Raw genomic sequence first — 59,073 nt, forward strand, 5'->3', positions numbered from 1 at the left:
GGTGATTTTATTAAAAATAATTGGATTTTCAAGGCGGGCGGAGCCTGATCGCAGCTGTAAATCCTCCAGGTGGAGGCGGGGCCAAATGTCAGCTGTCAATCAGGTTGATTGACGTCCTCGAAAGAGGCCGCCCGTAACTGACAGGCGGATACAGAAACTACCGGGAAGCGAACCGCCAACATATGGGTTGATGGAGGGGTTGCCATGGATACAAGAACGCCAGGTTACCATTCGCCATCTTGTATTTGTCAGAATCCGACCCTCTGGCGGGTTCGCCCCCTCCCGACTTTGTATTTTCGGGCCGAGTCTCGTCCTGTTTTCGCTTCTCGGGACGTCTCGTTCCCTCCTGCCGCCGCCGCCGCCGCTGCTCTCCTTCTTTTATTGAACTATTATTGTTATTTTAACCCCTTCCCGCTCGGTGGCTCCAGAACAGCTCGAGCCGCCGGGTTGTTTTTCTTTCGATCATTATCTTTTATTTTCACGTTAATAATTCTGTCAGACTCGGGCCGACGTCACGTTCAGCCGCGCCGCTGGATTCCGGGTAATAATAACAATAATGATGTGATGAAGCACCGCGGTTGTAAAACACGTGCAATAAGACAGGCAACACACACACGCACACGCTTGGTATGAAAATTGCCTTAAAATCAGCTAAATTGCTTTAAAATTTATCAGAAAATGATGTTAAAATTACACAAAGGACACTTTTGAACTATCGGGAAAAAAAAGAAGTTAAAATCCGAGGGGTTTTTTTCTGCACAAAACAATAATTGAGGAAAATATTTTATTAATGACATTCAAATGATAAATTATGAAAAAATGAACAAAAATCAACCAACGCAAGTAAGAAATGCCTTTAAAAATCTCAAAAATTCACCGGGAAATGAGAGGATTATTTAAAAAAAAAAAAATGACAACAATAGTGACCAGATTAAAAAAAAACTCAAAATCTGCAAGACATGCAAGTATGTTTGAGACAAAGGAATATTATGTCATTTAAAAAAAAAAAAAAATTCACACATGAAATCACATTTGACCCTTTTTATATGAAAGATTGCGAATGTTTTTTTTTTTTTTTTTGTTTTAATATGACAGACAGGACCCCCCCCTTCTCGCCCCCCCGGGGGCCCCAGACGTTACGTCTGATGGTTGCGAAACGTTTGCTCAAGGCTCGGCTGGAAACCCGAGCCGGCGGCGGATCAAAGTGAGACGCGGGGAGCCGGACGCAAACGGCCGCCGTGAAGCATGGCGGCGTCAGGGTTAAGAGCTCCCGGTGACCTTTGAGGGGGAGGTCACGGGCTGGGGGAGCTCTGCTCGTTCACACTACATACAATTATTCTTTTCTAACTTTTTTTCAAATTCTATTTTTACTTTATTTTTTTATCTTTATTTTTGCATTCACAGGTCACCATTGTTCCTATATATTTTTTATATAAATATATTTTTACATATAAAAGAATATTTTTTCAAAAATGTCCATTTTCACTTGCATATTTATATTGAAAAATTCATTTTTTCAAATTAGAGTTAAAGTTTTAATGCCGCTTTTTTCAATGAATTATCATTCTAACAATATATTATATATTATGAAAAACATATTTATCAATAGATAAATCAGCATCACATCTAAAAACGAAAAACAATAAATGCACGCATGCAAGCTTTTCTGTTTAACGACGTAGTCACTGGGGAGGGATAAAAAAAAAAAAAAAAACAACGCTGCGGCAGACGACCCGCCGACGGGTAAAGAAAATTAATTTCAGCGCAAATCACATCAAATGCGTCGTCCAATCGGTCGTCAACTGAGCACTTCCAACGACAGCTTCTTCTTTTTTTTTTTTTCACGCTCAAATCAATTTGCGCAACAAATTCGCTAAATCCCTGCACACACACACACACACACACAACTGAATGGATGCGGGGATTAAGCAAAACCCAAGGGGCCCGTTAATAACTGTGTAATTACACCGGATATGTTGTTATAAATGAGTAATAACCCTAATCTATCAGGAAAGAAACGGGGATTACGGGTTTGCGAGAAGGCCTTCACGTCCTCTGGCCTCAGAAGAGGCTGCAAAACCAAAAAAAAAGTGGGGGTTTTATCAGAAGAAAGCAGGTCGGGATGAGTAAATCTATGGAAATAGATGCAAAAGATGAAATGGAAGGATGGAAGTTCCTGCTCCGGCGCCAGAAAAGGAGTGAAGTATATCTGGAGCGTAAAGCGTTGCGTCACCGGCGATTTTGTCTTGTTTTTTTTTTGTTTTTTTTTTTTTTAATTTTTGTTTAAAAAAAAAAAAAAAGGCTGGGAGTGGAAAAAGAATATGAGAAATGAAGGCCACCGGTCCTCACCTTGGGGGCGCCGCGGCGTGGAGACGCTTCCGCCCGTCCGTCCGTCCGGAAACCTCCATGTTTGCACGCCGTCCCGACGGCGGCGGCGTGGATCCCGGACCCCCCCCCTCCCTTCACACACTTCACACACTGGAATCGCTCTACCCTCTTTTCTTCTTCTCCTCTCCTCCACCGGGAGGAAGAGCTTCTGCCTCCTGAAGTTCAGCGACGAGTCCTGACGTCCTCCTGTTCGGTGTGTGTGTGTGTTTGTGTGTGTGTGTGTGTGTGTGTGTGTGTGTGTGTGTGTGTGTGACTCAACAGTAGGAGAGTGTGTGCGAGTGGAAAGTGGGCGGTGTGGGAGGGTGGGCGAGCGGGGGCTTCTCCCTAACGTGCACACATACATGCATGGCAGGTCCGCTGAAATGACACTTTTTCATGTTTTGGGGAATTTTCTTCCCCAGAATTTCGTGCGATTGTTTTGGTAATTTTTCCAAAAATATTCCGGTTATTTTCCGATGAATTTTTGGGGGAAATCCCTTGATTTTTTTTTGCGTCTTTTTTGTGCCGTTTTTTACTTCTTTTTTGGGGGGGAAGGAATTTAATTTTTATTGATAAAATATATTTCCAGGGATATTTTTGTAGGATAGTTTCTTAGTGGATTTTAAGTTGTTTTTTTTTTTTTATTTTAATTTTTGACCCAAAATTATGGTTATTTCTGATTTATTTGGGGGGAAATGTCATGATTTTTACTTTTGACTTTTTCAAGCCATTTCTTTGAAGAGCTGGTTGATTTTTGCTTTTTTTTTTTTAATGAATTTTATTTTCATGAACGAAATATTTTTTCTGGTAGTTTTTCAAGAATCATTAAATTTACTGAATTATTTACTGGTGAATTTGAGGTGGAAATATTTTTGGGGGCTTTTTCACAGTATTTCCTTCTAGAGTCAGCTGATTTTTTTTTTCTTTTAACAGGAATGTTATTGTATAAAATATTTTTCCTTTTTTATTTTAGAAAAAAACCCTTGGGCATTTCTCACTGGAAGTTAAGAAACTTTTTTTTATGAAAATTTTCATTAAAAATATATATATTTTTTGTCCTTTTCAAGACACTTCTCCAAGAGATAGGTGATTTTTGATATTTATATTTTAGGAATTTTAATATTGTTGATTAAATCCTTGATAGTGTCTCTTTTTCAGAAATTTCTTTTTCAAGCTATTTAATTCTTGAGTGGCTGATTTTTTTTTTAATGTATTAATTTAAAGTTATTAATAAAATAGTTATCCTGATTTTTTTTTTTTCGTCCGTGGAAAAAAATCCTTGGATTTTACAAATCTTTAAAAATTTTTTATTTTTTTTTATTTTTAGTTTAGACAATTGTAAAGTGTTCTGAAGTAATTACCTGGTAATTTGAAGGCACTTCGTCTCTTCTCCTTGACTCCTTCTTTCCTTTCCTCCGTCTCCTTACCTTCTTCTCCTTTCCTTACATCCTGTCTTTACCTCCTTCTTCCCTTTTCTTCTTCTCCTTTCTTTCCTTCTGCTCTTTTTACCTCCTTCTCAGTGCCGTCCTTTTCATTCTTCTCTGTTCCTTCTTATTATTATTTTCTCACCTTCTTCGTCTCCTTCCCTGCTTTCCTTAATTCTGTCACCTTTCCTTTCTTCCTTCTCCTTACCTCCTTCTTTCCTTTCTTTCTCCTCCTTCCCTTTTCCCCTTCTTCTCCCCTTCCCTTCTTTACCTCCTTCTTGGCTTTCCTAGCCATCTTAACTCCTTTCCTCACTTTCTCCCCCCTCACCTCCTTTCCTTCCATCCTTCCTCTCCTTACTTTCCTCATTTCCTTTCCTTTCCTTCTTCACCCCCTCCCCTCACCTCCTTTCCTTCTTCACCTCCTCTCTTTACCTTCTTCACCTCCTTCCTGACCTCCTCTCCTTTCCTTCTTCACCTCCTCTCCTTCGCCTCCTTTCCTTCCCCACCTCCTTTCCTTTCTTCTCTCCTTTCCTTCCTTTCTTCTTCACCTCCTTCTCTGCCTTCGTTTTCTATTCCACATTCTTTCCATTCCTTCTTCACCTCCATTCCTCTCCTTCCTCGCCTCCTTTCCTTCACCTCTGTCCCTTCTCTCCTTTCCTTCCCTGCTCTCGTTACCTTCCTCCTCTTCTTTCCTTTGTCACCTCCTCCCCTCCTCTCCTTTCCTTTCCTCACTCCTTTCCTTGCATTCCTTCCTCACCTCCTTTCCTTTCCTTCACCTCCTGTCCCTTCTCTCCTTTCCTTTCTCCCCTCCTTTCCTTTCCTTCTTCACCTCCTTCTCTGCCTTCCTCACCTCCCTCACCCCTCGTACCGACTTCCACTTGCGTATTTCTTGCATCTACGTGCACGTGTGTACATTTTGCACATGTGCGCATTGGTCTGCGTTTGCACGCGTGAGTGTGTGTGTGTTTGTATGTGTTTATTGTGTCTACATGTGTGTGTGCGTGTGTGTGTGTGTGTGAGTCAATGGCTCCATACATGTGCCGTCCCATGTTAAAATAGACAGAGGGGCAGTAAAGACGAGGGGGGGGACATGCCTTTCCCCACGGGGTGTGAGGAATTTCAACAAATACCTGGCAGGGCCGTGTCAAAACGGGAGGACGGCTGCACGGTATGAACGGGAGCAGGGTAACGTATCGATTATTACCGTGTAATTACATAATTATAACACTGTAATAGCACGGTAGTTGTGGCTGGATGTTCTTTTTTTGATAATGATGACATTTTGAAAAAGTGTATAGTTGCTGATTTAAACGGTAATTAATCACCCAACTTTTTTTTTTGTTATTACATGTTTATAACTGTGTCATAATCAAAAACAACCAGTTGCTTGGCAGTTAGAGCGAGTCAGTGTTTCTCTGGCAGACATTTTTATGGATCATTTAGAAGCGGGTTTGGATTTATTGTTTTTTTTTTTTTTGTTTTTTTTTAATGCTTTATGGACTTGGTGACTCGTGACAGTGAAGTATTTGTCAGACCGCGCTGATTTGTTTCCCAGCCCCGAGACAGAACAAAATAATTGCGTGAAAACGGAGAATTTGGGGTGGGTTGGTGGGGTGGGGGGGGTTAATGACGCGGTATCAGGTGAAGTCCTGGCTCTGGGTCCGGGCCGGCCTCGGGAAAAAGGATCAAGGAGGAGACCGCGAGCGGTGAGGAGCGGAGATGGGTTTAACATGCAGCCTCGGAAAAGAGGCGGCTGAGAAAACAAACTTTCTATTTTCTTTTTTTTTTTTCTTCTTCTTCGTTAGCCGGTGTGAGCAGACACATTATATGATTACAATAACCTGAGCGATGGACGCCTCGACCCCTCGCCGCCGCCGCCGCTTCCCGTCATTAATTAGCCCAGCGTCCATCTCAAATATGCAAATGTGGCATCTCTGGGAGGAAGGGGGGATTGGGAGGGGGAGTCACTGTAATGGTATTGGGAGCAAAGAAGACGAGTAGGAGTAAATCCATCGTCCTCCGTGTTGTCGCCATGACGGCGAGGCCGCGGACGGGTCTGGCCCACCCAAAAAAAGACTCTCCAAGGGATGTAACTGAAGCATACAAGTATCGAGCAGACAATTGCTACTTTTAAGTTCCAGTGAGGGAGGCACAGTGGTTCTTGCCTCACAGAGAGTAGGGTCCCTGGTTCAACTCTGATTGGGGGCCTTTCTGTGTGGGGTCTCGATGTTCTCCCCCATGGGTTTCCACCAGGTTCTCCAGTAATCCTCCCACAATCCAAAAACATGCAGGAGGTTCATTGGTGACCATGAATTGTCCAGATTGTCCACCCCAAAAAAGACTCTCAAAGGGATTTAACTGAAGCATACAAGTATCGAGCAGACAATTGCTACTTTTAAGTTCCAGTGAGGGCGGCACAGTGGTGCAGTGGTTCTTGCCTCACAGAGAGTAGGGGTCCCTGGTTCAACTCTGATTGGGGGCCTTTCTGTGTGGGGTCTCGATGTTTTCCCCCATGGGTTTCCACCAGGTTCTCCGGTAATCCTCCCACAGTCCAAAAACATGCAGGAGTTTTATTGGTGACCATGAATTGTCCTGATGCCTGAATGACAGAATGCATGGTTGTATGCCTCTATGTGATAGGTGAAGAGACAAAGGAGTCTACAGCAGCACGGTGTTCGGATACATTGCCCTCTCTGATGCCTCCAACCGCAGCCAAGTCATCAGAACCTGTCTGGAGGTGGCAGGACTCAGTGCTGTGTTTGAAACCTGAGGTGTGGAGGGGGAAGAGGAAGGGGTACGGGACCGTCCCTTGTGGTGCCCCAGTATTGCGGACCACTCTGTCAGACACAGTGTTGCAGGGAGTACATATTGTGGTATACCAGTGAGATAGTCCACAATCCAGGACACAAGGGATGTCTCCACCTCTATGGATAACAAACTAGCACTAAGTAGAGACAGTCTGATGGAGTTGAAGGCACTGGGGAAGTCAAAGAAAATGACTTTCACAGAATTTCCCAGGCTGCTCCAGATGGGCATACATGCAATCCAGCAGGTAGATGATATCATCCACTCCTAGGTGCTTGGCTGACTGAGGCCAAGATGCGGTCTCACCATCAGCCTGAGCTTATCTAGGATGACCCTCTGAGTGTCTTCTCTGCGTGGGACGTCAGTGCCAGAGGCCAGAAGTCCATGGAGACACCAGGAACCAAGTCGTCTTAGGAACAAGAACGAGATAAGATGTCTTGCACAGCAAGGGAACCCTCCTTATGTCCCGAAAAGGACATGTGGACAGTTGCATCCCCCTAAATGACATGTGAGTGACAGAGTGAACCGTTATGTCTCTGTATGTAGCCCTGTGATTGACAGGGGCCTCTCGGCCAATGACGGCTGGAATAAACTTTAGCTCTCACATGACCACTAGTGAGGAATAAGTGGCATAATGAATGCATGAATTAATGAATTTTCCATGGATTCCAAATATCTCATGTAGGCTTGTGGCCCCTTTTCCTGAGAGTTTGCCCGAGGGAACCCCCACCACCATGACAAGGGAGCAGGTCTAGCACCCTCCAGTGGGGGGGGGGGGGGTCCAACGTGAGCAACCCCCCCACCCCCCCCACCCCCAATCCCCCCCCCTGGCCGTCCTTGCTTACCTCCACTCCTTTAATTAATTTGCATCACAATTTCTGGGGGGGAAGCTGCTGACAAACAGCCGGCGCTCCGACCCCCGCCCACCCCCCGCCTCCTCCCCCTACCCCCTGCTATCATAGGCTTGATTAAATGGGCGGACGTTTTCTGGCGCGTGACAAACGACCCGTCGGTGCACATTGGTCCCGGCTGGTGATGAGTTATTGATCCCCCCAGGGCCTCCTGTTTACAGCTGCCCGTCACCCCCCCCCCCACCCCCCCCCCCCCCCCCCCTCCAATGTCCACAGTTTGTTCGCGCTCAGTAGCGTCGCTCCGGTGAAAGTGCCGCTAGAATCGGCACGGTGGCAGAACACCGGCGGCCCCGGTCGGCCACCCAGGGGAACCCCTCCGGACGGTCCCTTGTTTACATCTCATTCAAATCAATGTCCTCCGATTTTTAGGTTCTTGTTTTGGTCTTTCCGACCTGACTTCATCTCCAGAACATCTAGCATGCTCTGTCCCTTTGATGGACTCCTTCTCCGTCCTCCTCGCTCCTCCAGATCTCCATCTCTGCCTCCCGTCTTCATCTCGGTGTCTCCAAACCAAACATGGTTGCTCTCACCTCCTTCTTCCCCACCTCTCGTACTCTTTTGTCACCCCCGACCTTTAGCTCTACCCCTGTTCCAACCTGCTCAGACACTTTCCTCCACCTCCTCTTCACACCCTCGGTTGACCCTCGGTCCTTAACATTACATGACATCATATTATAGTCATTTGGCAGACACTTTTATCCAAAGCAACTTACAAAAAGTGCACTTCAGTCACCAAAGATCCAAAGTACCAGTAGTCGGAAGTCAGAAGTGACCACTCAACCAAATAGCCATCTTAGAACCATATTCATACAGACATTCATTTCATCGTTTTTTATTATTTTTTTTGTTTGTTTTTTTCCTGGGGGGAGTTGGGGGCTTAGTGCAATTAGTAGGGTAGTGCTTAGTGACAAGGCATGTTTTCAGCTCACGACGAAAGATGGGTAGCGACCCCGCTGTTCTGACCTTTTTCGGGAGTTCGTTCCACCACCAGGGTCTTGAACTTGATGCTAGGGACATAAGAAGGGGAGTTGTGTGGGAGAATTTGGGACGGTTGAACACCAGGCGGACTGCCACTTTCTGAATAAGCTCCAGAGGCCTGATTGTCACCGCTAGGGCACCGGCAAGGAGGGAGTTGCAGTAGTCCAAACGAGAGATGACTAGAGTCTGGATGAGTACCTGCGCCGTATCCTCCGTGAGGAATCTGCGAATCTTCATGATGTCATAGAGGAGTAATCTGCGGGAACGTGCAACTGCTGCGATGTTTGCCGAGAATTACAGTTGGTTGTCTCGGGCCGCACCCAGGTTTCTCGCAGTTGTGGTTGGCCTTACCACAGTGTTGTGGATGGTGAACGGTGGTGAACCTTTCCCCGGGAGAAAGAGCAGTTCGGTCTTGTCTAGGTTGAGCTTTCAGTTGCCATCCGATCTGAGATGTCGGACAGGCAAGCTCTAATTCGGGTTTCCGCCTGTGTGTCTGACGGAGAGAAGTACAGGATCAGCTGTGTGTCGTCGGCATAGCAGTGGTAAGAGACGCCATGTGAGCAAATGACAGAACCAAGCGATGTTGTGTACAAGAGGAGAGGGTCAAGAACTGAACCTTGTGGAACACCGGTAGACAGTCTGCGTGGTTCAGACACAGCCTCCCGCCATGTCACCTGGTAGGAGCGACCAGTCAGGTAGGATGCCAACAGGGAGAGTGCAGATCTTGTGACGCCCAGACCCTTGAGGGTAGAGACAAAGATCTGGTGGTTGACTGTGTCTTCCACCTTCTTTATCTCCACTCACCTTTCCACCAGGATTCCTCTCCTCTTCAGGAGCATACTTCCACCTCTCTAGATGTCCCTGCACCTGCTCCCAATCCAGATCACAATCTACATTATTTACTATTTTCTTTTTTTTTTTCCCGCCTTCTCCTCACTTTAATAAAATAGTACTAAAGTCCTGGATCTCCAACTCCAAGACTTCCTTTTCGTCAGTTTTCACCTCTGAAGCGTGCACGCCCGCTGCTAGCTCTGGATTTTGCGACGCCGTGACAAAAACTGGGCATCTCCTCCCCACCGATCTCCAAACAGGTGTTAAAACAAACCCATTTGTTCAAAGGAGTTGAAATGGAGTAGCGAGGGTCGGGGTTCCCCCCTCCTCGGCAAGGTCGAACCCTTTTTGTCGCAATTGTATTTGCAATGTTTGCTGGCGCGGCGACGCAGGGGTTAGCGCTTCTGCTAAGCAGCGAGAAGATCCCCGGTTGAACTCCCACAGGGATGGCCTTTATTTGAGTAGTCCCCATGTTCTCCCCATGTCTTTGGAGGTACCGCAAGGTTCATACAGGAGGGTCATTGGAGACTACATTGTCCACATGTGTGAATGAGAGGGTGAATGTTGTATGTCTATAGAATGTCTATGAGAGAGTGAATGCTTGTACATCTATAAGATCTCTGAATTAAAGGGGGAATCCTTGTATGTCTATATATTGTGTGAAAGAGAGTAATTGGTTGTATGTCTCTATGATATATGAATGAGCGGGTGAATGCTTGTTTGTCTATATACATCATGTGAAAGAGCGAATGTGAGCATGAATGATTGTTTTTTTATTGTTTTTATTTATATTATGTGTGAATGAGAGGGTGAATGTTGTATGTTTATGATGTGTGAATTAGAGGAGGAATGGTTGTATGTCTGCTTAATATCTGAATTAGAGGGTGAAAGGTCAGGATGTAATGTATGAATGAATGAGGGAGTGAATGGATGTATTTTTTTATGCAATGTCTGAATGAGAGGGTGAATTTTGTGTGGTTATATGAGAGTGTGAATGATTTTCTGTCTCGAGATGACGTGAATGAATGCTTGTATGTCTATACAATGTGTGAATTTGACAATGAATACTTGTATCCGTCACTATAACAAGTCAATGAATGGGTGAATGGTTGTATGTGTATATAAGTAAGAATGAGCAGGTGAATGTTTGTATGCTTCTATATTCTTTGTGAATGAGATGGTGACGGGTTGTATATGTTATATATTTCTATATTTGGGATAGGCTCCAACCCTGAATGCAGGATGAGCTGTATAGAGAGTGAATGCATGAACGAATGAATGAAAAGCTACGGTTTCTCAAGAACACAATATCTCTCTTCCTTTGGTGCTCACACTTTTGCTTTTTGATGTTTAAAACCCGTGAGCCGCAGCCACCTTGAGGTGTGCGCAAGTCGTTCCACCCCCGTGGCTGCTGCGTTAAAGGACGCCCTGTAATTTGGAAAGTTTCGTCCAGGTGTGCCGCCTCCGGCCTGGAGACTGAAAGCGCCACACAGGTCACTGCCGCTGCAGCAAAAACAAAGAGCGGGTTCAACCTGCCCACTAGTGGCTGCACGCCTACACCACCGCGAGGGAGATGGACGACACACACACTTAAACACACACACACACACACACGTGCTTAGCCAAGCCAAACACTGGAGTCCCCCCCCCCTCCCGCCGCAGACACTTTCTCCTTGGAAACCGGAGCAGTGTCTGTCGACTTTCCGAACGAGCGACTCATCGTGAGGAACCCGCCGCGGAAACGTTGGCCCGCCGCGGGCAATGTGAGCCGTCGGCGAGCTCCGGGGAGATGCGTCGGAAACATTTCGGGTTCCTTATCGTTTTCCACGCAGCGGGACGTCCTTCTTCAAGAAAGAGCTTTCAGACGTTCACATAGTGGTGACTCATCTGCGATCCCAATGAGTCGGATCAGTTCAAACGCATCCGTCACTGAAGCATCCTCGCCATCTTTATGTCATCAGAGATTCTGGGTAGTCTGACATCATCGCGCGCACACACACACACACACACACACACACACACCCCACCGTTTAGTTTTCCACAGGTCAATTCCTTCAGCTGACAGCCGTCCTGCTGGCAACTGATGGAATCTCATGTTTTGTTGTTTGTTTTTCTGTGTGTGTGTGTGTGTGTGTGTGTGTGTGTGTGTGTGCTGTTCACTCTCTGTCCCCCCACCCCCCCACCCCCCCGTCCCGTCTTCTTCATCTTCTGTTTTTTTATGTTTTAGAGCTCATGACATCACGGGTCACATCTCGGGCGTCTTCACTGAGACATCAGATTAAGGATCATTAGACACACACACACACACAAACACACACTTGCATGCAAACACACACACGCAGAGGTTCACTTTGACTTGAACAAATGTTTGTGTACAATTCTATGGTATGTAATTATGTAACATAGATTAAAATAAACAAAAAAAAAGACATTTAATTATGCTAATTCTAACACGGTTAATGCTAATTCTAATACCAATACTACAATTGCTAATGCTAATGCTAATACTAATATTTCTACAACCATTAATATGACTACTTGTTTTTGTGGTTGTTCTTATTATTATTAATTATAATTCAGTTTCATATTTTTAAGGGACGAATTATATTTATTAATCAATATACTCAATTCATAATATTATTGTGATTATTAATCTCAAAATCTCACTTCTCCCCTGCTGGGATCAATACTGAATTGTCTTATTATTGCTATAATCATAAATAATTCATAGCACTAGGAACAACTCAACACTTTTGAGAAATAGTGTGGATTTGAATCTGAAAAAGGTGGTGTGTATACAGATAAATATGTGTGTGTGTGTGTGTGTGTGTGTGTGAGATTTTGGGTGTACAAGAGTGAATTGTCATTAACGTTGTATATTAGATTTGATCTCCATATATATATATATATATATATATATATATTAGAAAAGTGTACAAAATCTTTTTGATAAGACGTAAATAATCCTCATGGAGATCTAAAATTAGCCTTTTATGACATCATCGACCCCCAAACGTCCAGATTAAAAATCCGAAACGACTCGAATATTAAGGTCATAAAATCCGGAAGGGGGGGGGGGCAAGGTCACCGCGCGGATGAGGGCGAGGGGGCGGGGCCTGTGTGTGCGCTGACGTCATCGGGCTCGCGCAACCACCTGACGGCCCCGCGGGCGGTTGATGGAGGGGCTCGCGCGCGGCCGTTGCCACATCCGGTAGCGAAGAACGACGTGTAAAGTGTTTTAAATACTTTTTAAAATAAAGGAAACAATGGGTAAAGGAAGGATAGACGGAAGGAAGAAATAAAGAAAGAAAGAAAGGAAGGAAGGAAGGACGCAAGGAAGGAAGGAAGGCCAGTGCGCGCGTCGCTGGAAGAGACGACGTCCGGTGAGTGACCGTCCGAGCCCGTGACGCGTTTAAAAAAAATAAAAATAAAAAAAAACGAATGAATAAATACACGTTAGATTGACAAAAAAAGTGAATTAAAATCACAGAAAAAGTTATGAGCAACTATTTTTAAAAGACCTTCATTTGGCTTGAATTCAGCCGTCTGATCCCGGATGACGTCACAAAGTTGCTGTTGCGGTTGTTGTTGTTTACTAACATTTAGGCCAGTTTGTTTACATTGAGTTTGTTTCAATTAGTGTTGATGTTGGCAGTTGTAATCCCCCGGACTGATATTTGGACTGTCCACCTTTTTATTACTCATGCCATCAGTATTCCTTATTAGTTATTACGCATAACTTACTGCTTATTACTCATTAATTGTTGATCATTACTATTATCGTTTATTTCTCTTTTCCTGCAACATACAGCCATTTATTATTGGTTATTGGTTATGATCATCTATTACCCACGACTTACAATTCATTGATTTACTCCTCATTACTTATTGCTTATTACTGTGACTTATTGGTGTATACCCATTGCTTGCTGCATTTAACTATTAGTTATTGGTTAGCTCTAGTTATATAAGACTTATTACTCATTCTGTATTGTTACTTCTTACAACTAATTACTTGTTTTTATCAGTCATTATTTGTCACATCATTGCATCAACAAATTTTGCCGTGGAAATGGAATGAGGTGTCGGCTGAGAGAGCAAAACAATTATAATAAAATACTTAATTCAAATATAAATTTGGGCAAACGTCACGATGAGAGATGAAAACTCATTTAAAAGCACCATCGCAATTTCCTAGGTTATTGACCATATTGATCTGCGAATGGCCCCATTGATAAAACAGCTTTGACTGAACAGGTGGGCACGATAAAGCTTTTTTGGTTATATTCATGTTTATATACACATACGAGTGTGTGCGTGTGTGTGTGTGTGTTCGTTAGTTTGTCTTCATCGACCTGTTACGATACGAGGCTAAAATGGCCGCTCTAGCTCCCTCTCCCCTTCCTCCTGCTGCTGCTCGGCGGCCGCCAAGAATTCACACACACACACACACACTTTACTCTTGACATTTGGTCGACGTTGTGAAAGCCGCAGGAGGGAACGACCGTGCTCTTTCAACCAATCAGAACACGGGAACATGTGAAAACACACCTGACTTCCTGGGCAGGAGATACAGCCGCTGTGATTGGCCGACTCCTGGATAGAGTTGAAACCCGCCCCTGCTGAAATAGGGGCTTGTGATTGGTTGTTTCTGCTTAAAAATCGCAATGTTTGTTTACATCGGGGTTTGAATCGTAAGGTCCGACAAATGGGGGGGAGAATGGTTGGATGTCTGTGATTGACAGCTGACCCGTCAGGGATAAGCCACGCCCCTCCCCCTTGGATTGTAAATTTCTCGCCGTCTGCGAGAGGTGGCGAATCCTGGCCGGCATCTCTGTCTTCCGAGTATCTCCTTAATTAAAACTCAGACGTCCGGGGTCTTAAGAGGTGCCCGTCGACTTTCGCCATCTTAAATCTCCCGCTTGATTAATATGCGCTCGTCATCGGACAATGACCCCGATCCCGAGCAGCTGACGAAGCCTCCACCGCCACAAAACGCCCCAATTATACGGAACCAGGCCTTTTTCCAAGAAGACAACATGTGCTTATTATCTTAGTGTGTGTGTGTGTGTGTTTAAATCCCGCTTTGCTCAGATCTTGTCGTTTCTTATCAACACACAAAACGTTCCTTCCTTTCGAAGTGATCATCTTATTAATAAGCTTCAATTCCATGCGTCGTACTGTGTCCTTGCAAAAATGCTGTCAAATAGTGTAATCGCACAATTACTGTTATTACACAGTAATTACACAGTTATTACTGTCCAGATGCAGTAATTACACAGTTAGATTTTCAGAGGCGAACAAGAGTCCCTTGTTCTTTCCATTGCGTCCCCAGCAATGCGGCGTCCATCACCGCCGTCACTGCCGCACGAAAACCTCGGGTCGGATCGATCGGATTGGTTAAAAGCTAGGAAGCGACCGCGTTTGGTTTGGTTGGTTTCAATCGGATGCTGACGGCAGTGTGTGATGAAAGAGAGGGAGGGAGACCAATCCCTGGCCTGGTTTCGAACATCAGCGATCAATAGTGGGGGAATCGATCGGCTGTGGGGGTCAGGCCTGGTTTGTTTGAAACCCCATCAAACCGACGGCTCCTCTCTGACAGGCTTTGTTTTAATGTTTATTTGACTGTATTTGTTAATCCAGCAGCAGGAGTACCGAAGTCTCGGCCCAGAGACGAGCACCAGCTATCAATTAGCTAATGCGTCTGTATTTTACGCAGGCGGAAGTGCTTTTATTTTGACCGCGGAGGAAACAAGAAGTGGGTTGTAGATGGGCCGGCGCAGCTCTTGGCACTACTTCCTTTACATCTGCGTGTTCCTAAATAAGCCCCGCCCCCAAAAAATCATGACTTTTCTCTGTTTTCACTCCACGTTCTGCCTCAGTTCCCTCCATGTTCGAGTGTGCAGATGATGGATGCCTGAATAGTATTACATCCTATCGTACCCCAAATATGTTCATCCTCCAGTATTTTGGTCATATGATCGCTTAAAGCCGATAGTACTTAAAAGAAGTACGACCATGGCATGGTCCGGGTTTACCAAAACACACGGAATTTTCTGATGGTACATTCCTGTAACTTGGGGGTGGGGGGGTGGGGGCATGTTACACATTAGATATTCCCAATCCAATCAGATGTTAATCCGCCGGTACCCAATCAGGAGTCCTCGTTCTTGCAATAGCACGCGCAAGTACGTTACAGTACAGGTGTAATCGAGTACCCAAGATCATCTGCGTTGCCCCCCTCGCCGGATGTAGAGGCCAGAGGACCCACTCTGTTAGCTCCCGTGGCTAAAGGTTAGCGTTAGGACTGAAAGACGAGGTCTTCATCCACGAATTAGTACCGTCCGGTCCTCCTGGCATCCAAGAGGGCTCAACTTTGTTCCCTGTTGTCGTGAAACAACGATCTCACGCTGATAGTCGGAGCCAGACGCCTGGCGTGACAAGAGGTCGACGGAGATATTTGACACCTCGCCGTGACAAGATCAGTGCATACACACACACACACACACACACACACCTCCCTCATTACCTCGTCCAGCTCCTGTCATCAGTCAACACTCCAGCCCAATCTCACGAGATACCGGCCTCGAGAGCCCGTCCACGTGGTTCCATCGGGAATCCCAAGGTCGCCGAGTTCTGGTGCTTTTCTGTGATGGGTCACAATGATGGAAGGATGGCGAGGGGGGTTGTTTGCGCTTACAGAACTGTGGTCCACGGACTGCAAGGCTCAGAGGCCATGGAAATAAATGTCCTTGGCAGGAATTGCGATGACGGCGGTCGTGTATCTGCCACCTTACGGCTGCACCGTAGATGAGCCAATTGGCTTGTTAGCTGGTGTCTATTTTTACGCGCCGCAGCTGGAGGCCATGAGAGTTCTGGTTAGATGAGGTTGGTGTTGGTGTTGGGTGGTTGCAGGTGGTCCAGCATCAAACATGCAACCTTGGCGAGGGAGGCGGCGGATCACTTGTTTGACTTGTTTCACTTGTTTGACCTTTGCTTGTTGGCACTGTCCATGGGAGGGTGCCTCCTGAAGATGTATGCTTGGTAGCTTCAGTCCACCTCATCAGGGAGCCGACTTCTCCTCCTGTCTTTCTCCACAGGAGCGTCGGAGGACTTGCCGCCTTCATGACCGACCGTCACCCGCGGTGATGGGAGACGGTCGAAAATGACGGCGGCAGGTTGGTGAGGGATACGGTGTTTGTTGATACTGTCCATGGCAGGGTGGCTCCCGAAGATGTATGCCCGATAAGCTCAGGCCTGCTGGTCGCCGATCTAACTTCTCCACCTGTCTGTCTCCACAGGAGCGTCGGAGGACCCGCCACCGTCACGACCGATCGTCTCCCATCGCCGCGGGCAACAGTACGTTCACCCCGTCTTCTCCCTTACTTAAGCCTTCGGGGGGAAACCGTCTGCTGCTCTTCATCCTGCGCGTTTTGTTTGTTCCAGTTCCTTTTGGGCACGAGAGGCTTCTGGCGTCATGGTAACAGGAAACAGATCCAAGGCTGCGACAGGAAGTTAAGGGGTTTTGACCCCGATGCCGAGATGAACCCCTACGTCAACTCCCATTTCAGGAGGGATCTCTTCCCCCATTTCTACTTTTTGTAGACCCTATCCTGCTCTGCCACCGCCTTGAGGAACTCCTCGTCTGGTATCCCTTGGCAACGCTTACCGTTTTAGCCGCATCCTGCGGGAATGGTTTTGAGAGGTAAACGCGGCCAGGAGGGGATCCCCCTCATCGCCGCCGTGTATTTAACTCCTCTCCAGTGTGGAAACTGTCGCACCTAAGCGGCCTTTCCGGGTGTTCCCGAGGGCTATTCCAGGAAAAGGTGACCGGCGCTCTCACCCCTCTCACCTCCGCCCCCGCCCGCCGCCACCGCACCGTCCACGGAGCAGCGCCAGGCCCTTCAAAGCAACAGTTGTTTTCTTTTCCCCACTCCTTATCTGCGTAGGTAATTTGTCGGCAGTAATGCTGAGCGGTAATGAGGTATGACTGCGCCGATGGAGCGGCTGATGGGGGTGATTGCTAACAGCAGCCGGCGTGGATGAAGTCACCGCCGTCGGAAAAACAAATTAAAAAGAGAGGGCGCACGTAGCATCTCGACGAATTCAAGATGGCCGTCGGGCCGATAGGGGAACCCTCGGACAGCCGCTGCGCTATCGTCAAAGCCGTGACCTGAGCGGAGGGCGTGGGCGGGATGGGGTTCAGCCCCTCTGGTCGGAGGGGAAGCGATACTTCCTCCTTCCAGACGAGCTCCGGCCGCTCCTGACGCCTGAAAGCCCTCTGTCTTTTTTCTCCTCACGCCGGCGCCAAGGGGTTCGGGAGCCACGACCGTAAGAGCCGGCATGGTTTACTTATCTAGACCGCATGGACGCCTCCCCCTCCCCGCCGCCCGTCCCGTCTGACGTTTGAGACGCACGTGTCCCGCAGAGTTTCATCCGTAGCTTTCCCCGTCTGCTCTTCCGCGCTGCACGCTGTAGATGCTATCAACCCCATTCTGTTGTTTTTAAAGAATCCCGTAATTGTTCCTGCATGCTCCCCGCTGTCCCGTCGCCGACGCTGCTCCTCCGGGACGCCGTTCCCTGAACGCCCCGCGGACTCATTTAAGCAGGACTGGACGCCGAAAGGACGAGAGGGGCGCCTCCGAGTGACTGACCGGAACTGATATGGATTTCGAACGACCCTGAAAAACTGAAAGAGAAGGAGTGTCGCTAGCTTCATTAGCATCCGGGGCGGGAAACGCGTCGCCGAGGCCGCCCCGGGCCAGGATGGGAGCGGCGCGCGTCAAACGCCGCTTCAGTGCTGTGGTGGACGGGCCGGTGGAGGAGGAGGAGGTCATGAGGCTGGCGCAGAGCGCCGCCGACACGGCCAGGGCGGGGGGGAGCCCGACGGGGTCGGCGACCCCGAGCAGTCCCTCCCCGACCCGCGCCCTCAACGGCAAAGCCCTGCCTCTCCTGAGCGGCGCCGGAGGTGCGCGGAGGCAGAGCGCCGCGTCGGAGTCAGCCGGGGGAGACGGCAGAGGGGAAGGAGGAATGCGCCCCGGGACGAGGAGCGGGAGAGGCGGCGGCGGCGGCGGCGCCGGAGGAAGAGGGGACGGCCGGTCCCCCTCGGACCAGGACTCGGCCTCTTCCCCGGCCGCCGCGAGCCGTCGACTCGCCCGACGCTCGAGCCGCAGGCCCCGGCAGCGCTTTGTGGGCAAGGACGGACGCTGCAACGTCACCTTCGTCAACATGAGCGAGAGGGGTCAGCGGTACCTCAGTGACCTCTTCACCACCTGCGTGGACATCCGCTGGCGCTGGATGCTGGTCATCTTCACCCTCTCCTTCCTCCTCTCCTGGCTGCTCTTCGGATTCGCCTTCTGGCTCATCGCCTCCGCGCACGGCGACCTCTCCGTCCGCCCCGCCCCCGGCGAGGCCGACGGGGAGGCGGCGCCCGAGGAGCCGTGCTTCCTCCAGGTGAACAGCTTCATGGCGGCCTTTCTATTCTCCCTGGAGACGCAGACCTCCATCGGTTACGGGTTCCGCAGCGTGACGGAGGAGTGCCCCCTGGCGGTGGTGGCGGTCGTTCTGCAGTGCATCGTGGGCTGCATTATCGACGCCTTCATCATCGGGGCGGTCATGGCCAAGATTGCCAAGCCCAAGAAGCGCAACGAGACGCTGGTGTTCTCGGAGACGGCGGTGGTGGCGCTGAGGGACGGGAAGCTCTGCATGATGTGGCGCGTGGGGAACCTGCGCAGGAGCCACCTGGTGGAGGCGCACGTACGGGCGCAGCTGCTGAAGGTAAGATCTCGCCCGTCGGCAAGGTCACTGATTGAAAAGTCCGAACCGAGGCTGCCACGTGCCGCTGCGGGTGTGTGTGTGTGTGTGTGTGGAGGGGGGGGGGGGGGGCGACCATCTGGCTTGTACACCGCGGGCCGCGGTTAATGAGAGCTTGTTTCACCCCCCCACCACGGGGTAGAAGATTTACCATGGATTAACTTCCCCCCGGCGACTCTTTAACCGAGAACCTCCGGCCTTTGTCGTCCTCTGGACTCCCGAAGATACCGAACCTCTGTCCGCACACATCCTTGCCACGGTATGCTTCTCCGAAGAGGGGAGAAGCATCTCCGAATCCGCGACCCCCCCCCGCCGTCCGTCGGTGTCAAAGTTCGGACCGTGCAGATGGGATTAAGTTCTAAAAAATCTGGCGGAGGGTATTGTTCCCGCTAAGCGGTAAGCGGTAACCCCACCCCCTCCCTCGGCCATGTGTGAGCCGTGCGAAGAGGAGGGGGCTCCGGTTGAATTCCGACGAGTTTAATAACCCACCGCAAAGCTCTCGGGGAGGAATTTGCGCCGCAGGGCACGATAAATCTTTTTTCGCGATAAGCCTTTCGGGATCACGGATTAATCCTCACCTGCGACGTCACAGAAATGACGGCGCGACCCTTGTTTTTGCCCCCCTTCCCACAGCCTAGGGTGACCCCGGAAGGGGAGTTCCTACCGCTGGACAACGTAGACATCAACGTCGGCTTCGACACCGGCACCGACCGCATCTTCCTGGTCTCCCCGGTGACCATCGTGCACGAGATCAACGACGAGTCGCCCTTCTTCGAGATGGACCGCCGCGCCCTGGAGACGGACCCGGAGCTGGAGGTGGTGGTCATTTTGGAGGGCATGGTGGAAGCCACGGCCATGACCACGCAGTGCCGCAGCTCCTACCTGGCGTCGGAAATCCTCTGGGGTCGCCGCTTTGAGCCGGTGCTCTTCGAAAGGAAAGACGGCTACCAGGTCAGAGCCGGAGCTTCGACTGCCCCGTCACTTCATTTAGCAAGAAGGTCCCTGGTCGGAGTCTGGAGTCTCCATGCTCTGTCTGTGTCTGCATGGGGTTCCTCAGAGTTCTCCAGGGTCCTCAAACACTCCAGAAACATGCAGGAGGTTCATTGGAGACCTCACATTGCCCTGACATGCAGCCAATGAATGAATGAGAATGAACGGTTGTATGCGTCTATATGAAGTATGAATGAATAAGAAGGTGAAAGGCTGTATGTTTCTTTCTTGAATGAATGAGAGGATGAATGGTTGGATGCCTCCAAAAATGTGTGTATGAGAGGATGAATGTTTGTCTCCCTATGACATCTATATGAGAGGACGGATGGTTGGATGCGTCTATATGACGCATGAATGAATGAGAGGGTGAATGGTTGTATGTCTGTCTATGATAGAGTGGTGACGGGTCCAGGGTCCCCCCCCCCCCATGGCTCATTTTATTGACTGATAAAACTGGCCTCCTGTCGTCGCCATGGATACGGGAAGAGGCGGGCGTTGACGATTCGTTGCAGACAAAATGTAGAAGCGCAGGTGCTAACAGCTAAACCTGGATTTGATCGCGAAGCAGTGGGAACGTCAGATTCAGCGTTCGAGTCGAGTCAGATTTTATTTCCACGGCGTCAATTCACAACCCAGGTGTCTGAGGACGTGTGATCTCTTATTAATGATAACAGTAGTGCTAACAGCTACAAGCTAATAGCGGAAACAATACAGTAATAGCTTTGAAATTTATAAAAAACATAAGACAAGGATACTACCGTGGGACACCAGAGCAGACAGGAAGGGAATAGAGAGAAGTGCATCATGGGATATCCCTCACGCCTATGGCTGCATGACTAGCGGCTAGCCTAGTGCTAACTTGCTATTCACCCTGCTATTTCACCGCATGTGGGTTAGCTGCAAGCGAGCGAGCTAAACGCTGTTTCTAAGCAGGTTCAGCCTCCTGATGGTTGATGGTTCATTTAAAGGTCTTTTCAGGTGGAATGACGCAGGGAGGGATACAGGCAGAACCCTCGGGTCTTCACCAAGGGACCAATCAGATATGAGATTATTAAAAAAAAGGTCATCATCCCTGCAAAAAGGCTGGTTTGCCAAGCCTGATTTCAATCCCGCAGTGGGTTATTTATCTCTGAGATTAAACTCTGCCCCGCCAGTAAATCTGATTCCTCTTGAGTTGAGATCTGTAAGAATAATCTTGCCTTGAAAAACATGTGGATTCTGTTTTAATTACCCCCCCCTTTCCCCATACAGGTGGACTATTCCTTCTTCCACCGCACGTACGAGATCGCGAACACGCCCTCGTGCAGCGCCAAGGAACTCGCCGAGCAAAAGTACCTCCGGAGCTCGCGCTCATCGTTCTGCTACGAAAACGAGGTGGCCCTGCAGCTGGTCTCCCCGGACGACGACCCCAACCCCGACCCGGACCCCGAACGCCCCCTGCCTCCGACCGGGAGGCCGTCAGAGCATCTCCACTACAACTGAAGCGCCGCGGAGACGGGGCGGACAGGTATCCGGGGCGATTAAGAAAAGTCCACTGATGACTCGGTCGGCGGAGCACTTTGGATTAAAGGATTTGAACAGGAGAGGGGGATTCGGGGTCACCCTGGCGGAGGGGTGGGTGCGGGAGGGGCGGGGGGGGGGTTCACCACGACGACCCGTTTGTCTGATTGGTCCTGGCAATCTTTTTTCTTTTTTTAAAAAAAAAAAAAAACTTGTCTGCTAAGTCACAATCTGGCCCGCCACCACCACAGCACACCCATCTGGCCCCCCACGGCAGGGGCACGGGCCGAAGGCGCCCCCCGGCGGCCGAAAGGATTTCGGCACATCTCAGGAATGTAACTCGCTTTCACGCCGGCTTATCATTTCAGTGATCTAATGTCTCACGGTAAGTATGGAGTTTATTTTCTACCACGCTTTATTTTTTTTTCCGGCCGAAATACAAAAGGGACGCGGAGAAACGGCCGGAAACTAGCAGCGGTTTCGGGCCGTCTCTCTGCCACGTGATGTATATTACTGTCGTCGTACTTGCTTTCTGTTGTGTTGTCGTGTCGGACTGTTGACGACGGACTCGGTTTCCTCGCCGACCTCTCGAGGTGGGACCTGCACTGGGAAGCGGACGGCTCTTCCCCGCCCTGTGAATTATGTATATACATTGGAGGCTTTCATCCGTCCCGCGGCGGCCCGGGGTTTCTTATCAAATCTGCACACTCGCACACCTAACATTTAAAAAAAAAAAAAAAAAAAAAAAAAATGAATAATCCACTTTATTCTGCTCGTGAGTAATCCCATGAGCCGCAGCGGCCGGTGCCTTCTGTCCCCTTCACCCATCGTTCAACATGAACTGCACTGTGAATCTCCACGGCGACAGAGACCTCGCCACCTGAACCTGCACTGACGGCGCCGGGACGCTTTTACCCGTATTGCGTAGTAAATTATGTAACACTTGCACTTTGCATATAAGCACCTGGAATTGTTTATCTCATGTGTGTGTGTGTGTGTGTGTGCGCGCGAGTGTGTGTATGCGTGTCTTGTATTCTTTCACAGTAAATTGCGCCATCTTGAGTATTGAGGGGGCGTCAGGAGGCGTGTGTGTGTGTGTGTGTGTTTTTGTTTTCGAGTGCAGTAATAGATAAAAATGTTGCCTGACAATCACCCTTAACCCATCCCATAATCTGGGATCTGTGTTTTCTTTAATTTGCACTAACGGGAGTCACACGGAGAGAAAGGAATATCACTTGACTCGCAGGACCAGCATGGAGGATTGACCTCGAGGCTGCCCTTCGGTGGGGTCAGCTTCTAAGAGCGTCACCGCGCTCATGTGTGTGTTTTATTTTATCTCACAGCTTCTCCTTTATGGCAACGGCCTTTCTATTTATAGGCGGCGCAGCGGGTCATGTCTGCTCGCCCCGACTTCACTTGGGTGAAACGTAACTTGAACTCAGAGCACTATCGTTTTGAGCGGGCGACCACTCCTCACACCACAGGATGAAATAAGTATTATTTTCTATAAAAGAAGGGTTGTTCAGATTACTACTTGCAGTACATGATGAGTTCATCATTATCATCGTGCATAAGGCAAAATTATGCATTTACTGCGACGGATGCCGAGTAGTAGCTCCCTCTTTTTCTGAAACAAACTGGTGTGTGGGATCTGCAGGAGGAAATAAATCTGCAAATGGAACTGCCGTCTTTGTTTGCGTCTTATTCGCTATGGAGGAAAACACTTGATTTGTCAGGAAAAACAAATGTCAAGACTTCATAAATGATCGCACTTTTTTTTAAGTTCCCTCAAAAAAACACAGGGTGTGTGAGTGAGAAACCCTGTAAAATGAACTCATTTTCATCCCTAAAACTACTAACTTTCATCATTCATGTTAATTTTAACAATTGTGGCTTTTATAAATAAGAGGGTGTTTTGAACATTAATGTTAACCTGGAAGTGCATGACCTGTAATGAGTGGAGGGGGACGGTTGACGCCAGTATGTGCGCCTGTAACTTAAAATAAAGAGAAGCTGAAAAACAAATTGTATGTCTATGTAATGCATGCATCTACAATTATATCAGAAAAGACTAGAATTGTCAGGAAAAACAATGTCAGGACCTCCTACAGCAAAAAACAACTTTTTTCTTTGTCTTGCTGCCTTCCTATTTATATCTATTTCCTTTTTTGACACTGTAACTGACAAAATAATTTCCCCCTATGGAGATCAATGAAGTTTATCTTATCTTTGTAATAACGGAAGTTTCTAATAAAAAACATGGTGAGTGTGATAGAGAGAAAAGTAACGGAATAAAATTAACTTAATTTATTACCCAGAAACCAGTTAAATAATAAAAACTCTTCATTGCAATAATTTATGGCTTTTCTAGACTAAAGGCGTTTTGAACTTTGAAGTTAACCCGGAAGTACATGGTTTGTAGTGAGTGGAGGGACACGGTTGACGCCAATGTGTGCTTCTGGCGTGTTATTTAAGATAAATAGAAGCTGAATTGCATCGGAAACTATTGCTCACAAATCCCAAGACTAAAAACAAAGCAATCGTGGCGATATTTAAGGAATCCTGTGGGAAATGAGACGTAAAACAGCAATGGAAAACCTGTTTCGGCGAAACAAACACGATTTCGGACACCGACTAACACCTGGAGTAAAACCCTTCCGAGACGAGTAGCGGCTCCACGTCTGAGAGACCGGAGGGACGTGAAGGCGGGCGGATTCGCGGCGGGTCGAGCGCACCGCGGCCGGTTCTCTCCGACCGAGAAGTTGAAGCCGAGGCGCGTCCGGTAACGGAGCCGCGTCGTAAACAAAGGGCGCGCAAATCTCCTTTCGCTCTTGAGCGAGGGCTTGCCCACACGGCACCTGTTACTGCGCCCCGATTGGCCTCAACCCACGCCAGTCACCGCAGAGCCCCGCCTCTTACTCGCCGCGATTGGCCGAGACGGACCCCCTCTCGCTGTAATTCGCTGCGTCACCCGTTTCGCCCCAGTTACGGGGACGCGGTGCTCCTGTCGCACTCGCGAGGCCGGGGCTCGCGGCGCGGTTGTAGGATTTCATTGGTTTATTCCCCGCGGCAAGCCCCGCCCTCTCACCGCTGATTGGTCCGCTAGCAGGAAGCGCTCCTCCCGCACTGAAGCCTACGTCTTGCCCTCACAAGCTCTCCCGTTTTTTTTATTCTCACCGAGAAGTGTTGCGCTGCGGCTCCACCGAAGGGAACGGTGCGATGAGAAAAGCCGCATATGCGGTAGGCTACACACCTCTCCGCCAGGGAAACACCCGAGAAACACACCCGCTCCGGCCCTCCCCGCCACCCAAGCCGTGACCACCACCCGGACCGGGAGCCGAACGTAAGAGATTTAATTGCCTCTAATCCGAAGCCGTAACGTAAATGGCTAGTAATATCCCGGGCGTCTCATATTTGTGTAGCCGGCTAACGCTAGGTTCGGTGTACCGTAAAATGCGGGGGTTTAAATAAAAAAATAAATAAAACGCCACCCGGACGAGGGTTTTTTTAAAAAAAAAAAGCCTTTGTAGTTTCACCGTTTTCCTTGAAAATGAGTTTTAAAAGGGAACACAAAGAGGTGCGGTTCACAAAGCGAGATTAGCTAAAAGCAATTATAGCCGCCATTAAGATAATATTGATAATGAGAGCTAGCTTGCGATGCTTAATGGCGCGTGTGCGGCTAACGTGTTCAATTAAAAAAGGCAGGGCCGGTGTCTCGCGTGTGTGTGTGTGTGTGTGTGTGTGTGTGTGTGTGTGTGTGTGCGCGCGCGCGCACGGCGGTGATTTTAATTTATTTTAAAAAGCCTCGTCATATTTTGATACCGGTGTGATGCCGCAGCTGCAGAGGAATCATCATCATGTCACCGGTTCTGCAGCCGCCTGCTGATGCCATCCATGCCGGTTTGCATCAAAGCTGAGGATGGTGGGCAGGGGGGTCGGAGACGCCTTATCCCCCCCCTCCTCATCCTCTCACACACACTTAGGAACCGACACAACAACCGGACCCCCGCAGTGAATGACCTCAGTTGAAACTCAGAGGTTATTTATTGTCCTGTGGGCTTCTGCTGCTGCTGTTCGGTGTTGGCCCTTGTTGCCATGGAGGTTCTGGCAGCCTCTGCAGGATGAGGGTTCACCCGGTCGGTCTGAGCTCTTTTGCTACCTGTGAGGTCTTCGTGTGTGTGCGTGTGTGTGTGTGTGCACGCATGCTTTTAGGGAAATGGTAATTGCTGTTTGGAGGTACCCCGATTCTCAGCCCCCCCCCCCCACACACACACACACATACCGCGCTGTACCTCGATGTAGCCATTCACGGCGCGTTCTTGTGGATCCTGTCAAATTAGGGGAGGAACAGTAGCAACAGTCACCCTGGATACCTTCACACGTTTTTTGCACCAGTCCTGCTCTATTTAATATAACCAAGGGGGGAAAAGAACAGAAGGGGCTGAAAATATGACTTTTGTACCGTTGAACTGGATCATATTTATTCCTCGCTTCTCTGTCATGTGTTTCCTCTTTAGAAGACGAGGCTGGCGGCTATAAATAGTCCTGATTTATTCTCGTTTCCTTTGGCTCTTCTAAGGAAGGACAGACAGGAAAAATAGAAAAAAACAATGAAAAACATTGAATATTAATTGAGCTTCTTGGACAGGCCGATCCAGGTGGAGACTGTGTCTCCAAGGCCCGAACTTAAACATCTAGCTCTGCTCCAGGTCAAGTTAAAGACCTGGGCGGATGGTCGCCGGCTGGCGCGGTTCTGATCTCGTCCTAAAACCACAGCATGATGTTTTATAGTGGGACGAGAAGTGATGTTTCCAATGGGAACAAAAGAAAATGTTTACAAAATGAGCTCAAGTTATGCCCGGGAAGGAAGAAAGGGAGAAGAATTTATGCAAAACACTCGGAGCCATCGGCTTGTGGCATATTTTCAGCGCTGACTAGCAAGATGGTTCCAACTATTCAGTCATCACACACACACACACACACACACACACACACACACACACCCAGATTTATTCTGAAGTAACAGGTACGAAGACCCGGTCCTGCGGTGAACAGCGAGATGCCGATGAATGATAGGAATCAGGGTGGATGACATACCTGCAGAGTCATGGGTGCCGACTTCGCCATTGGTTCTGCCGTCAGGTCTCAGAACTTGGAATAAATATCCAGTATGAATATTTAGAAAGCAGATCGATTTATCTCGCATTAGATAAAAACAACCAGTTTTGGTAAAGGTAATGATACCTTTTATGGCAATTTTCAATCAGGTTTGATTGAATGTTGTAAAAAGGTGATTTTTCATCGCTGTGAGACAAAAACAATCATTTTGAACTAGCAAAGCAAGTTCTGGGGGTCTGAAATTCACCTTTCACAGTAGTGAAAGGTTGAAAGTGATCCTTTACTGCCATTAACTCATGATCCCAACGAACCTGCGGATTTTTGCCAATATTTGTATTTCTGACATCAATTACAGTCGGGATAAAGGCTGCTTTCAGTATTTTTTTCTCCAAATTCAATATTTGGGATCTTCAAATCCCCAAAGTGCAGCGTTATACTTGTTGGAATGAGGTTGTCGAATAAAACTTTTTTTTTCCAAACAAAGAAGAGTCGTCAAAGCGGCTGGGGGGGGGAGGGGAGGAGAGGGTCGGCAGGGCAAAGGTCACGGAGGGGAAAAAACAAAAAGTCAACAACCAGCCCGTCAGACAATTAGCCAGAGTGCTAGTGGGATTTAAAGGCTGCGTTGGCCGTTGCATAATGGACATATTTAACACTCGAGTGAATAGTCGGGTTGGAGTGATGTCACTGCCCCCACACACACACACACACACGGCCTCGATGCAAACTTTCAGTCACGAGTCTCAGCGCTCAGAGGAACTTTTCTCACGGAATCGCTGCCGAGCGCCGCTTCGCACGTAGGAAGCCTCCGGCGGTCGCTCCGGCTGGAGGTCGCCTCTGGATTTGCACTCGCGGCTCCAGACGGAGGGGAGGGGAGCACCTCCTCCTCCTCCTCCTCCTCCTCCTCCTTTTTTACTGTGACTCAGTTTGACTGAGGTTTCGGTTGTATTTCGTTGACCCAGAACCTCAGCTTTGAGTTTTTCCAGGCTATTTCCATCCTCCCTTCACCCACCCTCCCTGTCATGTCAGTTTACTCAGTGGATTGATGAGTCTCGCTGCTCCATCGCCTTCCTCCACCCCTCCTCCCATCCATTCAGACCCTCCGTCTTTATTCTATTCCCCCGTTTTCTCCTTGATTTGCTGCGTCTTTCAATTGGGCCAACCTCTGGCCCGGGCAGCCCAGTGCTGATGGAGCCTCTGCTGCTGCATCAGTGCTCTTTATCCTGCCGTGCATGTGTGTGTGTGTGTGTGTGTGTGTGGGAGTGGGTGTGCGCGAAGTAATGTGTCCATGGTGCTGACACAGAATCACATCACATATGATATTTACCTGCAAATGTTTCTTTGTTGAACAACCACTCCAAGATAAAACTTGAGACACGTGTGTGTTGTTGAGTAGTGCCATTAAAAGCTGTCACCCTTCCTGTCTGCTTCTTTACACACACACACACGGGGAGTGCTGGCATTTCTTTACAGTGTAGGTGTGTTTATGTATCAAGGCTGTGGGAAGTAATTTAACCAGTGGATTCTGCGGTTGGCGGTTAGCTCCTTGTTTTGTTTTGCGAGGGATTAAACTTGTCAGCGCGACTTTCGCCGTCGTCTGACAGTGTTTGCGCAACTTTGCCAACCGGTGTGAACGTTTTTTTCATTTTTACAGCCTTCATTCTTGGGTGACTAGCAGTGGGAGTGGCTGAAATTGCCGGTATGGAGCAAATGTACACGTTGCGATGATCCCTCCGGGTTATCCTGTCCCTGACGGGCTCGCTCGCTGTCAGTCGGACTCGAGGCCCAAAGTTTGCATGTCGATCTTGTTTCGATAGGAAAAAAAAAACATATTTGCCATCGGGCAGCAAAGAACTACAATACCCACAATCCCTCAGCGCGGCAGCTGACCATGCAGTTACTCCCCAACATCCACCCGATTGGGATTGTAGTTCTCTCACTCGTGCACATGATCTTGTACCCTCGCCTTTTTGTTATTATTGTTATTGCCTCCAGCAAGGAGTTGTCATAGTTACGGTTTTTTAAAACTGCATCTTTCCCCTCTGCTCCCCAGTGCAAGCAGCACCATGTCCAGGCCATCGGGGGGCGGCGCCAACGACATCACCCGCTTCCTGTCTTCGGGGGCGGCACCGGGGTCTCCGACCGCCAACGCCTCCATGTTCTCCGCCGCCAGCCAGGCCGACTGGGCCGCCAAGCGGCTGGTGTGGGTGCCGTCCGAGAAGCATGGCTTCGAGGTGAGCGGGCCCGGAGGCGTTTTCTGCTCTCTAAAACGCACCGAATATTATCTGTCTGTGCTTTTCATTCCTCCCGTTGTCCCAGCTCTCGTAAATTCCACCGGTGAAAAATCTGGGTTGGAGCTGTCTGAGGGCGTGCCACCATTGTAACGCCATCATTTTATGGCCATCGTATCTACATGACGGTCTCGTCTTTTTGTCCAATAAACTCTCTTTTCTTTTGTTTGTTTTTTGTTTTTTCCCCCCCTCCGTCGGGCCTTGTGATGCTCTGTAACACATCTGAGCCTAATGACTGTCACAAGGCCCCGGACGGGGCTGCGATTTGTTCCGATGTGTCGTCTGTAATCCAGTTTTCGTCGGCGAAAATCGTAGGACGTGAATTCCATCTCTCTCTCTCTCTCTCTCTGTCCCGAACTGGTTTGTTAAGACAGCCCTATGAATAGAACAATACTCTCCTTCAGCCTCATGATGGCAAAGAGGCACTTTCAGAGACACTGACTTCATTTTACACCCATGATCTGAGAGTGGCACAGTTACACACACACACACACACACACGCGCTACAAACGTAATATCGTCGGCATGTAGTTGAAAACTGTGACTAATATCTAAGCGCACACACATCCATGCAGTCGCATGTCTTTGCCGACGTGCGCGGTGAGTAGCTGGCTGAGGGCGGAGCCGGTGGAAGGGTTCCTTCCTTACTTCCTGTCCCGACAACCACCAGCAGCAACCAGACAAAAACAGGGCACTCAATCTCCCGCTGTTTTGTTGTTGTTGTTGTTGTTTTTGTTGTTTTTAATCGCAGCAGTCTGTTTCATCCTGACATTGCGAAGAACGGTGCTTATCTGTCACCCAACGTCACCCGGCAAATCCAAATCTAGATCCGCCTTGAGGATCTGGCCAGAGTTGCTCTTCTGAAGGACACCGCTTGCCATTAGTCTGATTTTGAGAAACCAGCCAAAGCTCTGCTCCTGCCCGTAAACATTCCAATCCCAGCACCCGTCCACCACAACCCTGACCTGACAAAAACTACAAACATGGCTGTCGAACCAGCTATTTTTATGAAGCCGGGGGAGGTGGATTTCCCCAGTGTTCATCTAGACCCCAAACACGGAGGTCACCCTGGGGTTTCTGCCTGTCAGGCTCCTCAAACACACACACACACACACACCTTTGTGAAAATCAATGTTAGCCGATGAAGCAAATTCAAATATGGATTCTCGTTTGTCCAAACCTGACAATACTTGTTCTCAGCCTCAGGGAATAACATCTGGACGTGATCAATCAATCAATTGGTAGTCCATTTTTGTCAAGCTTTAATGGAAGACTTCAACAAGTCATTGTCTCTCATTGTTCCTCAGTCGGCCAGCATTCGTGAGGAGCGCGGCGACGAGGTGGAAGTGGAACTCACCGACAGCCAGCGCCGCCTGACCCTCTCCCGGGAGGAGGTGCAGCGGATGAACCCGCCGCGTTTCAGCAAGGTGGAGGACATGGCCGACCTCACCTGCCTCAACGAAGCCTCGGTGCTGCACAACCTGAGGGAAAGATACTACTCTGGCCTGATCTATGTGAGCGCAGAAACACACACACACACACACACATGCACGCACAGGGCATAGACAAATAAAGATGCTCCAGAGAGGTTCGTCGAACTAGCGTCATCGACACATGAAAGTAGGAACAAGGAGACGACTGAAGACGCAGGAGCTCAGAGGTGACGATCTGCTGTCACTGATACAGGCTGCGGAGCCGAGGCAGGAGTCAAGTTCTCTGTATGTATGTGTGTGTGTGTGTGTGTGTGTGTGTGTGTGTGTGTGTGTGTGTGTGTGTGTGTGTGTGTGTGTGTGTGTGTGTGTGTGTGCGTGTGTGTGTTGGCATCTCCGGTTTCCGCTGCAGAATACATTTATAATTGACCGAGCGCGCAGCGTTAGTGACGATGCCTGACAGCGCCGCAAAGGTGCAGGCGCGCTGGTTCCATCCGTGCGAGGGATTTTGATTTTAACCTCGAATTATAGTTCTCCGCCTTTGAGCAAACGAGTGAACACCCGGGCAAAGGCGTCACTTATTTTGCCCTTCGCTGTAATATTGAGAGGATCCCAGGGACATGTGAGGATCAGTCCCAACGGACATTTAGCTTCGAGGCGGGGCTTAAGCCTGGCCTTGTCAGCTGTCAACCATGTCAAGACGTCCAACCTTTCACATTGAGGATTTTGGAGTCCTCAGTGAAACTGTGGACTGTGTCTTTATCTTTTCCTTGGGCTGCTTTGCCGCGTGAATTACCCTCTTAGCCGTCAGCCAGGCTTTTGGTCAAAGATGATGTTCCTCCGCAATCCCTGGATTTTAGAGCTTGAACCTCTTCGTCAGTCCTTTTCTTGTTCCTTCTGTCTATTTTGAAACAGCTGACCGGTCCCCGCCATAGCTTTTAAAAATGAGACAAAACAAGACCACAAGAAGGATCCGCTAATGGGTGTGGCTTTGAATAATCATGAGGTGAGCCTGGAAGTTGGAGCCGAGGTGCTTCCAGGAGCTGAGGTCTTGAAAAGGTCCTGCAGAAAGTTCCTTCAGTGAGACAGGAGCTGTAGTGTCCCAGGGGGAGGAGGTATTTATGAGGGGGCAGGGGCCATTTCACTGAATCAGCCGAATTGATGTTCACTCGTGCTAGTTTTGCCTCCACCCTCAATATTCTGATAAGGTGTCCTGCACACACACACACACAGCAAAGACGATCACCTACAATCATAGCTTAACTTTATTATGACTCAAGTTTCAAAGACAAGGTGACAACAAGGGTTGTTCACGACAGGCGGCCCCCGGTTTAAAAACCTGTCCTTTTTTTTTTCCCCCCGCTTCCCGAGCTCGGGCGTGACAAAATGATGAACTCGCGAGAGGGATGTCATAACAACAAACACAAGGAGATGTAATTAGCGTCAAGGCTGTTTTGGGTAAAGCCAAGGCGGGGAATGTTTCAGGTTTTTTTTTTTTTTTTTTTTTTTTTTTGTTTTTTTCTCGCCTAATTCAAGCAATTACAATCATGTACTCGGTGTAATGAATTATTCGCAGGCTGTCGTTAAGTCTGGCATCCATACCAGAGTCCCCTGGGTGGGGGGAGGAGATAAGATAAGATAAGCTTGAAGGGGGAAAAAAAAAAAGTAGTGTTATGGTCACATTCCACTGTGAAATTGGTGCGTGCAGTGAAAATGACTGACACCCATTTACACATACAGGCATTATTTATTTTATTTTTTTTATTGCTTGTGAGAAAAAAAAAAGTCGTCGAAATGGAGGAATTTAACCCCCTGTCTCCCCGCTTTGTCCTCCAGACGTATTCGGGGCTCTTCTGCGTGGTGGTCAACCCTTACAAAAACCTGCCCATCTACACCGAGTCCATCGTGGACATGTACCGGGGCAAGAAGCGCCACGAGATGCCCCCGCACATTTACGCCATCTCGGAGGCGGCCTATCGGAGCATGCTGCAAGGTACCCGCCGCTATCTCTGACCTCTGACCCCCGACCTCTGCCCGCTCCGGCGCTGAATGGGAGAATGGGAGTGGGTGGCTATCGGGGAGGGGAGGGGGACTGTAGCGCTGGAATGCGGAGTCTCACGTGTGATCTTTGACCAGCGGGCCACGCCAGTGGTGTATGGGAAAAGGAAAAAGATTATCAGCAGTGGAACCCTGACATACGAGTGCAAGAACCTTTTGTTTTTGTTTTTGCTTCGTGATCCGAGCTAAGATCAGAGATAGGAGCCGGCGGGACGACGCCAACGGTGTCCGCAAAAGAAGCATTTTAAAACAGTCGGACGCGATGCCCGCCGCTGGGTAGCCCACAGAAAATTGTGGAAAGTCACTCAAAGCCGGGCGGGTATGATTTGACCGTTTCAAAAAGAGGACCGACATTCACTGCCGTGCAAAATCAAGATTAGCCATAAAGTGTAGCAAAGTGTGCAAGTTACTGTAGCAAGGTATTGTAGCATTAAGTGTGTCTTTAAGCAATAGAGCAACAAATGGAAAAACTCCACCAACCTCCTCTACCGCTGGTGTCTTTGTCAGATTTATTTTGTTATGTTCTCTTTTATTATGTGTTCTATCGAATATTTGTTCTTTATAGAATACATTTTTCTTATTTAAAAAAACACAAAACAGGGAGGGTTGGAACGGATCAATAGCGTTTCAGTTCATTGAAATGGGGAAATTGAATTTGATATATGAGCAAATCGAGTTACGAGCCCCGTCACCGAACCAATTCCACCCGTCAGTCAAAGTGTCGCAGTATATTTCAGCGTCTGTTGAGGTTCTCAGTCATCCAGGTCATGATGAATTCTTGTCAAAATCTTTTTGTTGTGGCAACTGGAATTTCCCCGCACAAGTCAACGGTGGTCATCCCGAATTGTGCAGCGACATGTCTGTGGAGGTTCTCCGTCATCAAGGTCGGCGTGAATTTCAAGTGACTACGTTCGACTCCACTTGCCACGACAAGAATATAAATTTCAGTGTTGATTTCCAACTTCTGAACACGGACGGCCTCTCCCCCCGTTGAGTCTGTGAAACGAGGCGGTGAGCTTTCTCGCTCGCGCTCTCCGAGACAAGAGTGGCTGAGCAAGTCTCCGCCTGGAGGCTTCTCCCCGGGTGACTCAGCGTCAAGTGTGTTTCTACAGTGATTGAACCGGTCGGACCTGTCCCCGGTTCCGAAGGTGCGGGACGGCCTCGGCAGCAAACACAAGCCGGGGGAAAGAGAAAAGAGCCAGTTGGCTGTCAGACCAGTTCGGCCTGTGCTCCTCCTCCTCTTGGCGGCTCTAATTAGCCGAGGAGTGACTGACGGGAGCATCAGAGCGCAGGGCCGACGTCCTGTGTCGGAGTGGGGGGGGGGTCACGGCAGACGCCGAGGCGTGGCAGCCGGCCGTCTCTCCGCGCAACACGAGCCCCAGTCCTATCCCCGCGTCGGCTCGCCGCTTGCGTGCCGTGTGGCCCATGACCCTGGCGGCCATTTTTGAAAGCGCGTGGTGCAGCAGATGTCCAGGACTGCCTGTTCAGTCCTTGTGGTCTCCTGCTTCTCCTACCGCGGATCAATAACATACACCAAGGTTCGAAAGAATTCGATGATCTTTGCTCGCCATTTTGAGTCGAAACACCGAAAGGAACCCGAGGTTGAGTCCTCGGCCGTTTGTCGCCACAGCGACCCAGGCCGCTCCCCGACGGGGACGCGTGTTTGACAGAAGTGTCACGCTGGCGAGTCCGTGATTGACAGGATTGACCTTTGACCCCGTCTGTCTGTCCTCTTTCAGACAGAGAAGACCAGTCCATCCTGTGCACGTGAGTAACCCCCCCTTTTGTGTGCGTGCGCGTGTGCGTGCACGTGTGTGTGTGTGTGTGAGAGAGAGAGAGAGAGACTTGACACAGGAAGGGTGTGATGTAGCATGTACAAACACATCGAGTGTTTCGCCCGCTTACAGCTCAGATCTGGTCAACTGTCATAAGTGTGTGTGTGTGTGTGTGTGTTCTAGGGGGGAATCCGGGGCAGGTAAGACCGAGAACACCAAGAAGGTCATCCAGTATTTGGCCCACGTCGCCTCCTCGCACAAGAGCAGCACGTTGGGTCGCAACAAGGAGGTGCTACAGGTACGCCGGCACCCGAGGGCCCTTTAGGGGAACATGGCACAAAGTTCCTTCACAACTCATTATAATCTGATAAAGTAGAAACAATCAATTAACAATCTTTATCAAACACTCTCTCAGCGATTTCCTTTTCTTTCCTTCCTCTCCTTCACTTCTGTCCTTTATCCCCGTCCTGCATGCCCAGATGGACGGCTCTCGGTCCTTAACACGGGGCAGCACTTTGGTGAACAGGGTGAGTTCCCTCTGTCCTTCTCTTCTTTCCCACCCCTGTTTTTTTCCACCCCGATGATTCTGACTAACTGACAGTATCTTGGAAAGGGAAGTTCACCCCCTCGACCCGAAAGAGAAAATAAAAAAAATCACTCAAATGATCACAAAAAGTAGATCCAGTTCAATGAATCTGGTGGAAGGATACGTATTTTGGGTTCACACCTGGGGGTTAACCGTTCCTTTAAATGCTTTAAATGGTTTTATATTTTTTTGTTGTGTATCTGTTTGTCTGTCGGTTTGTTTCTTGTCTCATTTGTCTTATTTTTCATGTTGTTTTTTTTTTGTTGTTTTTGTCACTCCCCCCACCCGAAAACCCCCTTTTTTTTTTTTTCTTCAAGCAATTCCAATATGTGAGTATTCAGGGTCAATTTAAGGTGCAATTTAGAATAATCTCTTAGAGGGGATATGATTCTTCCGATGCAGCGCGAGAATCATAGCGCCGTTCCATCGTGTGAATGACGCTCTTTGTGTTGGGGGCGGTGATTCTGTGCGTGATCGAATGTATGCAACTAGGAAAAGCATCAGATTTGAAATGTGTGTTTGTAGTTTGGGAACAGATACATGGATTAGCTTGGTGTTTGCTCGGTGTGTGTGTGTGTGTGTGTGTGTGTGTGCACCTCTGGCTTGAGCGATGGCTGGCTGACACTGAGTTTCCCCGCGAGCGCTGCCTGTTAGCAGACCGGCAGTGTGGCGGACGCTGCGCCGCAGCCTGTAGCAAACCCGGCCGGCACGCAGCTTGTCTGCGGCAGCTGCATCATTCCTCGACCTCTATTTAGCTTTGTTTTTTTTTGTGCTCCGGGTTCCTGACCGAGCTGCTACATTGATCAAAATACAGTGTTTGATTTTCAACACGTTAAAGTAGAAGCTCTTCCAGGTCCAGGAATGATAGGTGTGTGTGTGTGTGTGTGTGTGTGTGTGTCCTTCCCCGATGCTGCTCCGCCGCCCTGACACGCGCACCATCTCTCACTGAGCGATGCAACGGCCGCGTTTTAGCTGAGTTCCGGGCGGGCGGCGCTGATCCTGTGCCTTCCCACGTTCCCAGGGCGAGCTGGAGAGACAGCTGCTGCAGGCCAACCCCATCCTGGAGGCCTTCGGCAACGCCAAGACCGTCAAGAATGACAACTCCTCCAGATTCGTAAGCCCCTCCCCCCCCAAACTCCGTCTTTCAGAACTTTTCCAAAAAAGAAAGAAAAAAAACTCCTCTCCCTTTTTTCTCCCAGGGAAAGTTCATCCGCATTAACTTTGATGTGGCGGGATACATCGTCGGCGCCAACATTGAAACCTGTATCCTGACCTCCACCACTCCCGGAGAGGACTTTATACATGTTACAAACAAAAAAGAAACATTGTGTAATAGCGTTTATGCAACCGTTTAAATTAATTATGTAATAGCACCCGGGTTTTGCAACAATTCTTCATGCAAGCGGCTCGAACGCAGCACTTTTAGCGAGGCTGCGATCACCGTCAACCAGGGATCTGTCGGTTGTCTCCACTTTCGCTGCGTTCCTGGGTTCCGTCCAGGTTCTCCGTCTTCCTCCCACGGCGGAGAAACAGTCAGCGTGTAGGAGTGAATGCTTGTCATAAATGCATCCCTGTGATTGACAGCTGGCCAATTGGGGTCAAACCCCGCATCCCTGTGAGCGGGAGAAGTAGATGTGTGTAGATAAAGAAAGATGGGCTGTGGAGCATAGTGAAGTGAATCTGCACACAAGGGCAGCGTCCTTAACCTGGACACGTAGACCTCCTGGAAAAGTCCCGAGCCACCCGCCAGGCCAAAGACGAGAGGACCTTCCACATCTTCTACCAGATGCTGTGCGGAGCTTCGGAGGAGACTAAAGGTTGGCGGCGGTGGCGATCACGCCTTCAGAAAATACCGCCGAACGCTGCTTTTGCCCCTCCTAAACTGGAATGTGTGTTCGTCCTCAGCCGACCTGCTCCTGGGAACTGCCGACGAGTACCGCTTCCTCAGCGGGGGCTCCATCCCAGTCCCTGGACAGAGCGATTCAGAGAACTTCACCCAGACCATGGACTCCATGTCCATCATGGGCTTCACCCCTGAGGAGATGATATGTAAGGCAGCGTGTTTTGTATGTTACCCTTAAGTACCGATCTATCATAACTGCCTCCTGCTATCCTGATGATGCTACGTTAGCTGTGCATGCTAATGTTTTCTGATTCATTCAGCTAATCAGAGCAAAGGGAGACTGTTACGCTGGAGACACAAGATTGCAGACTTCATACTAATCATGAATATTATTTAATCTTTATTAAATTAAGCCGCTCTCTTGAGAACATCTGCTGAGTCGTCGATTTAGAATCAGGTCTGTGTTGGTCTGAAATTTCACAGCAGCAGCAGCAGCAGCAGCAGCAGCCCCGGTCTGTGTCCTCCTGTCCCGGTCCTGGTCGGGTTTTTATTTTTATAACTTCCCCCTGTGCACCTCCCCCACCCCTCCCCCCAGCCATGCTGAAGGTGATTTCGGCCGTGCTCCAGTTCGGCAACATCTCCTTCACCAAGGAGAAGAACCACGACCAGGCGTCGATGCCAGACAACACGGCGGCGCAGAAGCTCTGCCACCTGCTGGGCATCAACGTGCTGGAGTTTACCCGGGCCATCCTCACGCCGAGGATCAAAGTGGGCCGGGAGTACGTGCAGAAGGCCCAAACCAAAGAGCAGGTGAGGTGCCGCTCGGACCCCGTGGGCATTGATTCTCGGGCTTACCTGACGCCGTGCGTGTTCTTCCCCACCTCCGCGCACACAGGCCGACTTCGCTGTGGAGGCGTTGGCGAAGGCCACATATGAGCGCCTCTTCCGATGGCTGGTCCACAGGATCAACAGGGCCCTGGACCGCAGGCAGAGGCAGGGCGCCTCCTTCATCGGCATCCTCGACATCGCGGGCTTCGAGATCTTCCAGGTCGGTCGGCGTGGAAACCGCAGTTGTTTGTCAAAGCAGGGAGAGCATTTGAGACGCCTCTGCAAAACATAACCTGTTCAGTTCCATAGTGACGTGCTGTTGCCGTTTACATGTTATGTCGAACCAGGGCCAGTAGCCAATGAGAGAGGGGATTGGAAGGACCATGGGTCCCATCAGTCATATGACGGATGTTGTTTTTTCTCACCACCCCGTTTGCAGCTGAACTCCTTCGAGCAGCTGTGCATCAACTACACCAACGAGAAGCTCCAGCAGCTCTTCAACCACACCATGTTCATCCTGGAGCAGGAGGAGTACCAGCGGGAGGGCATCGAGTGGAACTTCATCGACTTCGGCCTGGACCTGCAGCCCTGCATCGACCTGATCGAAAGGCCGGTACGCCTCCGCTCCCGCCTTTTTTTTTTTCTTTTTTTTTTTCCCTTCTATGAGATATTAACGAGGTTTCTCGAAAGCAGGAGCTGACGCAGTGATTGAAATCACTCGATTTGTGTCCTTGGCTTATTTTCTGAATAAGAACGCAGATAGGATAAATCAGTACACTCTGCCAAATCCCAACGTCTGCTCTGAAAAGATAAACATTTACTAGTCTCCCTGTTGCATGAGATTTTTAAACCACGTTTTAAGGGTTTTTTTTTTTCAGGTAACTTCTTGCTATCTTGAAATACCAATACTCAAATAAAAAAACACAAATTCATCTTTAACTTATCATTAGATAGTGGTTGTTTTTTTTTCCTAATTTAAAAAAAAAAGGAAAAAAAGTTTTCAATACTCCTCTCGCTTCAGTTTAGAGATTAATCACCAAAAGATGTGACTTTTTCCTCCTGTTTTTTTTTTTTTTTCTTGGAAAAAAACAAATAAGCATGGAATCGTCATAACGCCCACTTTTAGCTTCATTTTCTGGCACAGTTAAAATGCAATTTTTAAAACGTGTATCCGTCAGACCCACCCGCCGGGGGTTCTGGCCCTGCTGGATGAAGAGTGCTGGTTCCCCCGGGCGACGGACCGCTCCTTCGTGGAGAAGCTGTCGGGGGAGCAGGGCTCGCATCCCAAGTTCTTCAAGACCAAGCAGCCGCGCGGAGAGGCCGACTTCTCCATCATCCACTACGCCGGCAAGGTGCCCCCCCCCGTTTCCTCACGGGTCAAATTAAGACCGGGAAAAGAAAAAAAACAAACAGAAAATGCAACGTCAGATGTGTCTGAATCCCCTGCCCTCCAGGTGGACTACAAGGCAGACGACTGGCTGGTCAAAAACATGGACCCGCTCAACGACAACGTGGCGTCCCTCCTCCACCAGTCCTCCGATCACTTCGTGTCCGAGCTCTGGAAGGAAGGTGAGGTCGCCGCTGAAAGACCCCCCCCCCCCCCCGGTGGAACTCCCGAGCCGACTTCACCGCTGGGTTCCTCTCTCAAATTCGGGTGCTCGGTTTTACTAACGGAACTGTTCTCTCTTCTTCTTCCTCTTCTTCATCTCGCCCCTTCCGCCCCCCCTACTCCCTTCTCGTTCTCTCCTCAATGCCTCCCCGTTGCATCCTCCCCCTTCTCCTCCCCACCTCAGACATTCAGACTCTCCCCCGTGTTTACTTCTTTGACTCCTACACCACACTGCAGGCCAATGGCTCCGACAGTAGGTTCTCTCTGTCCTATCCCCCTTGCTCACTGTCCGCCCGCCGGCTGTGTGTCTCCGCCGCCATAGTGTTTTTTTTAGACGTGTCGCACCTTCAAGTAGTGTTGCCGCAGCTTCTTTTCCACCCTCGGCCTTGTTTTTTTTCTTTTTTTTTTCCTTTCAGCAACGAGTGCTGTAGCCACTCACTGTAGCGCTTTTAGCGTGTGTAGTTAGCCGCTCGCATGCTAGCCATTGCCCACGAAACACCATGGGATACATACATATGCACCACAATACAATAATACCTTGACTTAGGAGTAATTCATTAATTTGCACTGAATTAATTCATGATTCAATAGAATTTAATAGTTATTAACTTAATTGCATAAGTTAATTTCATAGTAATCTATCCGTTCCACACCCATATTTAAATTACAAAAAAATAATAATACATAATAACAGAAAATGTCTTTGACTCTGATACCTCGTCTGTTGACATTCCCGCTGTCTGCTGCACCAAATCCCTGTGAATAATTATCGTACATTTTTTTATGGCGCCTTATTTAACACTCAAGGACACCGTACAGACATGTACACATGTAAAAGATTTAAAAGAAACTATGAAAATATAAACAAAAGTCATTTAGTGGTTAAAAAGGAAATAAAACAGTATATGACAACTTCTCCATCTTTTCCTGGACGAGTCAACAACACACACACCTTGCTCTTGTTTCGCCATTATTTTCTCCGGCTACCAAGCGGCGGGCAGCGTCACCGACTCCTTTTTAAACACCACTTTCCACTCCTTCAGACGCTCATCCCGCTCGCTCCTAACTCAGTTCTCCGATCCAAAACAAAAACTCGACTGAGCAGCGGCTCGTATCTCGGAAAACACAAGTTGATGCACTCGTAAGTCAAGGTTCCACTGCGCTAACACGTCGGTAGCTTTGGATCAGCGGTCTCAGACCGGCAGCCCTGGGACGTCTCCCGCCATCTGGCCCCGCCATATGTGGTCAAAAACAAAATAATCCAGCCGCCGACTGCTTTTCTTCCAATTTTTTGCTTGAAGTTTTTGCTTGAATATAGCACAGATTCCAGTCAGGGGCCCGCGCTCCAAATTGCAACTCAACAATGATGTCCTGTAGTGGTAGCAGATGTGTGTGTGTGTTTGTTGTTTTTTCGTTCTTACTTTGCAGTGTTCTAGAAGCATGTTGCTGATTAGCCCACACACCCGGCAGAAGAAATTCAGTGTTATTATTCCATCTTTCCCAGTTGATAGTCTGTGGCCCCGCGGGTAGGCATGGTGGTGGAGCTGTTCTGTTCAGATCATATAAAACAAAATCATATCTTCATTGGTGTTCAAAACTGGGACGGAACTGTCTTCCACCTGACATCACCGCCCAGACGCGCGAGGTCGCGATCCCGCCATTGTTACGCGGCCGAAAGGCTCGCTCCGGTCTGGTCCGAGCCCTTCTGACACCCCACTCTGGCTGTCATCCAGTGGACAGGATCGTGGGGATGGACCAGATGTCCTCTGGGGAGAACAGCGGGCCCGTCACCTTCGGGGCGGCGGGGCTGAAGACCAAGAAGGGGATGTTCAGGACAGTGGGTCAGCTCTACAAGGAGTCCCTGGCCAAGCTGATGGCCACGCTGAGGAACACCAACCCCAACTTCCTGCGCTGCATCATCCCCAACCACGAGAAGAGGGTGAGACGAGCAGGCGGCGGCCCGGCGTGACGCCGCACGAGGCCCTGAACTCACCATCCGATTCCCTCCCACTCAGGCCGGCAAGCTGTCGCCCCACCTGGTCCTGGACCAGCTGAGGTGTAACGGGGTGCTGGAGGGGATCCGGATCTGTAGACAGGGCTTCCCCAACAGAATCCCATTCCAGGAGTTCAGACAGAGGTGCGTGCGTGTGTGTGTGTGTGTGTGTGTGTGTCTGTGTGTCTGTGTGTCTGTGTGTCTGTGTCTGTGTGTCTGTGTGTCTGTGTGTCTGTGTGTGTGTGTGTGTGTGTGTGTGTGTGTGTGTGTGTAAAAAAAAAAAAAATTGATGGTAGCTAATCAATTGCCTAATTATAAACGTCTAATTTTAATTTCTTGTAATTCATAAGTAATCTCTGGTTGTGTGTGTGTGTGTGTGTGTGTGTAAAAAATGTAATTTTTGATTGATCTTATGCAATTGGGAGGATTGTAGCTAATAAGCTAATCATTACCTTAATTCTAATTTCTTCAAAATAATTCATTAAAGTCTTGTTTTGTGTGAGTGTGTGTGTGTGTGTGCGGGCGTGTGTGTGTGTGTGTGTGTGTGTGTATGTGTGTAAAAAATGTAATTTTTGATTGATCTTATGCAATTGGGAAGACAGTAGCTAATAAGCTAATCATTACCTTAATTCTAATTTCTTCAAAATAATTCATTAAAGTTTTGTTTTGTGTGAGTGTGTGCGCCTATGCGCGCGCCAACCAGTGACCTTTCATAACAGTCTGCATTTAACACACTCAAGCACACCTCAAAATAAATGCAAGTGCACACACCCACACACACCTGCTCCCTTTCAAAAATCCCCTAGAAACACTTTCTTCCTCGCACGACCACACACTCCCGTCTCCCGTCACTCACACACCCTCTCCACCAGCACACGCTAGCGATGTTTCCCACTCGTCTGTTATCGGTGGTCAACCACGGGGTCACCGAACCTCCTTGTGCCCCCATAGATACGAGATCCTGACTCCCAACGCCATCCCCCGCACATTCATGGACGGCAAGCAGGCCTCGGAGCTCATGGTGAGTCGCCCGTCAGTTGCCGTAGATTCCGGTGGCACGGACGACGGCGTGACGCAGATTCTCGCCCGTGTCCCCCACCCTTTAGATCAGAGCCCTGGAGCTGGACCACAACCTGTTCAGGGTGGGCCAGAGCAAGGTGTTCTTCAGGGCCGGGGTCCTGGCCCACCTGGAAGAGGAGCGTGACCTGAAGATCACCGACACCATCATCCGTTTCCAGAGCGCCGCCAGGGGCTTCCTGGCACGCAAGTAAGGGTGTTAGCCTCCGCCGCGCTGCCCCCGAACGGCCGCGCGACCGTCACGACCCACACGATGACGCCAAGCAGCGTTGCGGTTCACTTTTGGGAATAACGCAGACGTCCAGTCTGACATAAATACCGCCGTGTCTCCATGGAGACAAACGTGCTGGGCAATTTAGTGCCGGAACAACGGGCGCGATTAAAACCGGGCCAACGCCAGCCCAGTTTATTTATAAAAGTCCTCACTAAGGCACCATCGCACCTTTTAAAGATTAAAATCAGGACGAGCAGCCAAAACATCAGTAAACACAGTGGAATGAGCAGAACAGAGATAAAACTGTAAAAGGGCAGGGAAATACATCGTTTGATGACCGGCATTACCCTTCTCAGAGCCTTTTTGAAGAAGCAGCAGCAGCTGAGCGCTATGAGGGTGATGCAGAGGAACTGTGCCGCTTACCTGAAGCTCAGGAACTGGCAGTGGTGGCGCCTTTTCACCAAGGTACGACGCTACGCTAATCTAGGCCCACCGTTAACGTCACTCCGGTGAGGCGCTGGAATTTGCGTTTGTGACGCGGGCTTTTTTTCCCGTCTCGTGTCTCCCAGGTGAAGCCGCTGCTGCAGGTGACCCGGCAGGACGAGGAGATCCAGGCCAGGGAGTCGGAGCTGCAGAAGGCCAAGGACAAGCTGAGCCGGGTGGAGCAGGATTTCACCGAGCTGGACAGGAAACACGCCCAGGTGAACCTTCTGCCCACCCAAAAACAGTTCTCTCCTAAATTCAACATCCTTCTCAACGCTCTATCCTTCCTTCCTTCCTTCAGCTGGTGGAGGAGAAGGCGGTTTTGGCCGACCAGCTCCAGGCCGAGGCCGAGTTGTTCGCGGAGGCCGAGGAGATGAGGGCCCGGCTGGCCAGTCGGAAACAGGAGCTGGAGGAGGTGCTCGGTGAGCTGGAGAGCCGTCTGGAAGAAGAGGAGGAGAGAGGCGCCCAGCTGACCAACGAGAAGAAGAAGATGCAACAGAATATACAGGTTGGACGACGCTCCCCTACACATCGATCGTCCGGCTCGATCGATCGATCGATACATCACAGGTGAAGCTGGTTTTATCAGCTATCACCCCCCCAAAAAAGCTGATGAATGAATGTTGAAAAGATGGGGAATGTTTGGATTGGCTCCAGCCACCTGACGGCAGCATGAGGGCTGAAGATCTTCCACCGACGACGTCACCTCATGAACTTGTTAAAACTGGTTTGATGTTTCGAACGACACAACAAACAGCCATTGAGTTTAACGCCTCAGATCCCCCCCCCCCCGGGTCACACAAGGCTTAATTATGGGATGTTTTTTGTTGTTTCTGCAACTGGTTTTCCCCCCCTCAGGCGTTCTCATCTCAGTTTCGCTGGCCGATCAAATAAAGGTTCTATCAAAAAACAAAAATCCCTCTCTTTCTCTGTGCTCTCTGCCAGGACCTGGAGGAGCAGCTGGAGGAGGAGGAAAGTGCGAGGCAGCGCCTCCTGCTGGAGAAGGTCACCTTGGAGACCAAAGTTAAAAGTCTGGAGACGGACCTCCTGAGTGCCGTGGAGCAGAGGGACCGATTCGGCAAGGTGGGTGTTCATCCGTCCCCCTTTTGGTCCAGATGAAGGTTGACGTTCCCTAACCAGTGTTTTCTCCGTGCGCAGGAGAAGAAGCTGCTGGAAGAGCGTCTGAGCGAGGTGACGGACCAGCTGACCGAAGAGGAGGAGAAGACCAAAAGTCTGAACAAGCTCAAGAACAAACAGGAAGCCGTCATCGCCGACCTGGAAGGTGGCCGTCCCTTTCAAATTAAAAGTCACGGCTTGTTGGCACCAAATCAGCTTCAAAAATCTATTTTATAGAAACATTTCCAAGGAGCTATCATCGATCGAAATGTTACATAAGCAGATACAGCATGTGTGTGTGCAGTGTATAAATATATGATGTATGATGTTTTCTACACAACTGTTTTTCTTCCGCGCATGTGTGTGTGTGTGTGTGAGTGGTGGAGAGGTATAATGGGTAGATAGAACAGATTACTACATGTGTACCAAGTACATAATATTTTGTTCCACCTGCTAGTGTGTGTTTGTGTGTGTGTGTGGGAGGGAGAGATTAGACGCGTGTGTGCGTTTTTGTGTGTGTGTGTTGACACAGTGAATAGAGATATAATCTGTCAACAGAACAGATTACTACATATTTACCAACATCAAAACTATGCTGCTCCACTGTGGGCGCGCACTTGGAGCTCAACCTTTTCAACAGTTTTAAACACCGTTTGAGTTTTGTGGTATTAACTTTGGGTATCTCTTTCTCGCCCTTCCCCTGCAGAGCGCTTGAAGCGTGAGGAACAGGGCCGCCTGGAGCAGGAGAAGTGGCGGCGGAGGATGGAGAACGAGGCGGTGGAGGCCCAGGAGCAGCTGTCCGACCTCGGCATGATGTCCGCCGAGCTGAAGGGCAGCCTGTCCCAGAGGGAAAAGGAAATCACCACCATGCAGAGCCGGTGAGACGCAAGCAGGAGATCGAACCAATATGGACAGAGGTTGACGTTTTATTTATGTTTTTATAACCCCTTCCCGTTTCTCCTCTCTTCCTCGAGGCTGGAGGAAGAAGGGGCTCGTCGCGCCGAGTCCCAGCGCTCCCTGCGGGAGGCGCTGTCCCAGGTGTCGGAGCTGAAGGAGGAGGTGGAGAATGAGCGAGGGATGAGAGAGAGGGCCGAGAAGCAGAGGAGGGACCTGGGGGAGGAGCTGGAGGCCCTGAGGACGGAGCTGGAGGACACGCTGGACACCACGGCCGCCCAGCAGGAGCTGAGGTACAGGACGAGGGGTTTCCGTCACACATGACAGTGGGACATTATTTCAACTTGCACCACATGAAACATTGAAAAATTAAAGATTCTGGAATATGGAGTTTTCAATGATATTTTGCATTTTTTGGGGCATAGCTGAAACCTGATTTTCTCAAGGGCCACCTATACACTCATGTTGCTGCTATAAGCCGCTAGTTTCCATTTTTTTTCTATATTTCCTGACACTTCCTTTGCTATAGTGTATTTTAACTCATAATATTTATCACCTGCTTCTACTGCACTGTCCATTTTCCACTGTGCAAATTTAAATAGCCCCATTTGCGGGACCATATATAAAACAATACATTGATCAAGGGACGCTGGGTTTGATTGGCTTTGGCGACATGCAGGCGTGCAACTGTTCATACATACGGGTGTCTACTGAACCTCCTGTATGTTTTTGGGCTGCGGGAGGAACCAAGGAGAACATGGAGACAGCGCCCATGGACCTTCTCCTTGTTAGGCAGGAGCGCTAACTCCCACGCCGCCTCCCGTGGAATCAAATTGGACATAAACCTGAAAGATATCTCGGCATGAGTTTAATCCGCACACGATGGCCGCTGGGTGGCGCTGTTGAGCGACTGCTGGAAAGGAACGTTGTCGCTCCGTGCAGGTCTCGTCGGGAGGCGGAGCTAAGTGATCTCCAGCGGTGTGTGGAGGAGGAGACCCGGCGCCACGAAGCCCAGCTGTCAGAACTGCGGATCAAACACAGCGCCGCCATCGACAACCTTCAGGAGCAGCTGGACAACAGCAAGAGGGTGAGAGCACGGACTGCCAGCCTCGCGCGAGACGCGCCCACGGGCGTCGTATAATCCCCCGTCTCCGCCATCAGGCCCGTCAATCCTTGGAGAAAGCCAAAGTGGTGCTGGAGGAGGAGCGGCAGAGTCTGACGTCGGAGCTAAAGAGCCTGCAGGCCAGCCGCACGGAGACGGACAGGGGCCGCAAGAGGGCCGAGAGCCAGCTGCAGGAGGTCGGGGCCCGTCTGGCCCAGGCCGACAGGGAGCGGGAGGAGCGCGAGGAGCGCGTGCACAAGCTGCAGGTGAGGTGTCCACCGGATGGCCAGACGGAAGCGTCGCCTCTCCTCCCCCCCATGGAAACCCTCTCACCTCCTGCCTCTTTTCAGTGTGAGATCGAGTCGCTCTCCGGTTGTTTGTCCTCCTCCGACACCAAGTCCCTGCGCCTCACCAAGGAGGTCAGCAGCCTGGAGAACCAGCTGCACGATGCACAGGTAACACACACACACACACACACAGTGATGGACATTTAAAAAGGCCACTTGGAACATCTTGCATCCCGTGGTCCGGAAAATGTATTTAAAAACTCACGCGCCTGACTCTGCGTGGCTTCCAGGAGCTGTTGCAGGAGGAGACACGTCAGAAGCTGGCTCTGGGCTCCAGGGTACGAGCACTGGAGGAGGAGAGGAACGGGCTGATGGAGAGGCTGGAGGAGGAAGAGGAGCGCGCCAAAGAGTTGACGCGGCAGATCCAGACCCACACGCAGCAGGTAGCGCCGACGGGAGGGGGCGCGGCCGCCATCTTTATTCCAATCTCCGGGGTTAATGGATCGGTTTTCCCCCCGTAGCTGGCCGAGCTGCGCAAGCAGTCGGAGGAGGTCAACACCGCCGTAGAGACCGGGGAGGAGTCCCGCCGGAAGCTCCAGAGGGAGCTGGACGGCTGCCTGCAGCGGGAGCGGCAGAAGGAGGAGGAGAAGGAGCGGGTGGAGCGGCAGAGGGAGCGCCTGCGGGAGGAGATCGAGGACATGACGCTGGCGCTGCAGCGGGAGCGGCAGAACTGCATGGCGCTGGAGAAGAGGCAGAAGAAGTTCGACCAGGTGAGAGCCGAGGAGGTCGGAGAGGTCGGAGAAGGTCCGCTCCTTCGCCACCTAACGTCCTCCTCCTCCTCCTCCCCCAGTGTCTGGCCGAGGAGAAGGCGGTCAGCGCTCGTCTGGCGGAGGAGAGAGACCGCGCGGAGGCAGACAGCCGGGAGAAGGAGACGCGCTATTTAGCCTTGTCCCGAGCTCTGCAGGTACGTCAGAATGTCTCGATCCGGTGGTGACCTCCACGACGGTTCTACACTGTAAGTGTGTGTGTGTGTGTGTGTGTAGGAGGCCCAGGACCAGAGGGAGGAGCTGGAGAGGTCCAACAAGCAACTCCGTCTGGAAATGGAACAGCTCGTGAACCAGCAGGACGACGTCGGCAAGAACGTAAGACCCCTGCCGCCGCCGCCGCCGCCGCCGCTTCCTGTATTTCTGAGTGGCCTCTGAGTCCCGGCCTCCCTGTGCTCCCGAAGGTCCACGAGCTGGAACGAAACTGCCGGGCTCTGGAGACAGAAGCAGGCAACCTTCGCGTCCAGACCCAGGAGCTGGAGGAGGAGCTGGCGGAGGCGGACAACTCCAGGCTGAGGCTGGAGGTCACCCTTCAGGCTCTCAAAGCGCAGTTCGAGAGGGAGCTGAGCTCCAGCGAGGAGAAGGGAGAGGAGAAGCGGCGCGCTCTCAGCAAACAGGTAGCGTCCTCATGCGCGGGCGGAGAAGCCAAAGGCTCGCCGATGTTCATATCCCACAGAAACGCTGGCTTGTCTTCCCCCCAGGTGAGGGAACTGGAGATCCAGCTGGAGGAGGAGAGGAGCCAGCGCTCCCAGGCCGTGTCCTCCAAGAAGCAGCTGGAGGCGGAGCTGCAGGAGTCCGAGACCCAGGTGGAAATATCCAGCCGTGGGAAGGAGGAGGCTGTGAAGCAGCTGCGAAGGCTCCAGGTAGAACTCTCCTCACCTTCAAGACCACCTCCATCCCCCCCCCCCCCCCCCCCCCCCCCGTCAGTCCTCACGTATTCAAACGCCGCTCTTCGTACGTCCAAGGGTCAAATGAAGGAGATCCTCCGAGAACTAGACGAGTCCAAGCTGGCTCGGGACGAGGTGCTGGCGCAGTCCAAGGACAGCGAGAAGAAGATCCAGACCCTGGAGGCTGAAGTCCTGCAGCTCACAGAGGTCCGAGAGCTTAAAACAACAAAATGGGGTTTGAGGTCACCCAAAACACCCCTGGCCCTAAAATGTGTTGTTTTTTTTTTTTTCCTAATTCATGAAAGGAATTATTTAATTATACGTATCAAAGTTGATTAAAAAACTAATGTTAATATTTATATTCTTATTATATTATTTTACTTAATATTATTCTTATCATTCACTTATTCTTTCCTGAACATCATTATGAATTAGATAATTGGAAGGGGAAAAAAATACTTTTAATTTCATCTTCGAACAAACGCTACAATCCACTCTGTGTCATGTGCGCAGGAGCTATCGGTGTCGGAGAGGCAGCGCCGGCAGGCCCAGCAGGAAAGGGACGAGATGGCCGACGAGATGGTCAACAGCAGCTCCGGGAAGTCAGTTTCGCCCTCGCCGCCTCGCCGCCGCCTCGATCTGTGTCACCGGGTGTCTTTTTTTAAGCATTTGCGGGTGAACATATGTCCAGAACGGCGCTTTTTGAGGAGAAGCGGAGGCTGGAGGCGCGTGTCAGCCAACTGGAGGAGGAGCTGGAAGAGGAGCAGAGCAACTCGGAGCTCTTGTCCGAGAGACATAGGAAGACGGCCTTGCAGGTAAAGACTCCTCCCCCTTTTGTTCTCTCCGGGCCGGGCGCCAAGCATGTCTCAGCCGCCATGTCGCCGCCGCCGCAGGTGGAAACGCTGACGGTGCAGCTGCAGGGGGAGAGGACCCTGGCCCAGAAGGCGGAGGCGGCCCGGGAGCAACTGGAGAGGCAGAACAAGGAGCTGAAGACGCGCCTCGAGGAGATGGAGGGAGCCGTGAGGGGCAAACACCGGCTCAGCGTCGCCGCCCTGGAGGCCAAGATAGAATCCATGGAGGAGCAGCTGGAGCAGGAGCGACAGTGAGAACTCGCGCCCGTGCCCTTTTGCACTTCCGAGTCCCAGTTCAGTCAGAAGCAGGACGTGAGGGATGGACTCTGACGTCTCCACTGTGTGCAGTGGATCCTTGACTTACTGGTGCATCAGCTTGCATGTTTTCCCAGATCCGAGCCACCGCTGTCCGTGAAGTGGGGTTTTAAATATAGCAGGATACGCCGCTGGCCACTTGGTAGCACAGAGAAAATCATGAGCAAGGAGTGTCATTCAAAGCCAGTCATGGGATGGTCTGATCATTTTAAAAAGAGGAGCAGCAATCGCTCCTTCGCTAAATGTAGCGGAGCCGCCAAGCGTAGAATAGTGCGCGAGTTAAGCTTTGCAACACATTGTAGTGAGTAATGCTCGGCTTTCACGGTGGCAGACTAAAAACAGAAAGTCAAAAGGACATTTCGGAGTCTTACTGGAGTCGCAGCTCCCGTCATCTTGTTGTTAAGGTGGTAATCGGAGCCGTTTGAGGTGTTTTTTTTTCCTAGTCTTTGGCTTACAACAGCATCAAACGTGTCTGACGTTATCGCAAGTCTTCCGGGCTTTACCCTGACATCAAACCAATCAATGAACTCGACAAAACCGGAAACAGGAAACCCGGTAGACAAGGAGAAGAAAAGTCAATGGAAAATAGCAGCGGCTCTGCAAATACCCGTTGAAAACATTGCATGGTGGGAAAATAATGCTGAAAGAATGTAGTTGGAGTTTTGTAAATAGCAATCCTGCATTCGCAGTCTGAGATAAGCAAAGACTTAAAACTTCAAAAACCTGTCTATTAGTTTTGAGCAGGTGTGAGGTGACAGTTTTCCACAATTTTTTCCTAAATTTATTCAAAACACCTCTGACATATGGGTAGCTTAAGTTCAATTTAGCAATAGAGCAGCAAATGAAAAACTTCGCCAAACTCCTCCACCGAGGAATATACACTTCATAAAACCAGTTTCCTTACAGTCTGTTTTATTATATATTATGCTTTTATACACTATTTGATATTTCTAAACCGGGGCTCTGGAACATTTTAATTCATTTATCCAGTCACAAGCTTGTTCACCAAACCAATTCAAATCAAGATGTTACTGGATTTGATTGACAGCTGATCCGTTCGGGTTAAGCCCCGCCTCTTGCCCGGTATCCCTCCCCTCATTGGTCGGGCATGCATTTAGGGAAATCTCACCGCACCTCTCCCCCCCGCCCCCCCTCGCCACCGCAGGGAACGAGCCATGGCCAACAAGCTGGTGCGCAAAACGGAGAAGAAGCTGAAAGAGGTGATGATGCAGGCCGAGGACGAGAGGAGACACGCGGACCAGTACAGAGAGCAGGTGAACGGCCGACCGCGTCCAAAAGAGATCCCACCTCGCTAGATAGCATCCGCTCTAAATGTGCTCGTCCCTGCTCCCAGCTGGATAAGTCCATGGTGCGGCTGAAGCAGCTGAAGAGGCAGCTGGAGGAGGTGGAGGAGGAGAACTCGCGCTCCAACGCCCAGAAGAGGAAGCTGCAGAGAGAGCTGGAGGAGCTGAACGACAGCAGCCAAAGCATGACCCGCGAGATCTCCTCGCTCCGCAGCCAGCTCAGGTACGGACCGCGGCCCCGACCTCGGGTTTCCAAACCCCTCCCCCCCCGCGGCTGAGCGGGCGGTCTGAAGTCTCCTCTTTTTCCTTTTTTTTTTTTTTTTTTTAAATTTTTGTTTGTTTTTATTTACATGTTTACCTCCCATTAACTTAACATGATTTGTTTTGCTTTGCTCTTGGGTTGCATCCGTTTGTGTCCATCTAACACTGTCCATCTGTCTGCGTCACACCGACTCAGCAGCGTCCCCGACTGGAGAGCAGAGAAGTAGGTTACTGTGTGTTTTTGTCGTTTTTTTTGTTTTTTTTTGTTATTTGTGTGTGTGTGTGTGTGTGTGTTTGTCTGCGCTCACCTGTAAAGGACAATGGCGTTAAACATTAACGTAAATACCGAGATGTCATTTATGTTTCTTGGTTTGTTTTGTTTTTTCACATCATAAAAATGTACTCCCGTCGCTAGCAGACGCTAGCTTTGCTGCGGCAATGCTAAGCAAAAGCAAAAAAGAAAAAGACATATTTCTATAGTAAAATGGAAATCCAGTTGCCCTCCTCTTCCCTTGTGTACATGCCTGTAAGGGTTTGGCTAGTTAGCTTAGCACAGCGAACATTGACCCATCGAAATAATGAAAGAACGCTGTTAGAAAACATACCGATGAAAGGAAGCAAGAGACACCGCAACTGTTTGGAAGCAAATACAGCATTTTCTCAACTTATCCTTTTGACACCAAAGTCGCAACATCCCGAGCCCAGTTCTTAAGATAGATAAAAGAAATCAGGCGGGGGGGGGCATTGATCATGATTTATTGATAGAAAATAATAGGTTTCATCAATTGATCAATCAGCTTTTCAAAATGGAGGCCAGTCAGCTGTGGCGAGGGGGTGGAACCGCGTTTGACACAACTGTCTCGCTGCCCTTGTCCAGACGCACTCCGTTGCCCCTGGCAATGCGGGGTCGCCGGGCGCTGGTGGACGACCTCTCGCTGGACAACTCGGACTCGGAGGAGCCGCCGGCCTCACCGACCCCGTCCTCGGGACTCCCGGGGACCCCGACCCCCTCCTCGGAGCACGGTCTGGACCCGCCGCCACCCTACAGCGTCAACAACACGGAGTGATGCGCACAAACAGAACACACTCACTCACTCACGCACACATACACACTCACACACACATGCACACACATACATATGGGCCTCTGGCAGCCTCGACCTCTCAGGGTTGAAGAAGTGACTCAGCACATTACTGACGTATCATGGTAACAGTCCCGCCACAAAGTCGGGGGTATCGCGTCCTCGTTTGGCGCCAAATCCTGTCCACGCCAGCTTCTGACCCTGAAGCAAAAAAAAAACAACAAAAAAAAACAAAAAAAGCCACGATCGTGACCGGAGGCGGTTGGACCTCCAATCTTCCAGATTTCGTAGGATAGATTAAAGATGTTGTAAATATGAACGCTGAAATAAGAGGGAAAAAAAAAAAAAGTAAGCCGCCGCCATCTTTTACACTCCACATGCACGAGTTATCCTCAGAGAAACGGCAATTAGTATCTACTATTAAAACCTTTGATCGAAAAGCTATAATAAAAGGGTTTTTTTCTGGGGCGGGTTCTTTTGACATATCGATCCATTTGATTGGTAGCGATCGCGCTGACGCCAACCAATGAGAGACAGCCGATCAGTCCGGCCGCTCTGAACAATGTTTTTTTTTCTATAGAACCGTAGGTGGTTAGGTGACGCAGTAGTTAGTGCTAGCTAGTTTCTTCAACCTCAAGTCTTAAACGCGAAGCTTCGGACTATTTGAATTTGTATTATTTATATGGACCCCGGCATGGACGGGCGTCGCCGTGGGTGACGCAACCGTAAAAGGTCAATATTGGTTTAAAAAAAAAAATGGGGAAAAAAAAAAAAAGAAAAATCCATTAATGGAGTTTCTACGGGAGTGTCGACACAACCCAGACCATATTTCTATCAAATACAGAACCAAATCATCGCAACAGCTTTATTTGTTTGTTTTTACTGAGAAACCCGATGGCGTTTGGCATCGGCGAGCGTTTTTTTTTTTTTTTTTACACGGTGATTTTGATTTTTCAAAGGTGAACCCTGGAAATTTAACAACGGAGCTCGCCATAGGGATGAGACAAAGGGACTCATTGTCAGTTAAGTGTAGTCGGAGGATTCGTCGACCCCACGGCGCTCACTTCCTGCCTGGACGGTTGTCTGCGTTTTTTTACTCCCGGTTAGCATGGCTAGCGCGTAGCACCTCCGCATCCCTGATTGATCGCAATGCGAGGTATGATTCTGCTCGTCGCGCAACAGCACTCGCGTGCAAAATAAATCGTTGCCATGTGAAAGAGGGTTGTTGTCGCTGCTGCTGCTTCACCTCAGGCTGGTTTCAGTGCCGCTCTCTGAGGCGACCTCCCCTGTCAGAGCCGCCAACCCGGCCTCCGACGTGTCAGATCACCGGATATAATCCACGCTCATTCAAGCTAGCCGTAACGGCCTCATACCTCAGCAGGAAGTGACTCAAACGCCTCAAAAAGAACTGAAGATGAGCTCCACACCCTCGTTGGGTCATTCAGGCGGTAAAATTAAAAAAAATTAGCTGGTAATAAAGCTAAATATAATCCCGTTTGCATCTCAACCTCCCCCCAGAACTGAGAACAGTAAAGGCCCCTGCGCTTAACGTGTCCTCCAGATACTCAAGGCACACAATGTTTCCAGGAAGTTGTCGATTTTAAAGATCTCCGAGTCACAGGAATGATTTTAGCTGAACGGGAAGCAGAAAGAAATGTAATGTAAATGTTTTTTTTTAACCCAAAACTGGAAAACCGCTGAATTCTGTTAACTAAACAGGAATCCTGTTTAGCTTTACGTTTCTGCTCTGGCAACAGAAATATCTCACCGTCCCCGAAGGCATTCTTTTAGACAATTGAGTTCAGTGAGGAGGTCCAGATCATCTCCTCCCTGTCTCTGCTACCTGTAGTGCTAGCAGCCGGTTAGCCTTGCCTAGCGGTGCTTCCGCGCTGGGGCGAACAAACTAAGTGCATCCAACGTGTTGACTAGCAACGTATCCGGAGGTTGAACTTGAATCCCAGCGCTGACAACAAGCTAACCATGCTAACTCGAGTAAGCTAGGCTACCTGGCTGTAGCTTCTCATTGAGACAAGAGGAGGTGCTTCCTCCAAGCTGTTGTTCTGTTTAGCTTAGGCGCTACAAAGACGCCTCTGGGGGGGGTTAGCTTCTGAATGTTGTACGAAGGCGGCGTCCTGCGTGTCTTATCGCGATGACGACGTTTACCTACATGAGGCGGCGAAGCAGAGCTAGCCTCCGCCTCCGTCTGCTTCTGACGACATATTTAACACCCGACTGGGGGGTTGTTTTTGTTTTTATATATCTATTTAATATATGTATAAGTCTGTTATTTTATCAATTATGCAAGTGTGTTTTTTTGTTTTTTTTTTTGTTTGGTTTGTTTTTTTGTTTTTTTTTTGGCTGAAAGGTTTTTAAAAAGATAATCGTGTCAAAGCTGCACTTTACCCAGGACCCAGCGGGGCACTCCTCCGTGTATACTTTTTTTTAAGATTATCATTTAAGTCAAGGAGGCCGATTTAGCATTGAAGCCAAATGAGCTGACGCTGGGATCGACGCTCCGTCCCGTTGGCGGCAGTGGCGTCGCGCCGCGTCAACCTTCGTTCTTGCCTTCATAGACCAAAACTCAAAGACAGGTGGATCTGGACGGACGGCTGGAGTCCAGCTGTAGCAGGAGACGAGGCGGCGGCGGCGGCTGCTGCTGTTGCAACCGCCGCCGCCACCCGCAGGTGGTGTGTTTGTTTTTGTTGTCCTGTTTGTCCGTGGCTGCTGCGGAACTTGAACCTGTTCTCCCCCCCCCCCCACGTGTTCCATCGATCCTCCTCTCGTTCACAATGCTGTAATTACAAAACATCCGACCGGGGTCAACTTTAATATATGTCGTTGGTTTTGAAATTCTGTCTGTGTGTTTCTTCTGCACCAACAAACACACACACACACACACACACACTTTCTGTAATGATGCTGGTTGTTGATTCCAGAGGGGAAGAAATGGTGATTTCAGTTTTCGCACCAGCAGATGCTTCCAAGAACGGTCAAGCTGGAATTCTGTTCCAGGAAGTAGCCCCCTCCTTGGAAACCTTAGTTTCACCAGGGACCGGTATCTGTGAGGTCCACCTTAAAAACAAACCGCAGAAGAAGACGAGGATGACAACCTGGATGACGTAGAGGTAGAAGTTGTCACGGCGTTCATGGAATAATAACCATGGATTAACAGATAGGTTGAGGTGTTTTTATCTCCTCCCATTACCCTCACCATTAGCAAAACATAGATGTTCCTCCACGAGCCCCCGGAAGTGAGACGGAGCTCCATTTCTCACTGCTTCCGTCCATTTTGTCACGAGAAATCAAAAAAAGGCGCCCTGCCGTTCGCAAGAGGTATCTGGTTATCGACGTGGTTTATGAGTTCCGTCAATCACCTACATCACGAGTCCCATGGAAGTGTAAGAAGACCCTGCCTGGACGTAGGAGCTGAGATGGTTCCCCTTCTGCACCAGGAAACCATCTCGTTCCTGAAAAGGCTGGAAGAAAGTTCAGACTTCTCCATCTGTCATCTTTGTGTGCACGTTCCCGAAGTCTTCGCCTCGTATTTTCCACACTGAGCCCGTGGAAAACCAGCAGCGGGACGGACGGGCGACCCGTCGCTCAGTAACAGCGCGAGCCTTTGCGGGGCCTGTTCTGTTTCCATGGCAACAGTTGGACATCCCGTCAGCTTGAAAGTGTGAAAAGAAGAAGGGTTTTAAATTGAGCTAAATTTCAATTTGCCAACCGCCGTGAAGGAATTTGAAAACATCCACTCACCCAAAGAAAAAAATGAACAGGATACAAGGAAGGCTCTCTTTTATTTTGATTTTCACGCTGGTTTTTTCAGCGGTAATAACGCAGCTATAACACATGAATGCATGCATCTCGACATTATTTGTATACATAAAACTTTTCATATTTATTATGAGGAATGATTTCCTGAAAGTAAGTGACTTATTTCTGTTTTTCTGCTAAAATATGGATATTTCATGGGCAGTCCTCTTGACATTGAAACAGGAAGGTGTGTGTGGGTTCTCAGTCTTCCAACTGTCCATAAAAGTTCAGGGAAGACTAAATTTTCCATAAGTGTTTGAATTAGAGGCTGAATGTTTCTTGCTACGCGTGTATTAAATGAGCGAATGAATATTCCGAGGGGTTTTCTGATAATCAACAGTTTACAGAGTGATAAATATTTGTTTATTTGTCGGAGTGTCTTCAGGACTGGAGGGCCCTCCTGTCCCTCAGGATGTCCGTGAACAGCCAGTCGTCACCGTGGGGCGGCGTCTGCACCGGACGTTCCCCGGGGTCATTCGCAGGAGCGGGGAACGACCGCGCGACGCCCTCGAACGGCAGGAAATCCAGGTCGCTGGGCGGCGGCGGCGGCGGTTGCGGCGGCAGGCAGGGGCCCTCCTCTAACCCCGGAGCCCACAGGTCTGAGGAGCTGTAGGCGCAGCAGATAGAGTCGGGAGGCCGGCGGATTAAGCTGAGGTCGCCGAAGTCCTCAATCTGCCCCTGGTCTCCGTGGCGACAGCTCCCATCATCCACTGCCTGGTGCGTGATAACGCCGCCGCGGGCGTCTTCCCCCTCCTCCTCCTCCTCCACCTCGTCGTAGGCGCAGATGCTGTCCAAGTTCAGCTCGTCGCCGAAGAGATCCATCAGGTCGGTCCACTGAGCGTCCGCGGCTTCGCCAAAGTCGCAGGAGCTCAGAGACAGCGGGGAGAAGTCCGGGGAGGAGGTTCGGGTCCCCGCTACAACCTCGCTTTCATTCTCCACAGGCACGGCGCCGCCTTCATCTCCCTCCGCACGCGTCTCCATCTCCTTGGGGAGGACGGCGGCCCCGGACGGGGCCTCGCCGAGGTCGCGACCCCGCGGCGGGCTGCAGGGAGGCGGAGACGGTGTGGGTTTTTCCCGCTGGGTGACGTAGAGGGCGGAGGCCAGGCGATAATTCGAAGCTTCGATGTCTGCAAACTTCCTGGTGGTGGCGAGGAAAAAAAAAAAAAAAAGAAATTAATCTGGTTTGACAGCAAGCACGTTCACTCCATTCTTTTACTGGCTGAGAGGCAGGGTTTAACCAGGACCTGTCAATCACAGACATTCAACCGTTCATCCTCTCACTCACACTTCTTCAGCGGACCTGGAGAGAACCTAGGCAAGAAAACATGGAGAGAACATGGAGGCCGGTCCGTGATGATTTGATTACAGGTCAAAGGTCATGTGAAGCTCCTGCGCTCTTCCCGGAGCTGCAGTGAGAAGAACCCGTCCTCAGCCGAGGAGACACTCTGCAAGAACATGCTCCACCCGATACCTCCGCGACCTTTGACCCCTACTCCCTCCCCTCCCAGACGACGCCGCACCTCTGGATCATGTTGTGCAGGAAGCGGCGGTGGTTGACCTGCCGCTTGGACGGCCTGTTCTTCCGTGGCCTCTGAAGGGCCCGCATCACGTGGCCCGCCGCCGACGTGACGAAAGTGTAGAGGTCCCGGCCCCAGGGGACCCCGGGCTCCGGGCGGGGGTCGGGGGTCACGGCCAATGGGGGTCTCATGGCTGGAGAGGGGAAGCCAGTGAGTAAAACTTGAATATTCATAAGAAGATTTTGTCTACATGTTAATTTTTTTTTTTTTAATTTTCTGAAATGTATGAAAATATCCAAATATCAAGAAATCCCAAAGCGGACGGCTGGCAGAGATGCAGGGGATCGACGTGGAGGACAAGGAGGTGAGTAAGAGAAGCCAGAAATAACTCGAGATGGGAATTAAAGACCGATCGACTGAAACACACCAGATGGGAAACGGCGTGGAAAACGGAACAACGAATGACAGATAAATGTCGTAAAAATTAAAAAATCAAGCTTTGAGTGAATGTCTTGTGGCTCAGGGTTTCGAGGATTCAGGCGGACAGTGGAAGAAAAACAATAAGACGGGGTAGAAGAAGTGGGTGAAAAATATTTTGAAAATGAATTGAAAATCAATAAAATTAATTGAATAATTTTAAAAATTATTGTAAATTTTGAAAATATCACGGTCAGTGTTTGATTTTAATTAATTGTATGTATTGGTTTATTTATTTTATTTCCATTGATTCCTTAGCTATACATTTACCTGTTACTATATGTACTATTCTTTCTTACTAGTGTTATTTATATGTAAATGTATTAAATAATTATATTTGCAATAGTATGTTATTATTAGTATATATATAATGATACAATGGAAATATAAAATAAATACTATATAGTAAATATAATAAACATCGCCTTACATATTATGATAAATCTAAATAACATATCTCATAGTATTGTACAGTTATTAAAACATATATAGATATATGCTTGCAATTGAATTAAGTGAACCATTGCAATATAATAATGATCATTATTTTATCATCATTACTAAACAATATGTACCAAAATGTATATAGTAGTGTCTGTGTATATATATATATGTGTGTGTGTGTTTGTATTTATATATATATATGAGTACAATGAAAATTGTAAGCCATGGTAATATAATACACATAATAATAAAAGCAATTATTATTCTAACATTATTATTATACAATCTGTATTATGATATAATAAACGATAGATTGGCAAGCAATTCTATAAAACACATATAATAACAAAAAATGATGAGAAAATATGCCCAATAACATATCCACACACACACACACACACATATACATATATATGTGTATATAATACAATGACGATACAGTTAATGAACCAACACTGAAACAAAATGTATTATTAGCCTTAAAGAATTCTTAGCTCCAAATGAAATCCATCTTTTCCAATTTAAAGCAGAAAAGTTGAAAACACATCCGCTCACCTCCGCTGGTCTGAAGCTGCAGTGTGTGTGCATCTGTGCTTGTGTGTGTGTTCGTGTCCGTGTCCTCATCTCCAGGTCCCACTGCCCCGAGGACCCTCCGGTGGGGGTCATGTGTTGAAAAGTCACGTGACGTCAGGAGCGGAATCCGAGCCGGCGGCGTCAATACGTCCACAGGAAGTGAGACACCACGAGTGGGTGGGGGGCATTTAAGTAGTTGCCGAAAAAAAAAACCCAAGGGAAGAAAAGAGGGCAATTATCAGAGAAGTCAACGGCCGCACGCCGCCATTGTGCGGCGCACAAAGGAGCGCTTGCTAAAGAGCGCGGGGGACACGAGCGCACCGATCGAGGCGCCTCAATGGAAGCGTTTGAGCCGCGTCCCTCATTACCGCATTCTCCCCCGGAGGAGCCGTCTGGTTGCTACCG

At 49.5% G+C, this 59,073-nt stretch overlaps 4 protein-coding genes across 14 annotated transcripts in view; 2 read left to right on the top strand and 2 right to left on the bottom strand.

The window, feature by feature from the left end:
• The window catches only part of uts2r3 (urotensin-2 receptor 3), a 6,058-nt gene extending 2,311 nt beyond the window's left edge, over positions 1-3,747 (bottom strand). Inside the window, exons 1-2 of the mRNA XM_086155648.1 lie at positions 3,729-3,747; positions 2,350-2,712 (exon numbers count right to left, since the gene is read on the bottom strand). The gene's annotated coding sequence lies outside the window, so the exon portion shown is untranslated. The remainder of the gene's footprint in view (positions 1-2,349; positions 2,713-3,728) is intronic.
• Positions 3,748-12,469: 8,722 nt separating this feature from the next.
• Positions 12,470-21,725, top strand: kcnj14 (potassium inwardly rectifying channel subfamily J member 14). 2 transcript variants are annotated; one of them, XM_086155637.1, is made up of 6 exons: positions 12,470-12,699; positions 16,618-16,675; positions 16,763-17,265; positions 17,629-19,093; positions 19,763-20,080; positions 21,371-21,725. In XM_086155637.1, exons 4-6 carry the CDS (start codon positions 18,083-18,085, stop codon positions 21,599-21,601), a joined length of 1,560 nt encoding a protein of 519 aa, XP_086011763.1. In that variant the 5' UTR covers positions 12,470-12,699; positions 16,618-16,675; positions 16,763-17,265; positions 17,629-18,082; the 3' UTR covers positions 21,602-21,725. The 2 variants fall into 2 exon arrangements, with proteins under 2 accessions (XP_086011763.1, XP_086011762.1); XM_086155636.1 differs by having other exon boundaries at positions 16,763-19,093.
• A 3,061-nt stretch (positions 21,726-24,786) lies between these two features.
• myh14 (myosin, heavy chain 14, non-muscle) lies at positions 24,787-54,694 on the top strand. Of its 10 annotated transcripts, none has more exons than XM_086155590.1 (45): positions 24,787-24,962; positions 28,788-28,968; positions 30,333-30,539; positions 32,292-32,448; positions 34,253-34,280; positions 34,472-34,586; positions 34,768-34,815; positions 35,896-35,988; positions 36,074-36,137; positions 36,593-36,691; positions 36,780-36,923; positions 37,313-37,527; positions 37,613-37,765; positions 37,985-38,158; positions 38,724-38,897; positions 39,000-39,114; positions 39,339-39,407; positions 40,888-41,093; positions 41,170-41,291; positions 42,099-42,168; positions 42,254-42,414; positions 42,795-42,903; positions 43,008-43,139; positions 43,223-43,429; positions 43,867-44,004; positions 44,080-44,203; positions 44,744-44,915; positions 45,012-45,224; positions 45,874-46,018; positions 46,093-46,299; positions 46,384-46,488; positions 46,611-46,763; positions 46,842-47,090; positions 47,171-47,284; positions 47,364-47,462; positions 47,549-47,761; positions 47,846-48,007; positions 48,110-48,238; positions 48,545-48,633; positions 48,723-48,846; positions 48,925-49,133; positions 50,363-50,471; positions 50,552-50,724; positions 50,959-50,985; positions 51,640-54,694. In XM_086155590.1, the coding sequence occupies exons 2-45, from the start codon at positions 28,801-28,803 to the stop codon at positions 51,827-51,829; spliced, it is 6,174 nt and encodes a 2,057-aa protein (XP_086011716.1). In that variant the 5' UTR covers positions 24,787-24,962; positions 28,788-28,800; the 3' UTR covers positions 51,830-54,694. The 10 variants fall into 10 exon arrangements, with proteins under 10 accessions (XP_086011716.1, XP_086011717.1, XP_086011711.1 ...); XM_086155591.1 differs by having other exon boundaries at positions 50,962-50,985; XM_086155585.1 differs by having other exon boundaries at positions 47,549-48,007; positions 50,962-50,985.
• Positions 54,695-56,038: 1,344 nt separating this feature from the next.
• c16h19orf85 (chromosome 16 C19orf85 homolog) lies at positions 56,039-58,719 on the bottom strand. Its single transcript, XM_086155810.1, has 3 exons — positions 58,651-58,719; positions 57,178-57,367; positions 56,039-56,795 (listed from the first exon to the last, which is right to left on the bottom strand). Exons 2-3 carry the CDS (start codon positions 57,363-57,365, stop codon positions 56,039-56,041), a joined length of 945 nt encoding a protein of 314 aa, XP_086011936.1. The 5' UTR covers positions 57,366-57,367; positions 58,651-58,719.
• Between the last annotated feature and the right edge of the window lie 354 nt (positions 58,720-59,073).

Source organism: Fistularia commersonii, chromosome 11 (assembly GCF_037954325.1).
Source record: "Fistularia commersonii isolate RoL2024-O1a breed Wild chromosome 11, RoL_Fcom_v1.0, whole genome shotgun sequence".
Taxonomy (NCBI): domain Eukaryota; kingdom Metazoa; phylum Chordata; class Actinopteri; order Syngnathiformes; family Fistulariidae; genus Fistularia; species Fistularia commersonii.

Excerpts from the sequence above, each read along its gene's own strand:
- c16h19orf85 (XM_086155810.1), bottom strand. The coding sequence starts at position 57,365 with ATGAGACCCCCATTGGCCGTGACCCCCGACCCCCGCCCGGAGCCCGGG. Across the intron at positions 56,796-57,177 it reads CTGCACAACATGATCCAGAG|GAAGTTTGCAGACATCGAAG; the intron begins GTGCGGCGTCGT and ends CGCCACCACCAG.
- myh14 (XM_086155595.1), top strand. The coding sequence starts at position 28,801 with ATGTCCAGGCCATCGGGGGGCGGCGCCAACGACATCACCCGCTTCCTG. Across the intron at positions 46,019-46,092 it reads AGCTGGACAACAGCAAGAGG|GCCCGTCAATCCTTGGAGAA; the intron begins GTGAGAGCACGG and ends CTCCGCCATCAG. Across the intron at positions 50,725-50,958 it reads TCGCTCCGCAGCCAGCTCAG|CAGCGTCCCCGACTGGAGAG; the intron begins GTACGGACCGCG and ends ACACCGACTCAG.
- kcnj14 (XM_086155636.1), top strand. The coding sequence starts at position 18,083 with ATGGGAGCGGCGCGCGTCAAACGCCGCTTCAGTGCTGTGGTGGACGGG. Across the intron at positions 19,094-19,762 it reads TACGGGCGCAGCTGCTGAAG|CCTAGGGTGACCCCGGAAGG; the intron begins GTAAGATCTCGC and ends CCCTTCCCACAG. Across the intron at positions 20,081-21,370 it reads AAAGGAAAGACGGCTACCAG|GTGGACTATTCCTTCTTCCA; the intron begins GTCAGAGCCGGA and ends TTCCCCATACAG.